Genomic DNA, 72,089 nt, shown 5'->3' with positions numbered 1-72,089 from the left:
AAAGAAAGAGTGATAACTTTCATTAATAAAAATAATGAGTTGGATTCCTAGAACTCTAACATATAAAGATACTCACATACCGTACAAAGGTAAACCACATCTAAGGAACTGAGAAGTACCCTCAATCTGCATATCAGGAAAAATAGTTAGGAATGCTTCTATATCTTTCAACCTTCTCAGTTGCAGATAACAGAATCTTCTCTAGCTCGTTTAAGTAAAATAGGATTTTATAGGATGATAGATATCTTACAGAATTTCTGAGAAGCTAAAGATCAAGTTCCTATGTTATACTGTCAGGAACAAACGCAGCCAGGAGACATGCTGAACTGCACACAGTAACTGCTAAAGATGCCACCTGCTAGAGACCAGACATCTGGGTTCTGACACAGGTGCCCCAGAATAATAAAAATTCTCTCCCACAAGATCTGTTTTCTTTGGGAACAGATGCCTCTTCACATTTCTTTGCTTTATTGAAATTAGGTAACAGATCTGCATGTTAACTACAAGAAAATTTGGAAAATTCAGTTTGTAGCTTTCCAACATCTATGGTACAAGCAGACATGCTAGAATGGGCTAAGAGCCAAACTGTTGTGTTTTCTATAACTAGGCGTTGTTTGGTTCTGTTCACTAGAATCCCAATATTGTAGGAAAGGAATCTAGTGGGAAATGTATTATGAGGAACATTCCAAAAAATCTCTAGGTTAGGGTTCTAAGAGAAGTGATACAAATTAGAGGTTGCCCAAGCAGTATTATGATAGATAAACCTTTCTTTGTTTCTCTGGGTGGCTGTAGAAAGCAGAGGTTAGGAGTGGGACAGAGTGGGGTGGGGCAGAGTAGAACGTAATAATGGTATATTCTAACAATGGATGACTTTAGCAAATTCAGAATACAAAAATGACAATATTTTTAAAGAAAAATATATTTAGTTCATGAACACAGGAGGTATAGGGTGGCTAAGGGTCCAAGATTTTCACTAAAGGGCAATATGCAGATAGATGGGCCTCAAGGAAATGATGAAGGCAAAGCTCACCTGTCTTTATTAAACCATCAGAGTCTTTAATCAGCAAATGCTCATGTCTTCATGAAGACACCATGGACACAGTTTGTAAATCTAGTTTGTATATACCAATTTAAATTAAAGGTGAGAGAAGCAAATACTGATTGTTTTCAGAAGGACAATCCCCTGAACAGGTGCTGGAGATCAATGGAGGTAATGCTTGACACAGATTTGACTAGTGTATTAATTATGTATCAGTAAATAATAAGCTAATAATTTTAACTTCATTTACAAATTTACCTCTTGGGAAGCCAGGAATAACATCAAGAGAATATAGAGAGTTGACTATTTAACACTCAATAAAATAGGCGGCAGGTCAGTTCCAGAAGAATTTGAAGGCTTTTTTTTTTTTTAAATGAAAAGTGTACTCTTTCATCTCCATCCCCTGACCCACCTCCCCTCTGGTAAACATTAGTTTGTCCTCTATAGTTAAGAGTTTGTTTCATGGTATGTGTCTCTCTCTCTTATTTTCTCTCTTTTTTTCCTTTGCTCATTGTTTGGTTTCTTAAATTACAGATATATATGAGATCATATGGTATTTGTCTTTCTCTGTCTTATTTCACTTGGCATTATATTCTTTGGCATGTTTCAAATGGAAGGATTCCATTCTTTTTTATGGCTAATATTTCATTACACACACATATATATGTAATATATATGTATACCATACACACACACACACACACACACACCACATTTTATTTATCTATTCATTAATCTATGGATACTTGGACTGCTTCCATATCTTGGCTATTGTAAATAATGCTGCTAAACGCATAGGGGTGCATGTAAACCCTTTGAATTAGTGTTTTTGTATTATTTTAGGCAAATACCTAATAGTGAGATTCCTGGATCATAGGGTAGTTTAATTTTTAATATTTTTAGGAATCTCCATACTGCTTTCCATACTGGCTGTCTCAATTTGCATTCTTACCAACAGTGCAAGAGAGTTCCTATTTCTCCACATCCTTGCCAACACTTGTTTCTTGTGCTGTTGATTTTAGCCATTCTGACAGGTGTGAGGTGAAATTTCATAGTAGTTTTGATTTGCATTTTCCTGATAATGAGTGATGCTGAGCATCTTTTCATTTATTTGCCATCTGTTTGTCTTTGGAGTAATGTTCATGTCTTCTCATTTCTTAATTGGATTGCTTTTTGGGTGATGAGTCGTATCCATTCTTTACTAACCCTTTATCAGACATCATTTGCAAATACCTTCTCTCATTTGATAGGCTGCCTTTTAGTTAATGGTTTCCGTTGCTGTGTAGAAGCTTTTTATTTTGATATAGTCCCAATAGTTTATGTATGGTGTAAGAAAGTGGTCCAGCCTAATTTTTTGTTGTTGTTGTTGCATGTGGGTGTCCAGTTTTCCCATTGCCATTTGTTACAGAGATGATCTTTTTCTCATTGTATATTCCTGTCAAAGATTAACTTACCATATAAATATGCAATTATTTCTTGGTTTTCTATTTTATCCCATTGAACTATGAGTCTATTTTTATTCCAGTACCATACAGTTTTAACTATTACCACTGCATTATATAACTTGAAATCTGGAATTATGTACTTCCAGTTTTGGTTTACAAGATTGCTTTAGCTATTTAAGGTCTTTTGTGGTTCCAAATAAATTTTAGGATTGTCTCTTCTAGTTCTGTGAAAAATGCTGCTGGTATTTTGATAGGGATTGTATTAAATGTGTAGATTGCTTTTAGTAGTATAGACATTTTAACCATATTTTTTCTTCTAACCCATAAACATGGAATATCTTTCCATTTCACTGCATTGTCCTGAATTTCTTTCACCATTATTTTATGGTTTTCAGAGTACAGGTCTATTGCCTCTTTGGTTAAGTTTATTCCTAGATATTGTTTTGGTGAAACTATAAATGGTATTATTTTTTTAATTTTAATTTCTGCTGCTTCTTTATTAGTGTATAGGAGTGCAACAGATCTTTTTTTTTTTTTGGTATCCTGTGAATTTGCTGAATTCATTTATCAGTTCTAATAGTTTTTTGGTGTTTTTCAGATTTTATATATATTATATATTATATATATAATGTATATAATTTTTACATATACATAATATATATAAAATATAAATATATTACCATGTCTTCTGAAAATAGTGAAAGTTTTACTTCTTCCTTACCAATTTGGATGCCTTTTATTCATTTTGTCCCCCTGATTGCTGTCGGTAGGATTTCTAGTACTACGTTGAATAAAGCTGGTGCGAATGGACATCCTTGTTGTGTTCTTGGCCTTAATGGAAAAGCTCTCAGTTTTTTACCATTGTTGGCTATGGGATTTTCATGTAAGGCCTTTATGATGTTAAGGTATGTTCCTTTTATATCTACTTTGCAGAGGGTTTTTATCAGGAAAGGGTGTCTTACTCTGTTGAATGCTTTTTCCACATCTATTGAAATTATCGTATAGTTTTTATCCTTTCTCTTCTTGATGCGATGCATCACATTGATTTTTTTGCAAACATTAAACCTTGCTTGCATCCTGGGAATAATCTCACTTGACTGTGATGTACGATTATTTTAATGTATTGTTGGATTTGATTTGCTAATATTTTGTTGAGGATTTTTGCAACTATATTCATGAGAGAGATTGGCATGAATTGTATGTTGTATTTATTTTGTGGTGTTTTTATCTGGTTTTGGTATCAAGTTGTTACTGATCTCACAGAATGAATTTAGAAGTTTTCCTTCATATTTTTTAGGATAGTTTTAGAAGAATGGGCATTAACTTTTATTTAAGTATTTGGTAGAATTTGCCTGTGAATCTGTCTCATCCTGAAATTTTCTTTTTTGGGAGGTTTTTTGTTTGTTTTTCTTGTTGCTTTTGTTTTTATCTTATTTTATTTAAATTCAATTAGCAGATAGTGTATCATTTGTAGAGTTCAGTCATTCATCAATAGCATACAATATCCAATGCTCATTACATCATGTGCCCTCCTTAATGCCCAACACCCAGTTACCCCATCCCCTCACCCTCCCCTCCAGCAACCCTGTTTCTTTCTATAGTTAAGTCTTTCATGCTTTGTCTCCCTCTCTGATTTCATCTTATCTTTCCCTCCCATCTCCTATGATCATGTTTTCTTAAATTCTATATATGTGTGAAACCATATGATAATTGTCTTTCTCTGACTGACTTATTTCACTTAGCATAATACCCTCCAGTTCCATCCATATCATTGCAAATGGTAAGATTTCCTCCTTTTGATGGCAGAGTAATATTTCAGTGTGTATATATACCACATCATCTTTATCTGTTCATCTGTTGATGGACATCTGGGCTCTTTCTATAGTTTGGGTATTATGAACATTGCTACTATAAACATTGGGGTGCAGGTAGCCCCTTCTGATCCTCTGGGTAAATATCTAGTAGTGAAAGAGAGTGAGAAAGTGAGCATGAATGGGAGAAGTAGAGGAAGAAGGAGAGAGAAAATCTAAAGAAGACTCTGCACATAGCACAGAGCCTGTCATGGGGCTCAATCTCATGACCCCCAAATCATGACCTGAACTGAAACCAGGAGTCAGACACTTAATGGGTGCCTGGGAGGCCCAGTCAGTTTTTTTTTTTTTAAAGATGTTATCATTCATGAGAAATAGAGAGAGAGAGAGAGAGAGAGAGAGGGGCAGAGACACAGGTAGAGGGAGAAGCAGGCTCCATGCAGGGAGCCTGATGCAGGACTCGATCCCAGGACCCTGGGATCACATCCTGGGCTGAAGGTGGCGCTAAACCACTGAGCCATTCAGGCTGCCCCCAGTTTTTTAACTCAACTTCCTTGCTGATGATTGGTCTGTTCAAATTTTGTTTCTTCCTGCTTTAGTTTTGATAGGTTATGTTTTTAGGAATGTATCCATTTCTTCTAAGTTGTTAAATTTACTGACATAGATTTTTGTAACATTCTGTAACAATTATTTTTTTGCAGGGTTGATTGTTATTTTTCTTCTTTCATTAGTAGTTTTATTTGGGTCTCTTTTTTTTTTTTTTGATGAGTCTTCCTAGAGGCTTATTAATTTTTGTTGATCTTGCAAAGAACCAGGTCCTGGTTTCGTTAATATATTCTATTGTGTTGTTGTTGTTGTTGTTTATTTCTGTATCATTTATTTCTGCTCTAATTTTATTTCATTTCTTTTGCTGGGTTTGGGTTTTGTTTGTTCTTTTTTAGCTCCTGTAGGTATAAGGTTAAGTTGTCTATTTGAGACTTTTTTGTTGCTTCTTCAGGTAGGCCTGTGTTGCTATAAACTTTCCTCTTAGAACTTTTTCGCCTCAATTATTTTGGACCATTGTTTTCATTTTCTTTTATTTATATGTGAATTATTTCTTTGATTTCTTGTTTTACCAAATTCATTATCAAGGGAAGATAGAGATGTTACTATCTCACACTCAATAATATGTGCTGGGAGTTAGTCCCAGTAGGATTTGAACTTTTTTGAAGTTCTCTAATAAACTGCAGATAACACATTATAGTCCAAGAAGTAGTGTCATGTATTAACTTACTGAAGGATGATAAATTGTATTTTTGTAACTTTCAGATGTTTTAGAAAGGCTAGTTTGCAAACTTAATGTCCCTTATAGTCTTATCTATTATTTTTATTAAGTCTAGTGTAAGGTATAAATCCAAATTGTTCTTAGTCTTCTCAGTTTATACAGATATAATAGAGAACTTTGATAAACCTATAATTAACTATAGCAAATTTATTCATTCAAAAAATATTTAATGGCTGCCACATTCTAGGGACTGTGGCATAACAGCAAGAGAAACAATGTCTGCTATTCTAGTGCCTATTATCTATAACTGAAAGATGGACAATAAACAAACACATAAATATATAATATGTGATGTTAATAAAAATGAGACTGGGTATGGAGAATAGAGATTAGGGGAGGTGAAGGAGGACTGCTATAATGTACAGGGTTTTCAGGAAAAGCCTTGAAGCTAAAGGGACACTGGAATAAAGGCCTGAGAGATGTGATAGCATAAAATACATGGCTCTGATTCTTCTGCTGAACAGAATCTTCAGTAGATGGATCAAGGCAAAGGACCTGAGACAGAAGCATGCTTTGCATGGGCCAGTAAGCAAGGATCCTCCTGTGGCTAGAAAAGAATATAGAAGAGAAATAAATAGAGTGGAAAGTTAGCAGAACACCAAATCAAGGTCTCAAAGGCCATGGTAAAGAATAGCAGTAATCACAGTACTCATTTGTTTAAAACCATTTTTGAAATGAAAATACATAGCATTAATAGGGTACAAAAAATCAAGTGGCAGTAAAGTGTTCAAGGTTCTTGGAATTTCATAACAGTAGTGAAAATATTTTTAATAAAACTAATAATCAATGTTGAAAAATCTAAAAGAAAATTTATGAAAAGTGCAAAGTAAACCTTTCTGTTTTTCACACTATTACCTCAGTATTTCAATAACTTTCCTACTTTAGGAAAGTAACTGTGGGGCTCATTTCTTCCTCCATGCAGGAGATTTAGTAACTTTTCTAGAGAGATGTGGGAGCTTATCCTGCATTTAAATTGTGTTATTCTTGGGGTGAGGCTTTAAAAAGCAGCTTAACAGAGCATGTGTGCTTCATAGAGTATTAGATTGTGAAATCCCCAAAATAAAGATGTTTTGCCAGTAAGGAATAATCTAACTTATTTTCAGTGTAAAACAGGTGTCCATTGGAAACAGAAGGCTTAAGTATATGGTTTAAGGTTAAATATGAATAAACTTCTGCTTGTAGCCTCCAAAAGCACATAAGTAGAAAACTGTATGGAGAAACTAAAACTGGTCAAATAATAAAATGTAAGCACAGTGAGTTTCACAGTTCTTTCTGAAAGAGAGACCTAGCAATGTCCTCCAAGATGCTGTCAGGGCTAAACAAACCATGCTCCACCTTCCTGTTTTTATGGTATCCCTGTCTCCTTGATATTCTCTATATCAGTTGTCCCAAAGACTCCTTCTATTCCTTTCTTTTTTCCCCTCAAGCTTTTTCTTGTTCCTATCTGAAAGTCCTGCTCCCTTGCCAAAAATGCATCCCGCCTTCAATTTCTTCAATGATTATTTCCTTCTCCCATTCTTAATGTTAAAGAAAGCTGCATTATACCTTTTTTTAACATTCTATGCATTCTACTGTCTAAAAGTGGGATTCTTACGCTCTTCTTACTGAGACCCATTGACAAGTCTCTGTTAATGTATAAACAGGAGAAAAATAAACAACAAATGTGCACATGCACACATGCCTCAAATTGCTTCACTGAGGTTTGCCTACCAGTTTTCTAATTTTGAGTGTGCTTTATAATTGTCCATATTTTGTCTCCTCATTTGCTGAGGGGAATCATGAGCCATGCAATTGTTTTGGCCCAATGTAATACTCTGATCTCAGTTCACTGACCTCATCCTCTCCAATGTCCCCTCTATTCCACTCTAGCAGCCATTTCCTATAGCATAAATTGACATTCACCTGAATCTGATCTGCTGTTTTCCCATGATTCAGAAATCCTAAAATATTCTGTATTATCTCCCATTTTGTCCAGCTTACTCATTAAAGACAGTAACTTGCAAACTTCATGGGCACCTTTAATATTTCTAAATTTTTATTTGCAGACTACCTCTAAAATTTAGATTTGATGGACTTTTTTAATATTCTCTTATTACTTTAACCCTCTTGATTCTTATTCTCTTTACTGTGTTTGTCTATGAAAAGTGTAACTAAAGATAAGTCAAGCTTCTTTTTCATTTTCTTCTACCTAGTGAAGATAATCATATAACTTGGGGTGATTTGGTTTTAGTATAAATTCATGGCTCCAAAACTCAAAATTTGTCTTAAAACTGACAAACACGTTTGTTCGGTTTATTTACCCACCACCTGAAATAACCATTTCAAACCTTCACCCCTATTAGATCTGATTTCTTCTCACTTCTCACTCCTGCTCCTCCACAAGTCACTCTGCATCTTAACGGAAGGAAAAAAAAAAAAAAAAGAAAGAAAGAAACCCCTCAGAGCATCTTCAATTTATAACTAAAAAATTTATAAATACCTGTTTCTAAAATCAGAGTTCATTCTCTCATCCTGATACAAAGTAGCTTTCTCCTCTAAAGCTGAGTATGTGTATAAATTATTAGATAAAGTTTTATCTACAAAATCATGTTAATCGTGATTGTAGGCAATTAAGAACATTCAAGTATAATTTTTATTTTTAACTATTCTTTCACATGAGAACCTAAGTAAGATGGAATTCTACAGCACTAGGGAAGGAAACAGATAAACTAATGGTTCAACTAATACATTTTTTAAAAGAGTTGCTCAGATGATAATGGCATATATGAAAGCCTAGAGGAAAGGTAGACCTTGACTGTTGAGAAATTTAGAAAAAAAAAATAAGTATGGGATTCAAAATGCAAATGTATGTGGAAGATAAGGGGAAAGGGATAGAAATGAGGCTAAAGACACATATGCAGATAAAGGGTTTATAATATACACTAAAAAGTTTGATAGGGATAGAAAATAATTGCAAAGTTTTAAACAAGAAAAGGCTTCTTCATGATTTGGGTATACATTGCTTTAGAAGACAGATACAGTCTTTGATCTAATAAAGGTTAATGGCCTAAGTGGGATTTAAATAAGATTATAGTTCCATTTCAAAAGGGTGATTTTGGGTGACTTACAAGGTATAGAAATATACAGTGGATTTTTCCAGAGGGTATATGACATGTGATATTGTAATAAGTTGAATATCAAAGTAGACATAATAATCCAGCTGATGCAATTAAGGAAGAAATTAAAGAGATCTACAAAAATAGAAAACACTGCTATTCTTCTCACTTTTTGTTTTATAAAATAGTTATTTCCTCATAAAATATAACTTGGGGTTCCTGGGTGGCTCAGTTGGTTAAGCATCCAACTCTTGAATTTTGGCTCAGGCCACGATCTCAGGATTGTGAGACAGAGTCCCACATTGGGGTCTGTCCTAAGCATAAAGCCTCATGATTCTCTCTTTCCCTCTCCTCCTGCCCCTCCCTATCCCTTGACTTGTGCATGCTATGTGCATGAGCACTCTCTAAAAATAATGGTAATCTGTTAACATGTAATTATATTTTAAGACTGAGAATTTTATAAACATTTACAACTCATACAGTAAATATAAATAGATATGATTCACATAAACAAAAGTATTTTGGTGTTCTACATAATTAAGAGTTGCAAGGGGTCTTTAAACCAAACCAAACTTTTGAGATTCCCTGTTCTATTGGACAGAGAATTTAAGTTTACATTCTTCTTCCTTCTTTCTTCTTTCTTCTTTCTTTCTTCTCCTTCTCCTTCTTCTTCTTCTCCTTTTCTTCTTCTCTTCTTCTTCTTCTCCTTCTTTCTTCTTCTTCTTCTTCTTCTTCTTCTTCTTCTTCTTCTTCTTCTTCTTCTTCTTCTTTTCTTCTTCTTCTTCTTCTTCTTCTTCTTCTTTTCTTCTTCTTCTTCTTCTTCTTCTTCTTCTTCCTTTCTTTCTTTTTTTCTTTCTTTTTCTTTCTTTCTTTCTTTCTTTCTTTCTTTCTTTCTTTCTTTCTTTCTTTCTTTCTTTCTTTTCTTTTCTTCTTCTTCTTCTTCTTTTCTTCTTCTCCTTCTTCTCCTTCTCTTCTCCTTCTTCTCCTTCTTCTCCTTCTTCTCCTTCTTCTTCTTCTTCTTTCTTCCATCATTATCCATACCCACTTTCTTTCTTTTTTTTTATGGTCTAGGTAGTAATTGATACTTATTTAGAGATAGGGGAAATATTTTTGTAAGAGCTTCACCAAAATACAGAAAACAAATTTTCTTTTCATTTTAGAGTCTATGCTATCTGCTCAATATACAGCATACAGTTTTCATTACCAAAAATAAAACTTTTTTGAATGTAAAAAAATGCTTAATGCATTGCTATCTTTATAGAGTATCTATTGTCTTACTGTTTTACACATTTTTTCCCCTATGGAAGAAATTGCATAGATATCTAGAAATCATATCTTCACGTGAGATTTCCTAATAGTTAATATTAGTGAAATAATAACCCTACCCAGTATAAAACATATATATAAATATATATATATATATATATATATATATATATATATATATCCAGGAAAATTCATATTGTAAGGGATGCTCAAGACAACTGAGATTTAAGAAAAAATCTAAAGAAAAAATGAAGAAACCGATTAATTACTATGAATATGTATCATTTACAGTGATTTATTAGACTGAATTACCTCTCTTATTCCTTTCCTTTACTTCCACCATTTCCTTACCCAGTGATTTATTCATAATTATGTTTTGGGAAAACTGGAACAGGATCTGTGAAAGTCTTACAGTTGAAGTTGCATGATCTCTTTCAACTTAGAGTTTGGAGAGACAACCATAAGTTTGCCTATGAAAAGGTCTGATTCCAGAGTAACTACCATCTGAAAAAGGGCATGTGTAGGATATACAGAGCTTTGGAAGCAGCCTGTTGAGAGACCAAAGGCAAATTATTATTTCCATCATCCACAGTCCAAGACCCATCACTTCAGTATTTTAGATCATAAAAAGAATTCCCTCCATATTAATATTTTTAATATTAGTTTGAGAGGCAGCAAAGTATAGTGGGAATAAAAATCCTGAATTTTTATTCAAACAGATTTGACAACTAAAATGTGAATGTAGGTAACTTATATTAGAGGGAGGTGAATGTAGGTAACTTATATACATATGTTAGTCCAATTTCTCATCATGAAAATGAGTACAATATTACCATTCAGAGAGTTGGTGAGTTTTAATGATAAACATGTATGAATATGCCAGGAAAATCAATAGCACATTAACTGTCCAATAAATAATTACTTTTTCTGATTTTACAATAAATCCATCTTATATTAAATTCCCATAAACATGGGGGTTCTCACACAATTTGGAAATACTTTTAAATTCAAATTAAAAGTTCATTATAGGAATTCCTGGGTGGCTCAGCAGTTGAGCATCTGCCTTTGGCTCAGGGCATGAACTCGTGGTCCCAGGATTGAGTCTCACATCGGGCTCCCTGCATGGAGCCTGCTTCTCCCTCTGCCTCTGCCTCTGTCTCTCTCTCTCCCAGTGTCTCCCATGAACAAATAAAATATTTTTTTTAAAGTTCATTATAAAAGTTTGGTGCTGGGATTATTAACAGCTTATTTTTAAAAAATCCATCACTCCTCTTCTTTGTCCAAAGTTCATACTATGATCTAACATTTTAAAGTTTTAATATCTGATGAGAATGTAAGATGTCTTAAAAATTATGGTTCCCTTTATGCATGAGAGACCTATTTCATGATGGAGTGTTGTTATAAATAAGATTTCTTTCATGAAAAATCCTACTTTAGGAGCAATGGTTACTTATATAAACTTCCTTTAAATGCCCCTTAATACATATTTTTACATATGTATGTATATATATATATATATGTGTGTGTGTGTGTATATACCTATAACTTTGACTAATTTGATTCACTATTTTTCTACTGCCTTGAAATCTTTAGATAATAAATGATGAGCTAATTTGATTTTCATGATTAAGTCCTATAAGTTCCTTTTCTGTTAATATATTTAGCCATGTTCAACTTGGGCTATTTCTTTATTCAAGCTTTGAATTTATAGCCAAACTTAGAAATTTGTTGGTTAAGCACATTTGCTAAAAATGTGGCCCTACATCAGTTTGTGTCTTGTATAATTTGCCATTGTGCTAATGCAAAGAAAAACTGGTTGTTTTAAAATTGTGGCTATTTAAACACCTAGCACATTCGTATAACACAACAAAGGGACCTAAAAGAAGATAATAAAGTATATAAAAGTGACTATGAGTTCTTTATTTTACATTTTTTGTTTCATTTTGTAATTAAACACTGGTATATACACAAATGTATATATGCTCATACATATATATATATACATACACATACACACAAAGACACAACCACATATAAAGACCTATAGATGCATACATACACAAGATTTAGACCTCTATTGCCTAAACAGACCTATCTCCAGAAGTTTGAGATGGGATATGAAGCACGTTTCTAGAGGTTCAAAGATTTGGAATATTTTATCTTTTTTTTTTTTTAAATTTGAATATACTATGGTACACAGTGGAAGGCCTCATGAATTTTTAAGCTAAATCCAAACATTAAAAACAAACAAAACGTCACTTTCAGAGGGCTCCTTTGGACTAAGGCTTAATATTCTTTGATGCTAGGAGCACATCAATACAAGTATGAAAAGCATCACCTTGAACTATCATTATGATTTTCTCATTATAAAAATTTTATTGGTTCTATTGACAGGGTGTGCTAATAAATAAATTTTGTCTCACTTAATATACAGGATTATACAGTCACTCAGGCTGGCATGCCCCTCCACAATATGGTTCTCAGTTTCCATGATGCCATTAAATCTATTCCATTCTTCAACTGAACTTAATCCTTCAATGTGCCTATATAATCATACATAATAAAAAACCCAAAATACAAAAAAAGGTCTTATGTCTTCTTTTTATTATTTTTAAAATGTCAAAATTGTTTAAGCCTTGAGAAATAAAGAAATATATAAAGCCTTGGTCTCAAAGACAAAAATCAAAATGATGCCTAAGTCAGATCTAGGAGGTCTTCAGTCATTGTTTCCTACTTTTATGCTATATCATCCCATTCTTTAAAAGCCCCTGCTCTCCTTAACCTGGGATGTCCTTTTCTCTTTCTGACTGTTATAATCTCACTCATTTCAAGATAATTATCCTGAAATCTTTTTTTAAAAAAATTCAAGTAGACTCTGATGAATATTGTATTGAATTTAATTGATTTTTTAATTATGCAAAGGAAGCAGCTACCTTAAACTTCAGCTTTTCAAAGTATTGCTCATTTGCAAAATGGTACACATTTACTTTTCTAATTTATTAATATTTTGATTAAAATCATCTAAATGTTCTCAACAGTATGAATGAATATGAGTTAGGCAAATTGATCATGTGGGGGAAAAATGCCTTTTCAATCACTGAGATTTTAGATGAATTCTATAAGCTTTTAAAAGCTGCAAAATGTTTGAAATATAGTGCAGCTTTTAGTTATTACATATAATCCCAATTATTTATCTTTCTACCCTTTCCCAAGAAAACAGAAGCCTTTTCAAATAAGAATGTAATGAAAATGAGACAAATCATACATTTAATAGGTATTTTTCACTTAGATTAGTCATAATCTCAAATTACTTCTAACAAGCTCTCCTGATAAAGATATACCCAATTGAGGTATAGAAAGTGGCATTAAAGGAAGCACAGAATGATTGAAATTGTTTTAGAGACTGCAAATCAAGTAGTTCTGCTTTCATTGTCAAGTACAGTTTCTTTAAGTCCAAGAAATTTCTGGGTTACTTTAATTGGTAGAATCCATTATTATCAAAAGCTTCTTTTCCAAGGGCATTCTATAATATGATTGAAAAATGACTAATAGGTAATGTGTGAATTTTTAATTAGGTGGTTCCTGCCATCCCTAAAACTCTACAAAAGAAAATTTAAGTAAAAGAATTTTAATGAAGAAAACAATGTTTTTCTTAGAGGCCCATGATTTATTCCTCCTCCACTATCTTTCTATGGCTCCTTTCACCCCTGCAGTTAATTAGAGGTACTTCAAACTTAATTGCCTTTTCAGAAATTGTGCAACTCATCACTCTGCAATATTTTGGTCCTGAACTTGAACTTTTCCATCCTTATTATCATTGATGACCTCTTTGACCATTCTGTATGGTTCTCTTTCCATGTGCTGGTTGGATGGCAGCATCATTTGACCTCTCCAGAGGCCTTTCACCCAGCTGAATAAAAATTTACAACTAGTTGAGGAGCCTCAATCTCTCAAGGCTAATTAGCTTTGCTCTGTGTCTGGGTTGGCATGCTTCGGCATGTCTACAGTCCTAATTATGAAAGGAAGGGATGGTATGTATAGATGGAGATTTTAAGATTTTAATTACTCTATGTTAGATATCCAAATAATTATTCCTGGGACAGAAGTCCTGTCCCATTGTCCTTTGTTATTAATTTTGTATACATGATTCAGATTTTTTTTATTTTTTTGATTCAGATTAATTTTGTACTTAATGGTATGTGGACTCAGAATATGATGTTTATAGATACTAAAAGTTGAAACTGTGAATTCTACTACTTGATAAATCTGACAAAGTAATGAATTAAGTTGCCTGCACTTTTTGGGAGGAATCACTGGAAAGAGATGGATTGATAGCATCAAGTTCCAAATCACATACCTCTCAATATCTATATGGTAGTGTCAGTGTGCAACCACTAGAGAGGAGAGAGAATTCTGACCTTGCCTCTTATGCTGAATATCTGAATCAAACATGGATATTGTTCATACATTACCATCTATACCATAATGAATGGATAATTCCAGCAATTGCTTTTTAGATTTTTAAATACTTCTCTCAGTGGGGCACCTGAGTGGCTCAGTTGGTTAAGCGTTTCCCTTTGGCTCAGGTCACGATCCCCAGGTCCTGGAATGGAGCCCTGTGTCTGGCTCCCCACTCAGCAGGGAAGAGAGTCTGCTTCTCATTCTGTCCCCCGCCCCCACTGGCTCATGCGTGTGTGCTCTCTTTCTCAAATGAAATCTTTAAAAAATACATCTCTCAGATGATTCATGAAAGGTTCTACTTGTAAGGAGGAAGCTTTTTTTTTTTTATTTGTTTTAACTTTTATGCTACACAAATGATGGAAAACATTAATACAAGGGAGAAAAGATTTTAATGTTGTGTAATTTTTTTTTTAAGATTTATTTATTTGAGAGAGTGACAGCATGAACCAGCAGAGGAAGAGGCAGATGGAGAGAGAGAATCCTCAGGAAGACTCCCTGGTGAGCACAGAGCCAGAGGAAGCAGGGCATTATCTCAGGACACTGAGGTCCATATCCTGCGCCAAAATCAAGTCAGCCACTTAACTGGCTGAGCCATCCAGGTGCCCCAGGTTGTGTAATATTTTTTAACTATGAATATACTAAATAAATAAAATAATAGGGCATTAAATTTGCAAAAGAATATTTAACACAATGTAAGCAGTATTTTAGGCCTTTAGAAGACTATTTTGAAGTGATTCTACAATCTTGTATGCTCTTCTGGTATCGAATGTTATTTCAAAATTATGTGCCTAAACTGTCTTTATTATTATCTAAAAAAAAGCTTATTCAAAAAGGTTGATATATAATTGTTAACACATAAGCTCACTTGGTTATATATTATACTACATAATTTTTCTCAGTATATAATTATTATATATATATGTATGTGCATTGACAACATACATGAATTTGAAATAACTACAACTAATAGATTTAGAGCTCTCATGGAAAAAAGGACAGATGGGTGATATAAGCAAAAAGATGGAAATTCTGAGAATCAATAGGGAATGCTAGAAATCAAAACACTATAACAGAAAAGAATGTCTTTGATGGATTCATCAGTAGACTGGACATTGCCAAGGAAAGAACCAGTGAGCCTAAAGATATACCAATAGAAACTGTAACAACTGACAAGCACACATTAGTTAACTTCTATCATACTATAATTTACATATTTTTTTTGAGCAGTAAAACTCGATTCATTTTACTGTGCTTAGAGAGCCATTATGCTTCTTCTTTGCTCAATTTGGGGAAATATATTTATTTGGAAAATATTTAAAAATCGTATTTTCCTGAAATATTTCAATATAAGCATGCAAACTCCCCTTTTTCTTAGAATTTTTTTCTAGGGTCCATCAGTTTATTAATTTAACTAGGTCACACTAATAAATGGCAGAGTTGTGATTAAAATGCAGGTCTCACTGACTTCATAGTTTCATGTGTCAATCATTGTAGCATGTAAAAATAATTCAATATTAACTATGTAATTTAAATAAAAGATAACATAAAAACTTAGGAAGTTACATTTTCTTTTTTTTTTTTAATTTTTATTTATTTATGATAGTCACAGAGAGAGAGAGAGAGGCAGAGACACAGGCAGAGGGAGAAGCAGGCTCCATGCACTGGGAGCCTGACGTGGGATTCGATCCCGGGTCTCCAGGATTGCGCCCTGGGCCAAAGGCAGGCGCCAAACCGCTGCGCCACCCAGGGATCCCCTTACATTTTCTATAATCTAGTATTCTTATGTCTTAAAATAAGATCATGGTACCTCTGTTCTCACAAAATTATCAGAATTAAAGGAGTTAATGTACAAAAAGCACTGAAATATCACTTAGCATGTAGTAAGCACTCAATACCTAGATATTAGTGCCAGAGAAAGATATCACCATTGTACACTGGGTGATTGAAATAGAATATTAATTTGGGTGTCTCTACAGAATTTTTAAATGGGGAAATTTTGTGTAAATTTAAGTAAATATAATGATAAACATCCAGATATTCTAGAGTATACTAGAGATATGGACCAATAACCTGACCTGAACCCATGCAAAACAGTGCTGTGTTTGGAGACACAGGATGCCTGGGTCCACCTTTCACTTTTTATGTGAGAGCCATACTATGCGTTCAAATCCTATTTCTTACTCTAGTTCTGAAACCATGTATAAGGTACTTAGTTTGTCTGTGACTCAGTTATCCTACTGTTAAGTAGAGGACAGTATTATATACCTCATGTTATATGATGTAAATAATTTCAAATATTTAAAGCTACAGAACTGGCTTCAGTTCCCATAGGTAAAGAAGTTAAAGTGGTCATTCCCATCCTTACGAGAACATCAATAAAACTGAACAAACTGAAAATCAATGACTTTTCTTGAACCCATCATAGAACTGAAGTTGCAGGAGAAACTGCCACCCAAACTCTTGAGAATCAAGTGAATACAAAGTCCTAGCTGAGTTCTCTCTACCTGGAGCAGAAGCCATGAGTACCACGAAATGGTGGAAACACATAAACAGTAATTTTGACAAAAAGTTGGAAGCTGAATGTGGACCAGCATGAGAAGCTCCTGGGCCAAAGACTTGGTTGGGGCCCCCCGTGTTCATGGATTTTTATTCTAGGTAAAAGGGAGTGCAAAACCATAAAAAGATAACCTCATGTTTCTGGCAGAGGAAGGGAAAAGTAACCAGTTGAAATATACCCAGTGTGTTATCCATATCAAAGGGAAAAAGACTTTACCATGAGCCTAACTCATTCTTGGCCCAGGATGTTTCCCCACCTCCAGCACCTTCTATCTTTCCTGTCTCTATGAAAATGGTAGGGGAAGTGTAAAAATATATGTCAAGGCCACAGTCTAAGGACACAGGCTCACTAAAAGATAGATTTAGTCAGAAGGTTATAGAAAAAAAAAAAAAAAGAAGGTTATAGAATGCTTCAGTTGGCCTGCACATGACCACCATGTCAGCAGGGCTCCACCATCCTAGCTGTGGACTATAGCTGAGAGAGTACAGGGCACTCTGAAGGAGTTTTTAGGGTAACCGAAGAGCACAGGAACAAGAAACTGAAACCTCTTGCAGCTACAACTGGAACAAGCATTAAACATGGTAGAAAGAGCCCAATTTACTTAAAACCTCACATTTAGGCCTTTTCCTCAGTCCCTATTATCTAGATATGTGACGTGGCTTTCAACTGAAATTTACAAGGCATGCCAAAAGGAAAGAAAAACACGTAATCTGAAGACATAATACAGAATTTGGAATTACCAGACAATTTAAAATATTTATGATTAATATGATAAGGGCTCCAAAGGAAAAAGTAGGCAACATAAGGGATGGGGGCGAGGAATTCGAAATACTCTGTGATAAGATGCCTGTACTACCATGAATCACTATTATGTCATTTAAAGGTGGACTTTGATTAGTTGTAAAAGTGTATTGAAACTTTGAGGCAAACATTAAAAGAATATTTACAGCCTTTAAAACAGTTTATGTTTAAAGAAAGTACTACATTTTGCCAATTTGCTATTAATTACACAATAGAGACAATAGTTAATATATTGAGTAGTTTCATAGATTAAGATTATATGTGTGTGTGTGCGTGTGTGCTTGTGTGTGTATGTGTGTACTATTGGTTCTGTTTTCTGAAGAACTCTAATATATTTTGTCTTGACAGGTAAAGTTTCATACCCACTTCTTTTTCCAACTCCTGGTGGTTTTCTTGGCCTGTGGAAGTTTTAAATCTTTGACCTTCCTCTCTTCCATTTACTACAGTAAAATTTTATCTTAATGAAACGAATACATATATAAATAGCAACATATAAATAATAAAATTATATATTTATGTGGAATTTAAGAAATTTACAATAATGTAGAATTTTTATACAGTAAAGATATTGATGCCCCAATGTTAATTTGTATATTTTACGGATATTAATTTGTGTATTTTAAGGAAATACCCATATATTTTTAAAAATATGGTCATGTTAGCTTTTTGTCTGTTTCCATTTCCTCCTGAATGACTGACCACCACTGCATGAGATAGAAATGAGGATACAGCCTATATTTTACATGCTCCATAATGCATGCAGCTTTACTTTGCTATCTGTAGGTGACATAACACAAAGAATATCCCAAACCTTGAAAAAAGTTGTGCCTGTCTTTTCGTTAAATGATAAGTGAAACCTCCAGGAAAGATAAATTAGTGCCCCTGTTGGTCTTTCATCTCCAGAGATCCTATGAGTACACAGGAGGTAGTGATAAGTGCAGCTCTCACTCCTCCAGCCCTCACATCAGAGTTGTACTATCAGCTGCAGGGCTGTGCTCACAAGGGATGTTAATCTTCTTTTGGGTCTTCATCAGTTTCTTCATTTTTATTTGCTCTTCTCCCTGCCCTGTACAACCTTCTTGATAGTGTCTGTTATTGCTACTATCTCCATGTGATTTGCTTGTTGTTCCATAGTGTTAACTCCCTGTGTATTCCAAATCATCCTATTTTTTTTTAATTTTAAATGAAAATCTAAATAGCTGTCTTTCAAATAGATACCTACTATGGCCCAAGATTTGTGCTTGGCTCTATGGAATATTTGAAAAATATATAGGTTCTCTTCCCACTATTGAATGCAAAAAGTAAGAGAAGAGCAAATCCTCTCTCCTCTCTAACTCTAGGGCAACTGCTTAGACTGGAGGAACTTAAATCCTCAAACTCCCTCTACTCTATTTCATAGAGATTATAAGGAATTTTTTGCAAGATTCTTATCATGCCTCCAGGTTAATTTAAAAATAAAGAAATAAGTTATAAAGATTCTCGTGAATCTTGGTTTAGATAAGGCTAATCATCCATGGATAGATGTCTCTTTCTTATGTAGTGGTTTTATGTCCTGCTTTATACGTACTGCTTACTCCTGAGGCACTATATGAAAGTGAGACAAGAGTCCAGGAACTATCTCCTTAACAGAAATATCAAGGGTTATCTCTCTTGTAGGTCCAGATAATTTATGCACATTGTGTCACAAACAGAAAATAATTTTTCGCCTTCATTAAGGCGTTGGACCGTGATGTTTCTGCAGGTTGATCTTGATTGTCTTTTCCTGTGTGGCTGTGTGTGTGGGTTTGCTCCAGCAGTCACCCTATGGATACTCACAGAAGCCACGCAAAGGAATTCTTTTATGAGACAACTAAAGATTTCATGTTCTCTTCCCTAGATTATAAGAAGATTTGTAAGAAGTAAGCTATTGTAAATGTTATTTTCAGTGCTCTAAGTTCCTCCTGTTAACCAGATGAGTGAGCAGAGAGCTTTGGGAGGGGATAGAAAGAGCTATAAAAAGGGTGTCCCGCCACACAGTCACTATTCCATGTATACTGGATGTTAAAGACATACTTGTTTTATTTCATATTCTCATGTGTAGCTATTGTTCTAAATTGTTCTAAATCCATGCCACAGAGTGGCTGATTCTCAAAGATAACTTTAATCCCAGGCCACAAATGATAGTCCATTCTCCCAGTTGAAGCTGGCACTTTATACTTTTTGCTCTTTAATCCCACATTATTTTCCCATATTGGAAACTATTACCCAAGAACCATCAGTCTTCTGTCTGAAGATTCCCTTTTATGGGGCCAAGCAAGCTTTTAAGATACTGAAAAGAAAAATTCTTATACTTCACCCAAAGAAACATATGTCTATTTTCACACATGGGTATAACCAAAAAGACTTTCCAACAGAGCTATTGGAGGACAAAGGGAATTCATTTTTTTTAATTAAAACAACAATAATGTTAATATTCTCTTATTTTTTCATACAATTAAGTAAAAATAAAATACAGGCAAAACTATTTTTACATGTGCTCTCTGAGTCACTTCTAGTAGCAATTAACGGTAAAAATGGAAGTAAACTTTTATAGAAGGAAAGGGAGATTATTTCTTATAAAGGAGTAAGCAATAAACCAGCTGAAGTCAACTAAAGAGATACCGTGGACTTCCACATCCAAATATCCTGTTCTCCATGAGACAATGTATGTATGTATGTGTGAGAAGTAATGTCTGAGAATCCAACATCAGAATGCTACCATATGACTTTTAATAGATGAAGTTTTAATTTTCAAAGGGTTGATGAAAAATACTTATTTACCAGTCTACATTTTCAATTCTCCTACATTAAGCTGAATACGTTAAAGAAAGTTTAAATGTATTTCTTCCACATCACGCATCAACATTGATCTTACTTTTTGGATATGATAGAAATAATAAAATAAAAATGTTTCAATACTTTGAATGATGAGCCCCATACTGTGGGGGAAAAAGTATCAAAATGTATAACTTCTGCAAAAACATCACAGTTAAAGGTGGAACAGATGTTGAGATTTTTTTTCAATAGAGTTAGAAAAGAAAAATTAACTAATGAGGACCTTTTGCTCTTAGTGTAAGTCTGTAAATACCATTTATACCGCTTTATATTCCTTAGATTTAGGGATGCATTTTTCATGTTTATGGAATATAAAACCCAACTTCAATACTGTGTGCCTATAACATGCTTTTCTTAATTTTATTAGCTGCATAAATTTTGGGGCAGGAGAGTTTTCTTTTAGAGTAATGATCTTTGTAATTTGGGATAGGGCTGAATTTAGGGGCTGTATTAAATCAAGTATGTTGGAATCTGCCCTAGACATTTTGTATTATTTAAAAATGGTTTATTAAAACCGTTTTCACGTGCATATGAAAACATTAAAAATAATTTTTAAAACTTATGGCTTTAACCTTTGAGGCTAATTCTTAATTGGTATGATTTTTAAATATTTACATATTTAGAAACTTCTGCTTTAGACATCAGTGGGCTTCCATGTTTTTGATCAACATTTCCGATGAGAACACCAGGAAAAGTTGGAAAAAAATATTTGCGTGTATGAAGTATTCAAAAAGATTCCAAAGTTAAATGTATGCGTTTCACCCTTAAAACACATTTCAGTTCAGCAGAGTGTCAAGTGCTCATTAGCCACATGGGAATGGTGGCTATTGTGTGAGTCAGAACATCAGCAAGGCATTGCCAATTCTAAAGTTTCTGTAGAAAAGTCTGAGATCCTGAGCAGAAGGAAGTGGACTATATGTACTCCAAAGAGCACTAATTAAAAGAAAACATCACTGGGTAATATAAGAGTAAAACATCTAAAAAGTGAAGATAAAGTAGAGAAAAAAAAATACTCTAAGGATCAACAGTAATAGAAATAATTAAAAAGGACTATCATAAATTAAAATACAGATCAACATAAAAGTGAAGGTAGAATGCAATACACAATAATATACTCTAACAAGTAAATATGTTAAGATATTTTTAATCTTAATATTAAGAAAAAAAGAGAATTCATCACAATGAAACCAGGATTAAGGGAGTTCAGGGCAAAACAAAATCATCCCCACAGCAGATAAGAAATAAGGAAGTAACAAAAAGTAAGAGCTGGGGTGAATATGTGGATAGAGCCAAACAAATCACAGTTATACAAAATCACAATAATAATGTGTCATGGAGTTTGAAATGTACACAGAGGATGAAAAGACAATATGGCAGTAGAGTAAAAGAAAAGATATATTTAATATCTGCTCTAAAAGAGAAGATATATTTAACAGACTAAAAGAAAAGGGAAAATATATTCAAAATGTTTTAAAATTCTAGCATATTCTGAAAGTGATTAAAAATCCTAATTTATATGGATTTTAATAAGTGGGGCAAATGTTTTAATCTTCAATATAATATTAAAAGAAGTTTAAGAAAATGTGTAACAAAGTAATGAAGATGAAAATGTAATAACAAAAATAATTCATCCAAAAGAAGACAAGAAATGACAGCTTAATATGAAATAGGCAAGGAAAACAGAAAACAGGAAAATAAGATATATTTTTAAATTATTCAATAGGAGTAAAACACTCCACAGCAGTACATCTTATCTGCTTGTCTGATCATTTTCAACAGTCACCTCTACTTTTGATGTAAATAAATCTACATAAAAATTAAAGTGTTTGCTAACTCCTTAAAAAAAAGAAAACAGTGTAATTATCATTATGGATCAGGACAGGAAATACATATATCCATTATCAATTCATAATGCAAAATTATAGTAAATAAGAAATAGAAGTTGTCTTAGGGCAGGTTCCCAAGAAGGGCCTAGAATCCCTGAGACAGAGACTCACGTGCATATGCTTTTTTTGGAAAATCTATTCTTCCAGAAAATACTGGAAAGGAGACAGAAACAAAGGCTAGGTAAAAGACTAGGCAAAAATGAGATATTTGGCCAAAGTTAACTTTACTGTTATTAACAGGTAGCTTTTGGAATATAAATAGCAAAACCAGTTTTTCTACCTTGAAACAAGATGGTTGACTTCAATCTTCATATTAGTCAGTCATCTATCACCAAAGGGAGTATAATATCTTACATTTCTCTAGGCCAGGCAGCTTCCTTTAGCCAAGGCAAATGCTCTGCCGGAGATCACAATACTTAGTCATTGGCTTCAGTATTCATAGGATCAAAAAGGATATTTTGGCAATCACTGTATATTCTAACAAAGGAACATCCTTGATGTAAAAAGTGTACCTTAAAAAAAGACCTTTAGTAAACAGCATAATTAATGAGTAAATATTATGTTTTCACTTTGAGATCAACAGTGCAACTTATCACCATATCTATTATACTGTACAAAAATTTTTTAATGGTTAAGGAAGGGCAAAAAGTAATTTCAATTTTTGTCATAGTCATCCAGGTGTATACAATTGGGTGTAACTTTGTTGCAGCTACCAATTCTAATATTCTTTTTCTACAGTATATATCAGAGAACTTCTAAAGTAACACACGAACAAAATTTATTGGAAAATCACTATAAAAATTCTTAATTTAAAATAAATAGATTTAATATGATTTTTCAAATTTATAATAAGAAAAGAAAAAGAATATATATACAAATATGCATTTCTCCAAAGATTTTAAATGCTAGTGAGAAAGGATATGAACAGAAGTCTCATTTCTTTAATAATTTTATTTTCAATGCAGTTTTATTACACTTTATAAACTACAGCAAAATTATTTTACTGTATTAAAAAATTCTTGAGACATTTTAGACTGAATCACTTGCCCATTCAAATCCATAGTGAAATACATCAACCTATTTTTACATTTTAGCTTTCTTGTTAAAACATGCTTTGCACATATAATACTAAAATGAACCACCAGATTGAAATGAATATTAGATTAAGCATAGATTTATATTCAAAATCTTTTACTAACTAAGCTGAAAGGAATTCTAAAAATACATAGAATTAAATTTCAAGTAATATCTGAGATTTCCCAGATCACTAAAAAATAATATACTGGAAAGCTGAATTACGGAATATATTTAAATAAGACAGAATAGTTGACTAAATGAAATTCCAGGTTTCTTTTTCTAATTATATGTATAGCTATACATATGTAGGTGTGCATATATATTTGTACACACACGTAACTGCACATCAAATCAGATATATGTATACACACATATACATACGCACATACAGAGTTGGTTGGATTTTGCTTCCAGTTATTTATCACAAAATTTCTTAACAACACATGATACAAATAATCCAGTGGGGACACTTTAAATAGAAGAAAACTGAAGAAGATAACAATGAACTACAACAGTAGTTTCCCATAGGCTGCTGTAACAAATTGCCACAAACTTAATGGTTTAAACACCCACATTTATTTCTCATTTCTGCAGATTGGAAGTCAGAAATCTGTTTTGGGATGCCTGGGTGGCTCAGCGGTTGGGTGCCTCCCTTCAGCCCAGGGTGTGATCCTGGGGTCCTGGGATCGTGTCCCATGTCTGGCTCACTGCATGAAGCCTGTGTCTCTGCCTCTTTCTCTCTGTATCTCTCATGAATAAATAAATAAAATCTTAAAAAAAAAAAAGAAAGAAATCTGTTTCAAATGGCTGAAATCAGGATGATGCAAGGCACTGTTTTAGGGTCTAAATTATTTCTTTGCCTTCTCTAGCTTCTAGAGGCTGCCTGCATTCTTCGGCTCATGTCCCCTTCCTCCATCTTCAAATCCAGCAGTGCAGCATCTTCTCTTCTCTCTGACCCTCTGTTTTCAGTCTTACATCTCCCTCTATCCCTTGGTTCTGTTTCCATTACCATGTCACCTTCAAAGTCTGTGATCATCCTGCCTTCCCTCTTATTAAGGATCCTTGAGATGATCTCACTTAGATAACATAGGATAATCCTATCTCAAAATTCTCTTTTTTTAAGATTTATTTATTTATTCCTGAGAGACACAGACTGAGAGAGAAAGAGAGGCAGAGACACAGGCAGAGGGAGAAGCAGGCTCCATGCAGGGAGCCCGACACGGGACTCGATCCCAGATCCCAGGATCATGACCCGAGCTGAAGGCAGGCGCCCAACAGCTGAGCCACCCAGGATTCCCTCAAAATTCTTAATCACATTTGCAAAGTCCTTTGGCAATATATGTAACCTATTCCCAGGTTTGAGGATTAGGACATAAATGTCGTTGAAAGACTATTATTTCATCTACCCCAGCCATATTATAAATATATCTAAAACATGTAAAATCTGAGAGATATACAATTAAGCTTCAGTCCTATGAGAAAAATTAACTTTCAAATATCGATGGAAGAAATGAATTCCCTCACAAATGATGTATTTTTTATGCAGACTCTAGTTAACTCATTTGCTTGAATGATGGAAAACTTCATAGTGTTTTTTCTGCACTCATGATAAGTAAATCCAACTAAATAAATCCCCAAAATCGATATGAATCAATCAAACTGGGTAGGGGAATTAAAAGTGTGTCACATCTGTAGATTCAGTATAAGTCCAATTATCCCAGCAGATAGTTTTGTGGATGTTAACAAACTGATGTAAAGTTTATATAGAAAGACAAAAGTTCCAGAATAGCAAATACAATACTGAGGTAGAATAAAGTCTAAGGACTGATACCGTCTGACTCTAGGACTTACTATAAAAGCAACAATAATCAAGACACTGTGGTACTGGCAAAAGAACAAAGAGATCAATGGATAAGACCCCAGAAACAGACTCATACAAATAATCCACTGATCTTTGGTAAAGGAGCAAAACCAACACAACGAAGAAAGGATATATTCTTGAATACATTCAAGTATATTCTTCAACAAATAATGCTGAACAACTGGCTATCCACATGCAAAAAAGCAAAAATAAATAAATAAATAAAGTCTCACAAAAATCTAAAATGAATCATAGTCATTAATGTCAAATGCGAAAGTATAAAATTCCTACCAGACAACACAGGAGAAAATCTAGAGCTTGGCAACAACTTTTTATATTGCAACCAGAAACATGACTCATAAAGAAACAACTGATACGCTGGACTTTATTAAAATTAAAAACTTCTGGGGGATCCCTGGGTGGCTCAGTGGTTTAGCACCTGCCTTGGGCCCAGGGCCTGATCCTGGAGTCCTGGGATCGAGTCCTGCATCCGGCTCCCTGCATGGAACCTGTGTCTGCCTCTCTCTCTCTCTGTGTCTCTCATAAATAAATAAATAAATAAATAAATAAATAAATAAATCAAACCTTTAAAAAAATAAACTTCTGCTCTCTGGGAAGACACCATTAAGAGAATGAAAGACAAACCACATCCTGGGAGAAAATATTTCAGCAAACGTATATGATAAAGGACTGTTATCCGAAATTACATAAAGAACACTTAAAACTCAGCAGAAATAAAACAAACAACTCTGTCAAAAAAATAATGGGCATAACCAGGACAGGCACCTCACCAGAAAAAAAAAAAAAAAAAAAAAAAGATCTACAGATGGCAAATAAGCAGATTTGGAAAGATTATCCACAGCATAAATCACCAGGGAAATGCATTTTAGGAAAAACCATGAGATTCCACTACTCGTAACCCGTGAGAAGGGCCAATAATCCAAAACGGTGAGGACACCAAATGCAGAGGAAGATATGCAGCAGCTGCAATTCACCTTTGGTGGGAACGTAGAGTGGTACAGACACTTTTGTAAGACAGTTTGGCGATTCCAGGCCAATCTAAACCTAGGAGTGGCGTCGCTTTTCCAGGGCTAAGTGCCAAGGTAGATGGTCGAGTCCTCCCTGCTTCCTTGGGGACAATTGGCTAATTGCTTTACCTTCTCTGTGAAACGTGCATTTTCTCTTCGACCACCGTTTCCTTCCCTAGTGTCCTTCCACGCTCGCAGAGGAGTGTCCCGGGCTTCTCGCTCACAGTCGACTCACTGGGTTCTTTCCCGCAAACGCCCACACGCCATTTCCGAAGCGGCCTGGCTCACGCGGGACAAACGCCGTCTCTCCAAAGGAACGGCTCCACCTCACTTCTCTATTTATGTCCCCTCATGTAACTTCAGGTTACACATTGCCACATAAAGATGGATTTTCCCTGGTCCTTTCTACAACCAGCCAATCAGAACGGCTGGTCTGCTGGTGTTTTGTTTTGTTGTTTTGTTTTTTCAGGATGTCTCTCCATCCATTTGCCCCAGTGCTCACTGTCACGGTCTTGCCTATCATCAACTCATGACTCGGCCTGGATTGCTGAAATGCTTCTCCCAATACCCTTCTGACTTTCCACCCTTCCAGGTCCAGTCCCTATGCCAGAGCCTCCAGGGCCGTCCTTAATAGCCGATTGGTGCGGGAGGCCGGGAGGAGCACCTGCCCCTGACCCAGGGCGTGACCCCGGGTCGCGGGATCGAGTCCCATGTCGGGCTCCCTGCGTGGGGCCTGCTTCTCCCTCTGCCTGTGCCTCTGCCTCTCTCTCTGTGTCTCTCATGAATAAATAAATAAAATCTTTAAAAAAAAAACTGATTCGTGTGACACGCTTCTTAAATTTTATCCACGTCGCATCCCTCAGACAGTCTTACAGATCAGCGGAACCCAATTTTTCCCCCCAACACACCAGGTATGTTCTTAAAGCTAATAGGCAATTTGTGCAATTTTATTAAATGCCCACCTTACGGTTTTCTCCTCTCACCTCGCGCTAAGGGGTCTGGAAGAAGTCCAAGGGCAGGAAGGAGGCGGTGGCTATGCAGGCCCCACCCAAGGGCGGGAAGGAGGGAGGAAGAGGGGTCCGCGCGGGCGGGAGGACCTGTGCGCATGCGCGGGAGTCGGCTGCCGCCGCCGACCCCGCCCCCACTGCTGACCCCGCCCCCGATGCCACAGACCCCGCCCCTGAAGCCACAGACCACTCCCCCGGAGCCACAGACCCCACCTCGACCCTGCCCCGCCGCCACCGTCGATCCCGGCCGCTGCTCCGCTGCCGACCCCGACCCCGCCCCCGCCAACCCCGCCCACAACGTCCTGTCCCCACCCCGCCGCCGACCCCCCCCTCCGTTGACCCTGCTGCCCCCCGCCGCTGACCCCGCCCTCTGCCAACCCCGCCCCTGCCGCCGACCCCGCCCCCTGCCGCCGACCCCTCCCTCCATTGACCCCGCCCCCCGCCGACGACCCCGCCGCCGACCCCGCCCTCCGTTGACCCCGCCCCGCTACCGCCGCCCCCGCCCCCGCCCCCGCCCCCAGCTCGTGCCTCGGGACCCTGTCCCCGCCGCCTGCGCACCTCGACTCATTGCCCAAATACCCTATTTTTTTTGAGGAATTCCAGGTATGAGGAAACTCTACAGCGTTGTGTGGTCAGACTTGAGCGTTAGGTCACCTCTTTGTATGGCTCACGTTTAAGTTTTCTTTTTCAGTCAGCAGGTGGGTCCCCCCGCCTCCAGGTTTCATTGTTCCTGTTACTCTCGGTTGCAAACGGATTCAGGGACGTTCTCACCCCGAGGGCAGGTTGACATAAGTTTAGGATGAATGTTTTCCGTCACTCGTATACTTACGTTCTAAGTTTGCGATTTCAGTTAATCTCGACTATACTGACAAGGCAGTTGATTTCGATTTTTTTTTTTTTTTTTATGTCAGACAAATGAAGGAAGGTTTCGGGGGAAATCAGTTAGTTAACAGGCTTTAAAGAATATAGCGATTTTACAAAGCAGGATCCCATAGTCAGGTGAAAATTGTGCAGCCAACCTACATGTTAGAAAAATAGAGAGATGGCTCACATTATAAAGAGCATTCTTCTCTGCAGACATACAAAAACTGCTGTGAACTGCTATGCATTATAGCAGTTCCTTTTGGTAGTGATGAGGAATTTCCCGTGGAAGTGGATCTTTAACTGATGACGCTTTCTGTTCCGAGAGTTCTTGATCAAGGCTAAGGGGGTATGTGTTGTAGCTTACAGCGAATGGTATTGCTCCCTAAGACAGCAGAGCTGTCTAGAAATGTCAATTCTGAAAAAAACAAGAGGACACTTTAGCTAATATCTAAGAACTAATGTCTTTCAATAATGAGGTTTCTTTAAGTCTCATGCTTTGTTGTAGCAAATAGGAGAAGGGCAAATACACTTACCTTAATAATACTTAAATGGGGAAGTATTCCATACTAATAATACTTAATAATACTAATATCAATACTAATACTACTTAAATGGGGAAGTATTCTATTCTAATAATACTTAAATGGGGAAAGATTCTATAAATCTTTACCTAAGCAACTTAGGGATCATTATTATTAAATACTATTTTACAAGGGATTAAAATCATCTAAATCAATATTACCCTTACACCTACTCACCTATATACTCATAAAAGCTGAATTTTCAGTGGGATGGCATAGTCTAGGGATGGCAAGGCTTGGGAGAGCTTATATTTAAGGGGTTAAAGCACAGGGATGTGTGAGGGTTGGAAGACAATGTTCCCTTCATGAAATCTGTCAGGAAGGCAAAGAGATGGAAGCATTAAGATTTCCTTTAAAAGTAGAAGCATGGGTGGCTCAGCGGTTGAGCACCAGCTTTTGGCACAGGGAGTGACCCTGGAGACCTGGGATCGAGTCCCACATCAGGCTCCCTGCATGGAGCCTGCTTCTCCCTCTGCCTGTGTCTCTGCCTATCTCTCTCTCTCTGTTTCTCATGAATAAATAAAATCTTTAAAAAAATAAATAAAACAAATAAATAAAAGTAGAAGCATGATTAAGCTCTGGGGAGAAAGGAAGAAGAAAGGAAGAAACTCAGTAGGAATAAAGGATTTGGAATGAACCATGAGGACTAACATTTATTTATTGTCTGCTGCATGCTAAATACTGAACTTTATGTTTTGCAAAAGTTATTTTAGTTTTTATCTATTTATTCATGTTCATATTTAAGTATTAAGTTCCCAGAGAAAAATGATAGATTATGGGTACTCAGTTTAGTACTGAGTATCAATGTCAAGTTAGTTTTTTTTTGTTGTTTGTTTTCTTTTGGTTTTTTTTTTTTTTTTTTTTTAACTATCTCTCTAATTTTGACAGGGTGCGAGATAGGGTTTTGTCATGGACATAGCTAAAGGCATGTGCGCGGTGAGTAGGTGTACTATCAGGCAGTAAGACTTTGGAAGAGAACAAGCAGTAAAGCAGATTCCCTGTGTGAGCCATTAAGTTTCTGTGCTAAAACTGTGCTCTCAGACTGAGTTTAAGATAAGAAGGGGGGGAGCCTGGGTGGCTCAGCGGTTTAGGGCCGCCTTCAGCCCAGGGCGTGATCCTGGAGACCTGGGATCTAGTCCCACATCGGGCTCCCTGCATGGAGCCTGCTTCTCCCTCTGCCTGTGTCTCTGCCTCTCTTTCTGTGTCTCTCATGAATAAATAAATAAAATCTTAAAAAAAAAGAAAAAAGATAAGAAGGGTCTTGGTTTGGGGAGTGGTTGATCATGTATGTGAAACTGATACCAACCCACGTGTGGCCAGCTCCTTCTTGGTAAATTGATGGTCTTTATATTTTTATTATCCAGTTTTCTGAGTCATTAAAAACAATAACTGGGATCCCTGGGTGGCGCAGCAGTTTGGCACCTGCCTTTGGCCCAGGGCGCGATCCTGGGGACCCGGGATCAAATCCCACATCGGGCTCCCGGTGCATGGAGCCTGCTTCTCCTTCTGCCTATGTCTCTGCCTCTCTCTCTCTGTGACTATCATAAATAAATAAATAAATGAATAAATGAATGAATAAATAAATAAATAAATAAATAAATAAATAAATAATTAAAAACAAAAAACAATAACCACGGTGACGCCTGGGTGGCTCAGTGGATGAACGTCTGCCTTCAGCTCAGGGCGTGATCCTAGGATCTGGGATGGAGTCCCACATTGGGCTCCCTGCGGGGAGCCTGCTTCTCCCTCTGCCTCTCTCTCTCTCTCTCTGTCTCTCATGATAAATAAATAAAATCTTTCAAACAACAACAAAAAACCCACAAAACAAAAACCGTATTTGAATGTAACACAAAAAGAATACACTTATCACGTAAGTAGATCTAATCTATATTAACCAATGTAAACTTACATCCTAACTGTGTCATCCGAGATAATAGCAATTTTGGGGTTTGTTTCTAATACTTTTTCTAGGTTGATTTTTTTTTCTAAGTTTACCACTAGTAACCTGAGAGTTAGAAGGTGGTAACCATTACATCCTCAATGGTGTTGAAAACTACCTAGTGATTCCCACACTGAGACATCAAAAAATTAATTCAGTTACATTTCTTCCTAACTCATGTGCTTTCTTTTTTTTTTTTTTTTCTCATGTGCTTTCTATCCAACTTAGGATCGTTTTGCTAGTAAGAATTGCAATTTTCCCCAATTAATTCTAGTAATCTTAACTCTTTTTATGTTTTTATTGTCTATGGATTTGTTTGCATCATTCTATAACTGTCATCCCCATTGTTATATCACATATGTTTTAAGTTTGAAATCCAGTATTTACTACCTGCTTATTTATGCTAAATGCTGTATTTCCCCCAATAACATGTCCTTATTTTGATTTGCCTTTTGGTTATTAGAATTTCTTTGTATGATCAGAATTCTCCAGGTCTTGGGGCACCTGGGTGGCTCAGCAATAGAGCCTCTGCCTTCAGCCCAGGGCGTGATCCTGGAGTACCAGAATCCAGTCCTATATCAGGCTCCCTGCAGGGAGCCTGCTTCTCCCTCTGCCTGTGTCTCTGCTTCTCTCTCTCTCTCTGTCTGTCATGAATAAATAAATAAAATCTTAAAATAATAATAATAGTTCTTCCGATCTTAAATCTTTGACCATGTCTTTCTGTTGTTTTCATACTCTGATGACTTATGTCATGCTTTATTTATTAAAAAAAAAAGAATTATTGATCTTGTTACATTAACTTCTGGGGAAAAATCTTTGTTGGGAGAAGTTTGAGGTCAGTTGTTTTTATAATGGGTGACTTTTTTTGTTTGTTTTTAAAATATATCTTAAGAATTTTTGAATTTTCCACATTATGTCTAGTATTATTAGGAATTAGAGTTTTTAATTGAAAATAGCATCCTTATTCTATTTACAAATGCATTTTTTTCATTCCATTTCTGGGATTTGTGATTTTATTTTTATATATTTGATTTTTTAAAAAATCTGTGTGTTCAATTTTTACTTTTAGTCTTCTATGTTGATGAGGTTTTCTCTTAACTATTTCATGTTTTCTTCCCTATGTACTCTCTGCAATATTCTTACATTTCATTTTTGCCTTTTCTTTGTTTCTCAGTTGTAGTTTTGTGTGTTTATGTATGTGCTGTTTGTTTCTAATTTAGATAACACTTTTGTGACGACATTGCATTTGTGCTTTTGTTCTCTGTTATTTTTTTCTTTGAGTCTCCTTTTCATTTCCTTCTGTTGGTTTTTGGTATCATGTTGATTGTCCTCATAGAGAAGATGTTATTTTCATTTTCAACATTGGCACAAAATATTTATTGCAGAATATATCTCTTATGGTGGGATATTGACTTGCAAAATAATTTTTCTAAAATTTTTCTTTGTTCTACATGTTTGTTTCTTTTCATTCTTTTCTTTTGTCTGTAGCAGTTTTTTTCCCCTTTTCTTTTCCTTCCCCGCCCTTTTTTTAACAGTGTCCTACCCATGATTGTTAGACATGGGTAGCTCTTTGTCATTTATTCATCCATATGTAATAAGGGTGAATTCTCCTGGACTACCTCTTGGCTTCATTTATGCCCTGAGTGACTTTCTTCTAACGTGTAATTTAAGAGGTGGGTAATTGTAGCCAATGTTCTTCTCCATAAGTAAGTGGAAGCAAAGCAATGGCTCAGCCTCAGTACAGTTTACTTTATGTTAATTTTTTATTTAATTTTACTAACATTTCCAAACAACTCCACACATTGCATCTGTATCTCATTACATGGCAGCTGTCTTTAAGCTTCAAGCTTTCATTTTGAGAAAGGTTTGTCAGCATTTGTGGATATTTATTCCCAGGTTATTACTGCTACATAGCTGTCTCAGTTGTTCTCCAGGCCTACAAAAAAAAAAAAAAAAAGAGTAAAACAAAAGAACATACAACGTATGAGTTTCAGATATGTCACTCTTAATGTTTGGTGGTGTATGACACTTTCCAAACATCTTTTCCTGGGGCCCACTCTCCTTCAGTGACTCCTCCCATATTTCACATTTCTCTTGTCTTCACTAACTTCCTATTTGTTGTTGTAGAAAATTAGCTCTGCACTATGATTCCAGGTTTATTGTCTCATTTCAGGGCTTTTTCAGGAAACCAAAGGGGGAAAAAATAAAAGGTTGGATATTGGAAGTTGTTGGTCAGTGATTGTTATTGCATCTGTTCAATAGGAAGAGACTTTTCTCCTTTTAGATATTATGCTTTCTGTTTTGATTCACTAATGTTACCCACCAGGTTGCTTATCTGCCTCTGTTATATCTCTTTTCTTCCAATTGGAGAATATATATTTAATGTATATTTTAAAGAATTTTACCTATTCAATTTTTCTCTTACTACAAAAACTTTTCATTTCATTTGTAAAGGTTGTTATGGTTTAGATAAAAATTTGTAGCATTTTCTATTACGTGTCAGGAATAACATTGTTTGCATCTATTAAAATGATGGATTTTTGATTAAACCATTTCCCTCACAACCTTTCGTCTTTTTTTTTTTAAAGATTTTATTTATTGAGAGAGAGAGCATGAGCAATAGAGGGGAGGAGCAGAGGGAGAAACAGACTCCCCACTGAACAGAGAGCCCAATGCCTGACTCAATCCCAGAGCCCTAGGATCATGACCTGAGCTGAAGGCAGACACTTAATTGACTGAGCCATCCAGGTACCCAAACTTTCACCTCTTAAACCAAGCTGCTGCTTCTTCTTTTTTAAATATTTATTTATTTATTTATTTATTTATTTATTTATTTATTTGAGACACAAAGAGAAAGAAAGAGACAGAGACATAGGCAGAGAGAGAAGCAGGCTCTCTTCATGGAACTTAAGGTGAGACTCTATCCCAGACCCGAGAATCACACCCTTAGCCATGGGCAGATGCTCAACGGCTCATCCACCAAGGTGTCCCTTAAACTAAGCTTCTCAAACTGAAAGATTTATTGCCAGAGGCACTGCAGGGTCTCTTTACCAAGACAATATCTACTGTATGGTAGAGAGTTCTATTGAATTTTGTCTATAGCAGTACTATACAGTAGAACTTTTGACATTGATAGAAATATTCTATATTAGCACCATCCAATATGTTAGTCACATGTTGCTACTGAGCACTTAAAATATGACTAGTACAACTGAAGAACTAACTTTGTTTTTCATTATTTGAATAGTCAGAATGGTTAGTGATCATTAAACTATTTTGAAGAAGACAAAATTATATACAGAAGGTTTTGCTGTCCATTGTTAAGGCTTTGACCTAAACTGTTGTCATATAAAAGGTTTATACAACATTAAGAAACAAATGAAAGGCTTATTCATTCTGAAACCAAGGACATTTTGAAGGAAGGAGAAAATATAGAGAAAAGCCACCTCAATGTTTCATAAATTTCCCTCTCTAGATTTGGTCTAGAGAGAGATGTACATTATTACCTAAGTATGGGAAACATTGGGTAGAAAGATTTTCTCTGTTGCATCTAGTAAGTATAATCCTTTGATCTCATCATCTGCAGATCATCCAGTGATAAAATAATAACAAAATAATCTTGTTAGTAATATTCAGCCTGGAATTATCTAAAATCTCTTAAGGGCTTTTTGAAAGCAGGTGACTTGAAAGTCCTAGACATAACCAGTGCTCAAAGTAAAAGGTGATGTGAACTCTGAGTTGAGACTGGAGGTGATCCACCTAGTGAAGGTTTCTGGTTAGGAAACTGATAGCACTTCTGCTTAGGAAACCAGGTTTCTGGTTAGGAAACTGATGCTTGCTTTCTTTCTTTCTTTCTTTCTTTCTTTCTTTCTTTCTTTCTTTCTTTCTTCTTTCTTTATTATTTTATTTTTTTCAGTATGGTAAGTGTATTCTGTAATCTCTATCTCCAGTTTCACCCACCCTCCCATCCACCTGTCTTGGTAACTATAAGCTTATTCTCTACAGTTAGGAATCTGTTTCTTGGTTCTCTCTCCCTCTTTCTCTCTCTTTTTCCTTTCCTTTTTTGTTTTATTTCTTAAACTCCACATAAGAGTGAGATTATATGGTATTCTTATCTAACTGACTTATTTGACTTAGAATTATACTCTCTAGCTCCATTCATTTTTTTGAGATTTTATTTATTTATTAATGAGAGGCATAGAGAGAGAGGTAGAGACATAGGCAGAGGGAAAAGCAGGTTCCCTGTGGGGAGTCCAGTGTGGGACTCAATCCTGGAACTCTGGGATTACACCCTGGGCCAAAAGCAGATGCTTAACCACTGAGCCACCCAGGCATCCAAGCTCCATTAATGTTATTGCATATGGAAAAATTTTATTCTTCTTTATGGCTGCATAATATTTCATTGTATATTTAGACAACATCTTATATATCCATTCATCTATCAATGAACTACTTCCATAGAACATTTTAAATTTTGAACCATATAGAACCAAACCTTACATTTCTGCTATCCAGCAATTTAGATTTTATGATTAAGGTAATGTTACCTTTTTACTTATATAGTCTAGATCAGATGTCAGCAAACTATATCCTGGGCTGTAACTGTTCCACTGCTTGTTTATGTAGATAAGTTTTACTGAAAATCAACTCCAGGGGCACCTGAGTGGTTGGTTCAATGTCTGATCTTAAGGCCCTGGCATTGAGTCCCTTGTTGGACTCCCTGCTCAGTGGAAAGTCTGCTTCTCCCTCTCCCTCTGCCCCTGCTCATGCTCTCTCTCTCTCTCTCTCTCACTTTCTCTAAAAATAAAAATGTTAAATTAAAAAAAATATTAAAAAAAGAAAAAATTAGCTCCACTTATTTGTTTATGTATTGTATATAACTACTTTTGTTCTACAAAGGGTTGAGTAGTGGAGAAAACAACTAAATAGCTCACAAAGAGTGATATATTTATCATTGCCTTTTTCAGAAAAAACTAAATTTTACTGTATAACAACCCACAAAAATCAATGGCTTAATACGCTGACTATTACATCTTGCTAATGCTTTGTCTATCACAGATTAATGGGAACTATGCCCCACAAGTTGATCAAGAACCCAAATTGATAGAAGCTCAAGCTTCACTGTATGTGATCCTTGATGACCTTGAATTACACATCAGAGAAAGAGCTAAAGGGAAGGGGTGTTGCATAATGAGTTTTACATGCTTCTGCTTAGAAATGATATATATATTCTTTCATTCACAACCCATTTCCCAGAACTAGACCCAGGGATTGCCTACCAATGAAGAGAATGGGAAATGCTGGAAAGCTAATGGATATGCAGTGAGTACTAAGTGATTCTGTAAAAATTAAATAAATGACAAAGCTATATTTTTCTTCTCCTCTAGTTGATATGTGAATGAGTTTCAACTCATGGGAATATCATATTTTCTCTGACAGAGATGTTGCAAGTTTATCATATTAGTTTCTTCTCAATTTTAGAGTTGCTTGTATGTTTCAGGTGTATTACATATGTGCATATATATGTATGCCTATATATATATATATATAAATATATATATATATACACAAACCTATACCATATATATGTCTATATAAATACATACATACACACTATATGCATTTTATTAAATTTTGGATGAGGATATGTTTTGCTCTAATTTTTAATTTGTCATCTTTACCTGAAAATTCAATTTCTTACATATTAAGGATACATTTTATTATCACTTTGAGATACATTATTGTTACCTCGGTTTGTACTTTCTGTTTTTTTATGCTTTGTTTTTTTTCATCTACCTGCTATTTACTTATAGACACCACTATTTACTTTAGCTTTACTTTCTGACGGGCATAGATGGAATTTTTTAACATATTTGTTTAATAGGATGTTTAGTGTTAAGTTTAAAAATATACATTTAATATAATTTTTCAAATTCCTCAAATTATCAGTGAAGTCATATTATTTCAGGTTTCCCATGTTTCTCAAGGGTAGGGGGATTCTTGCTTAACTCACTTATTAGGATGCTTGTGAAAACAGTATTTTACAAAAAAGTGTACAGATGGGCCTAGGAGAAGGTTCAGGAGCCTGACTAAAATTTGATCAAGCAAAGAATATTTGTCAGTGCCTACTCATCACACAAGACAGATCTTGGGTAACATTTCTTCATTGAAATTTTCCATGTCCATTCTCCCATAAAAGCTGGTGCATGTTTCTGTTAAAGCATGTATAATGCTACATCACAAAATAGTTTTTTGTAAACATTTCTGTAATCTTTTCCCAGTTCTTTAGGGCATTAATTTTGCTGAGTTCTCAATGCTAGGCATGCCACCTCATATGTCATAGATGCTCCATACTCTTTTTTTATTATAAAAGAAATGAATATTTACATTCATATGAATGATATCATATGCTTTTCACTAAGTAATTTTTGATAGAAGTGTGATGAAGGTAAGAATTAAAGAAAAATCAGAAAGGGAAAATAGTATTTACTGAAAGCAAATCTCTTTTAAATTACAATTTTGTGAACAGCTCTGCTGCCTGAATAACTAAATTCTATGAGCAATGATTTGTCTTGTATTCATAAATATTTTTGCGAATTTGTATATTATCATGACACAGGTCATATTAAAGTATTTTATAATACAAATCTAATATTTAGTAGCCACAATGGCAATGAGACATATTAATATCGGATATTTAAAATTGGTGGTTAAATATTTACTATTTAGAAGCATTTCTTACCTGCTTATTACAAATATGCTGGTGATTTGCAATGATAGGAAAGATGTCGACATATCTTTACACAGGGAGCCAGATGGCCTTCAACCATGACCTTTGCCCCATGCTATTAGCATCCAAGGGTGCTGAGAAGCTCTGGCTCATTATCCACAACCAGATGTTTTCTACTTCTCTATCACTATTGCTAAGTGGCGGTTAATGTCTAGCACAATGAGTATTTGCTTGAACCTATGATCCATGAAATGCTGTCTCTTAAAATACAAATACCACCCACTAGCAGAGACTTCTCCCATGCATTTGTAATTCAATCATTCCTCTTCATTAGAAATCCTGCTATAATCTTAGAGAAATTTTATTTAATATTTTTCCAACTTTCCCAGTTGGCAGCAAGTAAGGATATTCTAGCCAAAGAAAGAATAATGTTAAAAATTTGAATAATCCAGGAATTACTTCTGAGTATTTATTATTTCAGATTAATTATCACAGAATGTTAACTCTATAAACACCACATAAACTTCTAATTACCCCATCACCTCCAGAAAGCCTATTACTAAGAGAGGGAGTAGAAACTGTTTTAGTAGCTGTATGCCCTGACAGGTTCAATAGTCAGTTTTCTCTAAATCTGGCTGATCAAAGTCAGTCTTTCAGAATCTAAACTATTCTGGATGAATTGATATAACTGAAATTATAGATAGCCTTAAATTTGGAAGAACAAAGTATGCCGATCAAATCAGGACCGGGGGTGTAGCATATATTTATTTTACTTTGTGCCAAGCTAGGCAATATATGAAATATTGTGTCTGATGTGATTTTTCCAGATCTGTCTTTTAATTGCCTTTCATAGTCTACTGGTCTATTATGCTAGAAACAGTAGAAAGAAGGCTGAGTTACTCTGTTACTCTGGATGAAGTGAATTCATATATCAAGATCCACAGAATGGAGGCCACCCATGTAGCCTGGCCCATATCACACATCTAAACCTAAGTTAACCAACACTTCCTGGAAACACCTGTCAAGGAAACCTAACATACACCAATCAGAATTCTCCAACTCTAGTTTGTCTAGCTTACCCTAAATAGAAGGACCTGCTCACATTATAAGGAAATTCCTGACCTAGCCAATCATTCCATTTCTACATTGTTTCTTCTCACATTCCATAAAACACCCTCTTGCCCAAAATCGTTTGGGAAGAGTGCTTCATGGATTTGAGGCACTCTACTTTCCCAAATCAAGGATTAGTTTTCTTTTCAAAGACATCAAATTTGTTATTAAATTATTTTAGTTTTTTTCACTTGACATGATTATAAGCTTTCAAAGATTGTTGCAATTTTTGAAATTGGTAAGATGTGCCACAAAACTAGTTCTTCTTTGTAATAATACTGCATTTATTGGTCTGTAAGCTGTTGATCTGTCAAAATTTGTTTATTCATCCAATTAAGTATTTGTTATATGTCAGACATTCTGTGATAAACTGTTTATGTTTTGGTAAGCATTGAAAGTAGATGTCTTTCTATGGAGAATTGAGACACCATGTTTTGATGAAAGGTTCTCTCTTGCTTTCATTCTTCTTCTTACTAAAGTATGGGGCTATAGTCTTCAGTAACCAAATTTTGATTTTGACTATCTTGACTATTTTGATTTGACTATCTTATAAATATATTAAATCACATTTTAATGACATGACAAGATGTCCAAAGAAGACTTTTCTTCTTTGGAATTATTTGTCATAATTATTTGTCATTTAATTTTTCACATAACAATATAGGTTAATAAAAGGAAAGCCTGTAGATAAGGCTGTCCATATCCCATATCAAGTAAATTTAATATAATGTATCAGAGAAGATGTAGCTCCAAATCAGGGCTAATGGCTTATTGAGCAAATATGATTGAAGCTAGATTTTATACTGTACTTAAGCATAAACTTGGAGACTGTGAAATACAACCTTATAACTATATGCAGAGATACTGCCCTCAATGTGCTTTGTTCCATAATTGAGCCTTACTAGATACACTATTTGACTATGGCTCACTTTGACTTTATAAGAATACAGTTCTTCTTTGGACTAAAAAATGATGCCAATATTGTAACACTTTTTTTTTTTTTAAATCTGACTTGTAGGCAAAATACAGTTTGCTTCTTGTATCATAAAACCATGATCATCCTTAAGCAAAGTGAACCATGTGTATTGTCTCAGATATTCTAGAAACAAAGCTAGAGGCAAAGTTTAAAGTGTTAATAGTTTGGGAAGTACAATGCTAGGATGGTGAAGATGAGAAAAATGAGAAAAAAAGGTAAGGAAATGCAGCAGTATGGTGCTATAACCTTACTTACTGTCTGTGCTTAGATATGAACTGTAGAAAGGCACAGAAAGCTGGTCCTCAGTAGCTCAGCGTGTTCACTCAGCATGTGAATTTATCTGGCAAGGTTGTTAGTCAAAGTAGGATATAGGAAGCTAACACTCCGGATTGCATCATCTTGCCTCTCAGAGGTTGGATGAAAAGCCAAACTGCATACTCTACAGTAGGACATTTCATCTGAATCTAGAGGGGAATGGGTGATTTGTTTCATGTAGGCAAGAAACAGGAAGAGGTAGTTGATAGAAGGAATCTGAGAATGTGCATAGTGTATTTACCCAATAGCCATTCTTCCTGTTTGTTTCCATAGTACTTAATCCTAATGACTGAAGGCTACAATCCATGGGTTTTAGCCCTTTAGGGTCCTTGAAAAGCTATATTGTTCCTCATCCATGTTTAGCATATTGCCTATAACATAATAGATACAAAGTAAATAATTGTTGAATTAATGGTGGATTATATGAGATAAAAAGCAAAGAGAGATAGTAATTCTCAAGGAGTAAACAGGTATAGATCTAGCTATTGTGTTTAAGAACAGAAAAGAAGATGATATCAATCCTTTATACCTTAGGCAGACCTTTGGTGCAGTTTGTCTCCATTGTTAGGGATTTTTACTCTTCAGAATATTTTCCCTCTTCTATTTTATTCAGAATAGACACCAAGTAGATTATAGGGAATAAAATTTTCGAAAGCCTATTTACCACCACTTGTGGAATTTGGATAGGGTTCTGGAGTGCCCTTGAAAACAGGAAAATGATTCAAACTCTTCAGGATCTCAGTGAGCTAAGCTAATATCAGTGTACTCTAATTAGAATTGTGTAAATCATCTATTTCTGCAAAGTCTGCCAACCAACAAACATGAAATCATACATTCTCATGAACCTAAAAAAATAGCATATAAGTTTCCTGTATTCCTGAATAATTTTTCCTTCTATTTGTGAGTTCTCATGTAAACCAAAGAAAATTAATTATAATTCAGGTAAACTATGGATCAGTACATACTTTCTTGTTAGTGGTTTTTTTTTTTTTTAAGATTTTATTTATTTATTCATGAGAGACACACAGAGAGAGGCAGAGATGCAGGTAGAGGGAGAAGCAGGCTTCAGGCAGGGAGCCCGATGCAGGACTAGATCCTGAAACTCTAGGATCACACCCTGGCCGAAGGCAGAAGCTCAACCGCTGAGCCACCCAGGGATCCCCAGTTGTGTTGTTGCTATTGTGTTTATTATAAATATGCTCTATATCCTTTATATTATAAATATTACATATATAATTATATTATATATGATATAAAATATATTATATATGATTATATATAATATGTTATAAATATTATATTATATATAATATATTATAAATATTATTATATAATATATTATATATATGTTCCTTTTCTTCTCTTTCCTGTAACTCATCTCTATTTTTTTCCTTGAACTCTCTTGCAACAGAGACCTTTAGGCTCTAAGCTGATAACAATCATTCTTTGAGGTAAGAGAAATCATATTTGAATAGTTTAATATACACCATCAGTGTCAGTAAGCACAATACAAACTCTATTTGTATACTGAAGTAAATTCTGAGAAAATACTGATAGGAATGAGTCAAAATGATGAAACTCTTCCTTGCAAACCATGTGCAAAGTCTGTTACAATCAATTCCACAGCAGACTAAACTTTAGTACATGCATCTAAGATCCATCATTTTAATATTTCTCCATGGCTATGAAATTTTAGGAGTTGGAAAGACTCTTCAGATACCTGAGATTGAAAAGAGTGTCCAGTAGCTTACCTTATTGCTTACTTTGTATTTAGCAGAAAAGGAAATTGCTATTAATAGACATCAATAGACTGACAATGGTTGGTTGTATTTCCCTGTGAAAGACATTCTGTGTTGGAAAAATAAATAGTTTCCAATGGAGATATGGGTGTGATGTAAACGGAAGAGATTCCTTTTCCTTCCTACCCTTTGGATCTCAGAACTAGTTCTCAAACATATATTTATCTTTTTTTTTATCTACTTTGGTCACAATTGTTTTTTTCTTCATGGTTGTTACATGAGGCAGAACTATTATGAACTATCTCTCCCTACATTGCATTTATCTGTTTTGTATGACTATAGGCTATTAGAGTTCTATTCTATTTATTCAACTATTTTTATTTTATTTTTAACTTTCAGGGAATCAATAAAGGAAACTCAGGGGATCTAAAAGCTGCTGTAACATACTATGTCCCTTTGTCTGCATATTTGTCTGTATCAGTCTAATAAACTCTGCCATAAGCATTCATATTTTGTTTCCCATCCTTGCTTTTGTACAGGAATTTCATATATAAGATGATCCTTTAAATGCATTTAAAGAAATAAGGATTTTATATATGCAGACACTGTTCTGATCCATTTAGAATGGTCACAAAATATGTTAAAATATTTTTTAAAGATAAAATCATGGCTTGCATACAGTATAATAATGAACTCACGTGATCTAGTTTTTTTACTCATATACTATGAGGGAATAAGCATGTGTTATAACTAACTTAAAAAGTGAAAACAGCACAAATTTATATGAAGTAAAAAAGAACGTTAAGGTAAATTGCAAATGGGGACAAAATTTGTTTTTACATCAGGGAGAGCAATTCAATTAAAATCACTACCCAAAGAACAGGATGCACTTTATGTAACTATCAGAAAGAAATTGATTTAAGTGGCTACAATAGAGATTAAAAGTTTTGCTCAAAAAAAAAAAAAAAAAAGGTTTGCTCAGCTGATGTGCATCTGAGAATACTTGAAGACCCAGAGACACCCCATTGAAGCATCAGGGTTTTCATAGCATAGGAAAAGTTAAGTACCTGGCTTTATGATTATAGTTTAAGTACCGGTTTTCAGCTAGTGAAAACTTACATTTGGAAATTGGTCCTATTTTCATGTCTTTTGCTTAAGATCTCTGGTACATTGCTGAAAACCATTAAATCTGTATTCTTTGGAAAATATTTGTGTCAGTCTGAGAGGATTATCAGCTAGTAAAAGTTTACAAGGTAGGAGAGATAAATTGCAAAAAAACCAAACAAACAAACAAACAAAAAACAAATTAAAAATAGCAGTAGTGGCAGTCAGGGGAAACTGGGAATCCTCTAGCATTCTATTTCCATCCTTCCTCAAATCCTGTATTTACCTGAATAGGTTGAAATTGTTAATCTCTTTTATGCAAGAAAGTAAAAGAAATAGACTATTAATGATTTTAATACAGTGTGCCTTCAGAGCTTAACGTAATGCAATACTGCCCCTAAAGAAGAATGCTTAGAAATAAAAGACAACTGTGTGAAAATCTGCCTACCATCATAGCCACCCCCAATAAGGACCATTATAACTATAGCACTTTGACCACACACACAGAAAGCACCCCAGTGACCTCCACTGTTCCAGAAAATAGCTGGATACAGAAAACCCTCCACCCTAAACACTAAATAATTATTCTCTTGCGGGGTACCCAGACTGCTCACTTGACCCCTTGTGGCAACCTAGGATTCCCAAATGTAACTAAAAAAATTTCACTTCTCAAACTCCCACCAAAATAGGATACTTGCCAAACTGAAACGGTCTGTGTTTCATCTTTTAACTTTATAAAACATAACTCTCCTTTCCCTGATGAAACTTAAGTGGTGGCAGAGAAGTTCCTTTGTCTCAATTTAATGAGTAAACAACCTTTTAAGATTTTGTTTCACACTCAATTTTATTCTTACAGAACAAAAAGTGATCTTTTGTTGCCTAGCTGATATGGGAATGTTTTATGAAGTGGACTGGCTTTCCCTCCCTCCCTCCCTCCCTCCCTCCCTCCCTTCCTTCCTTCCTTCCTTCCTTCCTTCCTTCCTTCCTTCCTTCCTTCCTTCCTTTCTTTCTCTCTCTTTCTTTTCTTTCTTTTCTTTTTTCTTTTCTTTTCTTTTCTTTTCTTTTCTTTTCTTTTCTTTTCTTTTCTTTTTTCTTTTCTTTTTTTCTTTTTTTTCTTTCTTTTCTTTTTTCTTTCTATTTTAGGAGGCAGAGCAGGGAGAGTCTTTATGGAATGGCCATTTTCTACCTGATTCATTATAAAAAGCAAATAGAAAGGTATTTTGTGGAGTGCTTGCTAAAAATTTTTTCTCCTTGATCTTCTACTGTGAACTAGTAGCTTCATAAGGAGGCCTAATGCTCAGTGAGTGGGTAAGGCACAGATATTGAAAATATGATTAGATCAGCATCTAGTCAAGGACTGATGCGTCCAGTATGTTACATGGATATATTGTTTTGCCAAGGAGAGGAAATTTCTTGGGTTAACCTATAACCTAAACTAGATATGTCAAGATCTATTATTGGAAATTGGAAATGCTCTTATGGACTTCAATGAGAAAAAATTCTGATCTCTTTAGTATCCTTTAATGGAAAGAAACACATACACACACACACACACACACACACACAAACACTACACACACATTACTTAAAAAAAGTAAAAACTCTAGAAAATAAAGCTTTTTAGGAGTCAGAAGGGTGAACAATTTTTTTAGATAAAAACAAGTTTAAAATTAGGATTAAATGGCTTGATTGAATAATTCACATTTCATAAATCATGTTCAATCAATTCAAGACATATTTTCCTTTAAATTTCTTCACATTTTCCCTAATTTTAAATATTAAACAATAGCTTCAGTTTTAAAATAAATATCCTATTATTTTTTTTAAAGAGTTCATTTATTTATTCATGAGAGACACAGAGAGAGAGAGAGACACAGGCAAAGGGAGAAGCAGGCTTCCTGCAAGAAATCTGTTGTGGGACTTGATCCTGGATTGGATTCTGGGATCACACCCCGAGCCAAAGGCAGACACTCAACCGCTGAGCACCCAGGTGTCCCAAACATCCTATTATTTTTTATTTTATAGGATTTTCTATGTTAACTATCCTTTTGGCTATTTCATACCTTCATAATTTCTCTAATACAAAAGAGCTCCTGATCATTTCTATTCCCGTAATGCATCGGTTGTAGAAAAGTTTGTGGTAACTGAAATTGCATGATTTTTTTTTTTTGTTATTCATTAGTTTATGGACAGTTTAACTTAATCCTTTAAAGAGAATTGTGAATGTATTATTGGCTTACATTTGTATGCTAATAACAGCAAGCTATGAATTCAGAATTAGCATAAAATGCTTAATTACAAATAAATATGACAGTAATGTGATAACGAAGAAGTTAAATTCTGATGATTTCTAATAGATAAAATAGGAACTAATTATCTGCTTTCTACTTAACAATTCTTAAATAATGGTGTTAGCAATAGCAGAAGTCACAGGGTGTAGGGTAAGACTGTCTACTGAATTTTGCAGAATAAATTACTAATTACTCTTTATAAAACACTCTTTGGGGATTTTTGCTTTTATACGTATCTTAAAGAAATCAGGTGAAAAGATTCCTTTCAGGTGACTAGATCTGAACTTGACAAATAATTAAATTAAATGTACATTTCAATTGATTTTAAAGTTCAAGATTATAGCACAAAAACAATCTTTTTCATTTAATTTAGGTTTCTGCCCCCAAAATGCTCAAAAAGTAAGAAAAATGTAAAATATACTTATTCTGGAACCAGACTAGAGGATATAGGTGATAGATTGTTGTCAGAAAAATTTGAAATTACACTTCTCTACAATAATCATAAAAGTATAAACAAGATAACTAAATTATCTTACTATGATTTAGGAAAATTAAAGTAATTGCATATTCACACACGTGCTATAACTGTTATTTGACCTATTTACAAAAGAGAAAATTGCATGCAAATTTCTATTAGAATAAAATGCATTGGGATCCCTGGGTGGCGCAGCGGTTTGGCGCCTGCCTTTGGTCCAGGGCGCAATCCTGGAGACCCAGGATCGAATTCCACATCGGGCTCCCGGTGCATGGATCCTGCTTCTCCCTCTGCCTGTGTCTCTGCCTCTCACTCTCTCTCTGTGTGACTATCATAAATTAAAAAAATAATAATAAAATAAAAAAAAAAGAATAAAATGCATCCAATTTCAGTAATTCAATAGTTCAGCTGATTCAACCAAGTTTTGACTGAAATTTATATTTTCAGATTGTTGACACGGATATTTACCCTAAAATAGTGAATTTTGTTTAAGTATTGTAGTTTTGCAAAAACCCATGAAAACCTATTTTATGTATATAAACAATTCTTATTAAATTATTAAAGCAAATCCAACAACTTTCATTATTTTTTTCTAGTTATAATGTGTCTATAATCATAAAAATAAATCACATTGAAGCATTTAATATTGCATATCCACAGTACAGCATTCATGCTTTTTGCTAGAGCATTCCTCATGAGCAGTAGTGATCATTACGTGCTAAATTTCTATTAAAATTTAAAAAGTAAAACAAACAAACAAACAAAAAAATCAGGACACCTAGATGGCTTAGTTGGTTAAGTATCTGCCTTCAGATCAGGTCATGATTCCATGGTCTTAGAAAAGAGCTCTACTTGGGAAGAAACACTTTATGAAGAAAAATATAAATACTAAGTAATTATGTGTTTATAGAAATAATGTGAACAATCAGTAAAGAGGGTATTTGATGCTATTTTTATTTCTAACTTTCACTTATCATATTTTATTGGTTTAGTGTGCAAATTACTGTTTAAATAGTTATCTGATGATACCCTGATTCTTGGCTGTTTCCCAGAAGAAGACATAAATCATAATGTTGATATTAAAAAACAAGTTATCACTATTATGATTTATTTTTAAAATATATTTCTGATTATTGGTATTCCTCAGCAAGCTATCCATTTCTTATACACGCTGGACCTCTATAATTCACATATATCTTTTAAATCAATATTTAGGGATCCCTGGGTAGCTCAGCAGTTTAGCACCTGTCTTCGGCCCAGGCCGTGATCCTGGAGTTCCGGGAACGATTCCCAAGTCGAGCTCCCTGCATGGAGCCTGCTTCTCCCTCTGTCTGTGTCTCTACCTCTCTCTCTGTGTCTCTCATGAATAAATAAATAAAATCTTTAAAAAAAATAAATCAACATTTAAATGAAAATTCCATGATGAATATCAGGTCATCCACCAAAATTATTATCCATGTTTAAGGCCACTGTCAGGAATGGTAAATGTGAAGATCATTTTTTGAAAAAGACAAAGGATATTGTGGGGAGGTAAAATTTACCTCTTCCCTTTAAATGTTCTTCTGGCAAGATTTAAATTAACATAGATTAACAGGAAAAGTTCTAATATAATGTTGTTTGCATAGGAACTCCACATACATGACAGATGAAGCACAGGAAGGTAAAATGAGATATAGATTCCATCTTATGCTAAGGAATGGGATAGGAACTCTCAAAGGGAAGGAGGGCAATTCATAGAGCAATAGGAAGAAGAGCAGATGTTTGGTAATTAAGTGTTTGCTCTGCCATACAGATGGGTCACTCAGATAATATTTATCTCTGGTAATAACATTATTATAGAAAAGATCATAATTTAAATTCTTCTACATAGTTAAGGGAGAAGCAGAATTTCTCTAGAGGCTGCAGAAATCTTGATTACCTTCAGCTCAAAATAGTCTCCATGCCAAAGTGACACATTTGGGGGAGACATGTTCTGAATTCCTTCATTGTGCTAATTATACTAAGGATGGTAGGCTTGTAAATATGAATTACTGTCTTAAGTTTTTATTTTGCTGCACTGAAATTTACTGTTTTTCACTGGAAAAAACTTTTGTATATATATTAAAGAGTTTTATCTCTAGAGGTATTTGTTTAGCAAATGTACTACTTGCAAAAAGGCTTATAAAAAAGTAAGTTCAACTGATCCCTTTTTCCTTCATATTTTATACATTTTAACAAGTATATTTTTATCAATAAACATTTAGCAGGACATGATTCTAGGATTTGAATTGATAAAATATATATTTTAAAAAAATCAACACCATTTATGCATAAATTTCTTCATCAGACTTTTCTTGTCTTAAGTAAATTTTTTTAATACTGTACTCAGATGTATAATTAATTTTTTCACCAAAAACTGCCTTTTCAGATAGGGGGAGGATCAGTTTTGACTTAGCTATGCATATCATAAATTTCATAGAATTTGTCTCAATTAATTAAATTCATAATTATAGCTTATTGAGAAATTACCTACTTATATTTTTTCACTATAACCCATGTTAGTCACCTTAACCTAAGAACATACTGACAAGGATTATTGCACCTTACTAAATATGTCATTGGCAATGAAAATATCCAATTATTTGTTCATTGTCATTCAATGATTTTTTCACTTAACTAGTTTTTTTCATTTAAAGCATGTTTTGAAATTTAGTTTGTACCAGGAGCTTTGCTCTGGAGGACAAAGAAATGGAACAAGCGTGACTAATTTCATGAAGTGATTTTTTTAAAGATTTTTAATTAATTAATTAATCAATTTATTTATTTATATATTTATTTTTTAAAAGATTTACTTATTCATTCATGATAGACATAGAGAGAGAGAGAGAGAGACAGAGACACAGGCAGAGGGAGAAGCAGGCTCCATGCTGGGACCCTGACACGGGACTCCAGGATCATGCCCTGGCCAAAGGCAGGCGCTAAACTGCTGAGCCACCCAGGGATCCCCCCCATGAAGTGATTTATAATCTAACAGCAAGTTAGGGAGGTGAAAAAAAGTTTTTCAGTGTTAACAAAATTTAGAGAAGAATGGGAACATAAAAAGACAACCAATTCAGAAAGAAAGGGCCATAGACATTATTTCTTAAATAAGAAAATACGTGTTAAGTAATTAAGAAATCAACGTTGTGGGGAGATATTTATATTGACAATAAAGGAAGGAGCACAAGAGAAAGCCTGAAGTAGGCTAGGACGTTCACATTACAAGTATATTGTTATTATGAACATAGAGTATTATGTGTGCAAAGGACAACAACAACAAAAATATTAGGTTGGAGAAACATGGAGTTGCCAGATAATGGTGCCAGAAATAGTCAGTACCAGCTAGAAAATCGACAGTGTATTTGGAATAGTGGGCTTTGAGGAACTTGAAATAATAGAATAGATATTAAATAATAAATATTATGACTTTGATTGCTCCTTTTAGTTGATAGTAGGATCTAGTTAAAAAGTCAAGATATGAAGAAGGCATAAACAGAGATTCCTGTTTCCAGCTTAATGGAGTAAAGTGACTAGATTCACTCTTCTGCTTCAAACAAATAAATACTAGATAAAAAAATAAGGCAGTTTTCTTTTCATATATTCAATAACAGCCAAGAAAACAATGATAATGATAGCATATAAGCCAAATGAAGCGATTCCTGGAGTTGGCTTAGGATTCGGCCTATGGAATTTCCAGGTGATAGCACCTGGAGGGGGAACACAGGTAAAGCCCAGAAGCTCACTTGCTTTGAAATTATAAAGTTGAAATTTCAGGAAAGACAAGAATGCTAATCTAGCATTAGATCTGTGCTAATAAAGAGTAACTGATATCTATAGCAGCTGGAAAAGTTAAGAATTATAAGTAGGATTATAAATGTAGGATTATAAGCCCCCAACCTCCAGAAAGGAATGCAGCTCTACTGATGCTTTGATTTTTGGTCAGTGATACTTACTTCAGACTTCTGTCCTCTATAACTTTAAGATAATAAGTTTGCATTTTAAGAGAATGTATTTGTGATAATGTATTACAGCAGTGATAGGAAATGAATACAAGAGGCTAACATCTGATTTCAGGACACCTGATAAATCAATATAGAGTAGAATTGGCATTAAAACAAAAACAAATTGATTAATGAAACAGAAGAGATTTATGAAATAGACCATAAGTAACTGACTTTTAACAAAAGTTCTAAGAAAATTCATTGATGGACAAATAGCATTTTCAGCACATTGTGCTGAAGCATTTGGATATCCAGATGGAAAGGAAGTGAAATACAAATGTCAAAACTTATCCAATTGTATACTTTAAATATATGCAATTCATTGTATGAGAGTTATATCTCAATGAAATTAAAAAATTTAATTTAAAAATTTTGAAACAATGTTGTCCTCAGTAATGGTCTAACTTACCATAACCTGCTGTGTTTGTGAGTTAGTGGCATTAACTCAGGCTTATATAATTCCTCTTTCCTCTGCCTGGAATGTTTTTCCTCTAAGATAGTGGCATGTCTTGCTCTGTCACTTTATGCAGGTCTTCTAGTCAAAGGCATCTACAAAAAGGGTCTGTCCCTGCCCAATAGGCCACTGTGTCTGGAGCAGAATGCCAAAAGTGGAACAAGATAAAATATGTTAGAGAAATAGCAGGTACTAGATTTTGCAGGTTCTTGTTATCACTTCATTGACTTTTGTTTTTCCTTGTAGTGAAATGAGCCTTTGGACGCTTTAACTAGTGGCTTCTTATCTCACTCTAAGGGAAAACAAAATAAAACAAAACACATTACTGACATCAATTTTTGTAGGATCATTCTAGCTGCCATATTTTGTAGGGTTATAAGTGGGACAGAATGGAAACAGGAGACCAGATAGAGATGATGGTGATTAGATCAAGCTGTTAGCTTTATCTCTATTAATTTCCTAGTGGTATGAATAATTCACCACCAGAAATATTAACTACTTAATAAATAATGTACAGAAATGCTAATTGGTGCTGACTAAACCTTAGAGAATGCTTTCTTCAACACAATATATTCTAGACTATTATTTGTCAAGAATTTCTACCAAAGTCTTTTATTTGAAGTAGCTTAAATAAAAGTAAAATCAACTTAATTTAAAGAATTGCAGAATTATGCATTTTTAAAATTTTATTTATTTACTTGAGAGAGAGATAAAGAGTGCACACAGGGAGGAGGGGCAGAAGGAGAGACTCTCAAGCAGACTCCCTGCTGAATGCAGAGCCCGATGCAGGGGTACATCTCACAATCCTGAGTCATGACTGAGCCAAAATCATGAGTCAGATGCTTAACTGACTGACCCATTCAGTCACCCCAAGGATTATACATTTTTTAGTTATAAGCATGTGTTGGTTTTGTTTCCATTGTTTTTAGACTATAATGCATTTTGCCTATGTTACTTTGTCTAATAACAGTGATGTCTAATATATAAACAGATATGAGTAGATGCATATATTAATTTGATGCATGTGCTTGACATTGAGTTGTGGATGATGCCAATGTTTATTCATGATATTTCTGTCACTGATTTTTATTACATAGAGATTGAACTAGCTGGACACGTGGTGTCCTCTAAACTCTAGGGACCACATAACCAGAATTCAAGGCAATTGTGTATATTATAGCACAATACGGCATTGCTCCAGTGATTGTCTAAACATTTCTTTCTTAAATTATCATTTAAAAAAACTTAGGTCCTTTGATTACTCTCTAGTTTCACCTAAGCATAAAAAGTTAAATGAACATGGATCTAAAATTCTCCTGAATGTTATTGATTACTGTAGTGCCAGTTTTAGGCAGGTCAGTGTGGTTAAAATAAATAAATACATCACCAGAGAGCATAGTAACATGTAGGGGTCATGGGGGTCATAGGTATGATTATTTTATTAGAGTATGGTGGGCAGGAGATTATTTTTGTAATTATACCATTAACTGGATGCTGATATCTTGTCCACTTTGTCCAAATGCTTCTTTATCTATCTAAGTATAATTGTTAATTTAAAATCACACTGATTTCCATACCAAAAGCTCTATTTCAAAGATGTTCTCCTCTCTATTTGTATGCTTTAATCTGCCAAACACTCTCCTAAACTTGTGCCCCATGGGACATTAAAACTCCTTCTTAGCTGCCTGGTTGTGCAGTACCAGCATCTCTGAATTTGGTATTTGGCTAATAGCTCTATTACCTTTCATGCTGAGTCCAAAGCTTTACCTCCCTCAATCTTTACTTCTGCCAACTGGAAAATTTTCCATCATGTCAAGAAAACCTACTGTGCAGTGTGCTTAGGGAATGGTCCCTCTCTTGCTGACTGACAGCTATTCAATAGAGAAAAGAGCCGCAGAGAGATGCCGATACGTATTAAGCTTACTGAAGAGAATAAGCTTTGTATTTCAAAATGTCACTTTTCTTAGAGTTCAGTGGGAGTGAGTAGCTATAATAAGGTAATTTCTAGCGGGAACCATACTGTAGTTCATTGTATAAATAATTGATTTGATCAGCTGAAATTATTGTGCCTAGTCCTGAATGACCTTTCAGATGAATTGCTGGGTTTTCACTACAAAGGCAACCAGAGCTTATAGTACAATATCAAAAAAAAAAAAAAATCCATATACAGTAGTTTTCTATAAAAAGAAAGGGTATTTACATGGCATTATTTCCTTAGAATAGCTAAAATATGATCAGTTATTTCCCTGTGTACAAGTAGAGATGGCATATCTTGGGTTTTATTTTTATGTTCAAGGTCAAACACTACAGTGAATTATTTCAACCGTGTCTTATACATGAATGTTTTAAAGAATATGTTACAAAATCAAACAGAAACAAAAGCATAAATATGATTACACCACAGGGAGAGGTTTTTCTCTTTATAAGATGAGAACTTATCATTATAATATCTTAAGAGAATAGTTTCTTTTAGAAAATTAATAAACACACTTGAAATTCTACACAATGATAGAGTTTAATTAATCTCACCATGGCCTCATCTCTTACTTCTTTATGTCCCAATCCTTATTATAATGTTTCACTGATGTCTGTTTAAATAAACTATATATTCTCTTTCTAGTCAGCAATTTTGCATAATTAATCACATTATGCCTTTCCTTCAATGCTCATTTAACGCAATTGCTTATTTTACATTATAGAACATTACTGATCATTGTTAAATATTATCCAAATAATACTAATTTAAAGACTTAAAAAATATTCATTCTGAGTCCCCTTATTCCCTATTTCATACTTCCACTCCCCATGTGTAACCATGATCAAATTGATTGTCCATTTTCTTAAGCATAGATCTGTATCTTTTATCCATACATATATATATATTCAACTATATCTATGAAAACATTCAATTATATATACACAGAGCTACCTTTCTACATGTCTACACAGATATCAATTTTAACACAAAACAGGTCATTCTGTGTATACTTTTCAGAATTAGTATATATATTAATATATATCTCTTAAATACCTTTTTCTCTTTTCATAATATAGTTTTAATTATGGAAGTTATATATGTACAAAGTAAAAATTTTGACAGTATAGAGTGAAATTATAACTTGACTACCCATATACTTCTATGTCATATATCAGACATTCCTGTTTCAAAATTTTTAAATATATCTACCTACTTCTTGTTAGTAGTTGCCTGTTATTTCATTGGTGGTTATAGTGACTTTGGATATACTGTTTTTTTCTGTCATCTTATTTTTCCTATTTCCTACTTGTGAGTTTTTCAGTAATGTTTTTTAAAGATTTTATTTATTTATTCATGAGAGACACACAGAGAGAGGCAGAGACACAGGCAGAGGGAGAAGCAGGCTCCATGCAGGGAGTCCGATGTGGGACTCGAACCCGGGTCTCCAGGATCACGCCCTGGGCCAAAGGCAGGTGCTAAACTGCTGAGCCATCCAGGGATCCCCCAGTTTTTCAGTAATTTTTTTTAAGTATTCTACCCACATCCTGAATCACGACGTTCATAGTTAAAATCAGGCTGTAAAAAAGCACACTTCCACAATGGAAATGGCCTGATTAGTGGACAAAATGCCGATTTAGATGTTGAATTATCAGACCTTACCTCATGATTGTAGTTTCATATAAGCCTAATTTCCAGCATCCTGCCCATGTGAAAGTGTAAGTCTACTTTATTCAATAATGTAGTATTTGCTTACACTTTTGGGCTCCAGGACACCAAAGGTCGGCTATGATTGAGGGCACCAATATTTTGGTGAAATACGGGTAAAATCGATAATAGAATTATCCAGTATTGGAATTCTAGAAAGGTTCCATAGACATATATTTGGCATTATCAGTGGAAAAATATATGTTTTTTTTTTTATCAATTCTTACATTTCTGGTCCACATTTTTAATTTTATCTGAGAATAGCTCTGCCATTTGAATTTGAGAAAGGATATGTAACCTGCAGAATTTACCGTTACTTATTATTCCTCACAGCAGGGGGATGTCATTTAGCTAGGCAAAATCTGAATGCTAGCCCTTTTAAAAGATTTGCTTCTGTTTTAAATAGCTAGTTCTTTAAATTCTCCACAAATATGACCTGACCCTATTTAACTCAAATCCTCATTTTAAGCCACCATACTCTACCTACACTAGTGATCTAACATTGACTCCAGGGAACAAAATAGTTTTCAATTGCAGTCCTTCAAATAGGCTGCTCTTTGTTCAGAGGGCTGCCCATTGGGCCAATGCCTTTCACTTAGCTAAATGTGTTGGGTCTTTAGCCTCCAGTTATGAGGTCAAATCTGAGTCCAGACTGCTAACACTAATGTCCTCCCCACCCCATGTCTGGCTAGCTAAAAAAATTGCACACAATTCATGTGAATTATAAGCTCTGTGAAGTGAAAGCTGTCATTATATAGCCACTTCTTGACACAATGCTCTATAAATATTTGTTGGTTGAAAAAGAAGGGAATGAGCTTTTTCACAACGGGTTTGCCACCAGAACACAGGTGTTGTGAAAACCACCACTAAACCTAAACCAAAATGGGAAAGCAAAAGACTCACATCAACATTGTAGTCATTGGACATGTAGATTCGGGCAAGTCTACTACTACTGGCCATCTGATCTACAAATGTGGAGGGATCGACAAAAGAACTATTGAAAAATTTGAGAAGGAGGCTGCTGAGATGGGTAAAGGTTCCTTCAAGTATGCCTGGGTCTTGGATAAACTGAAAGCTGAACGTGAGCGTGGTATCACCATTGATATCTCCCTGTGAAAATTTGAGACCAGCAAGTATTATGTGACCATCATTGATGCCCCAGAACACAGAGACTTTATCAAAAACATAATTACGGGCACATCTCAGGCTGACTGTGCTGTCCTGATTGTGGCTGCTGGTGTTGATGAATTTGAAGCAGGTATCTCCAAGAATGGGCAGACCCGTGAGCATGCCCTTCTGGCTTACACACTGGGTGTAAAACAACTAATTGTTGGTGTTAACAAAATGGATTTCACTGAACCACCCTACAGCCAGAAGAGACACGAGGAAATCGTTAAGGAAGTCAGCACCTACATTAAGGAAATTTGCTACAACCCTGACATAGTAGCATTTGTGCCAATTTCTGGTTGGAATGGTGACAACATGCTGGAGCCAAGTGCTAACATGCCTTGGTTCAAGGGATGGAAAATCACCCATAAAGATGGGAAAGCTAGTGGAACCACACTGCTTGGATCTCTGGATTGCATCCTGCCACTAACTCGTCCAACTGATAAGCCCTTGCATCTGCCTCTCCAGGACGTCTACAAAATTGGTGATATTGGTACTGTCCCAGTGGGTCGAGTGGAGACTGGTGTTCTTAAGCCTGGTATGGGGGTCACCTTTGCTCCAGTCAGTGTTACAACTGAAGTAAAGTCTGTTGAAATGCACCATGAAGCTTTGAGTGAGGCTCTTCCTGGGGACAGTGTGGGCTTCAATGTCAAGAACGTATCTGTCAAAGATGGTTGTTGTGGCAACATGGCTGGTGACAGCAAAAATGACCCACCAATGGAAGCAGCTGGCTTCATGGCTCAGATGATTATCCTGAACCATCCAGGCCAAATCAGTGCTGGATATGCACCTGTGCTGGATTGTCACACAGCTCACATTGCTTACAAGTTTGCTGAACTGAAGGAGAAGATAGATCATCATTCTGGAAAAAAAGCTGGAAGATGGTCCCAAGTTCTTGGAATCTGGAGATGCTGCCATTGTTGATATGGTTCCTGGCAAACCTATGTGTGTTGAGAGCTTCTCTGGCTGTCCTCCTCTGGGCCGTTTTGCTGTTTGTGACATGAGACAGATGGTTGCTGTGGGTGTGTCATCAAAGCGGTGGACAAGAAGGCAACTGGAGCTGGCAAAGTCACCAAGTCTGCCCAGAAAGCTCAGAAGGCTAAATGAATATTATCTCCAATACCTGCCACCCCAGTCTTAATCAATGGTGGAAGAATGGTCTCACAACTGATTGTGTCAATTGGCCAGTTAAGTTTAATATAAAAGACTGGTTAATGATAACAGTGCAGCATAAATGCATCTGCATCCTTTCAGAAGGAAAGGAGATTTTGTGGACCATTTGGGTGTGTGTGTGTGTGTGTGTGTGTGTGTGTGTGTGGCAGTTTTAATTTATTAGTTTTTAAAATCAGTACTTTTAATAGAAACAATTGACCAAAAATCTGTCACAGAATTTTGAGACCCATTGAAACAAAAGTTTAATGAGAAAAAAAAAAAAAAGGAATGAATGTTGAAAGGAGAAGAAAGGAAGAAAGACAACCAGATATTAGAGCATGTAATTATGACAGCAAGAGACTGAATATACAAATAAACCATAGCCAGACAATCTATGACAATAGAATTCTGACCTAGAAGTCCAGGAGACCAAATCACAACCTTTGCCATGATGTACTTAGAGCAATCAAGACTTGGTGAACAACTGCCAAATTTCATATTTTTGCCCCCATTTTCAACTCAGAAAAAACAAACAAACAAACAAACAAACAAACAAAAAATAAATAAAACCACCAAAAAGTTAAGTGTGTGTTTTCTCCATTGTCAGCAACATCCAATCAGGACATACCCAGAGCTTTCCAGTTTTTTCACTATAAAGCTTTGCCACTCCATGCCTGCCAAACTTGGTGATGGTAGCAGACTCCCTTGCTATAGTAATCACTGAATCAATATCCTCTCTTTGTTCTCATGTGGTTGGCCTTTTAAAATTTCCACAACAGAATTTTGTATTCTGTAGAAATATAAAATATGGGAACATGACCTACTCTGATAACCACATAAAAGTCATATATATGTTGTGACCAAGATGATAAGTTAGCAGAGATTTGTTCTTAAATTCCATATTGAAGAATCTGTGACAGTTGGCTGGTAGTATGGAAATATTTGAGGACTATTATTTTTAATGTTTTAAAATATGTTTATTAAGCATTAAGTATTATTTCTTTCATTAATAGCTTTCTAGATTATTGGTTTAGCTGTGTGGTCATGGTCTAAATAATAAGTAACCCTTGCTTTATTTTTTAAATTTTTAAAAAAGATTTTATTTTATTTATTCATGAGAGACAGAGAGAGAGGCAAAGGGAAAAGCAGGCTCCATGCAGGGAGCCCCACGTGGGACTCGATCCCAGGTCTCTAGGATCACGCCCCGGGCTGAAGGTGGCACTAAACCGCGGAGCCACCGGGCTGCCCAAGTAGCTCTTGCTTTAACTGTTCAGTTCAAAGTATTTTGAATACTCAGAAATATTAAAGTATTGCTAGTATGTGTCATAAGCTGTTTAACTTTATAAATGTTGAACTTTTATAAATAAATGTGTTAATAAAGCAAATAAAGTTAATGCATCCTCAAAATAACCAGTTGCTAATAATTTTTATAAGTTCATTCAACAAACTTACATTCATCAGTGCTTTTTAAGAAATTTAGGTGCTTTTTAAGAGATTTGCTCTCTAAGAAGGAAGATAAAATCCACAAGAAATGCATATGTGATGAATTATATTAATTGAAGTATAAAAAATCTATACAACTTGAGGTAATATGATATTTTCTATTAGGATAATTAAATGAATCAGGAATGGTGTTTTAACCTGTTGTCTTAAAGGTAAGTTCTTTTTTTAAAGGAAGTATTTTTAAATTGGTTAGTAGAGTCTGAGTAGAAGGAAGTAACAGAAAAGCATAAAACCAAGAACAAAATCACAGATAGGAAATAGGTAGTCTGGATAACTCTGAGTGAATATTTGCAGAGTAGTTAAAAGGCAGTTTCAGTAGAATATAGGTCTCGTAAAGGCAATAGTGCAGTTAAAAGCTTGGAAACATAGGCTAGATTCAGATTGTAAAAGTAAGCACTTATTATAAATTATTATAATAGACTGAACAGGCTGATATTGTAGAGTGGGTTATTCATAACCATTCTACTTTTATTGTATCTTGTACTTCTTTGTGGTAGAGGTTATAAAGCTAAAGACTACATTTCCCAGACTCACTTCTAATTCAGTGCCAATGTTGACCTGGCCTCCTCTAAGCAGAAATAGCCATACGCATTTGGAGGGTTGTTGTTTTGCAATCTTAAGTACCTGGGGGAGAGAATTTGAAACTGGTCTCCATACTAAGAGGGCAGGAGAGAGCAAAGAAAGTCCCAGAACACTGCGCTTTGGTTGGTGGCAGTTCTAATAAACAAGGGAACTCAACATGAAATTTGTCATGGGCAGCCACAAGATAAGTAGATCCCCACACTGCCCACCTAAACTTTAGGAGTTTATATAGATGCCTTAACAGAGTTTAATGTTGTATACCATTCGGATGGTCTCAGTATCACATTACTGTCTCAAGGTTGTGTCTTTGAGATGGCAGCTAGTATGGGAATAGTATGTTGGTTATCATTCCAAGGTGAAGGGGGGCGGGGGGAGAAGGAGCCTCTGATTGCCTGTGTCCAGCTTTCAGGTTACCTGACAGTCAAATTATCTCCATGACCTCCTCCAAGTTTCATCTCTCGCATTGTTACACCCATCATGTTTGTTGTGTTACATAGTGTACTCTGAGTGGTCAGCAAGGGGTTCTGTTAGCATGGGGATGACTTGGTTGGTAGCTGTCTGGCCGCACTGGAGACAGATATCACAGCAACAATATAGGTGCATGCAAGAAAAAAAGTAGATTGATGTAATGATTCCCAAAATAAGTTACATTTTTTTCCCCATTAAAAGCCCCATGATTCAAATCACTGATTTATTAAGGCCCCTAGGCTATGGTTCAGATTACTCAAGGCATTCACTTATGTCCTTATGTTAATAAGGCTGATATATTAACAGACTCATCAGGGATTGACACAATACTCTGCTTCAATAGTAGCACAGGTGCCTTCTCGCAAGGCAGTGATAATGTCCAAAGAAGGCCACACTCTTCTGGAAGACAGCTTTTCTCAATTAGAGACATTTCAGTGTTCAGTAAAGACAGGCTTTGTCAGCTATCATTTAGTGCTTGCTGAGTGAATTTAGTAAAGGCTTCAATGTGTTCTGTAATATCCTGCAGGCCAATGGAGGGAACAAAGGAACACAAATTGCAATAGTGGAAAAGAGAACATGCCCATCCGGCCTTGAGGAAAAGGAGGCTGGCAATTTCTGTTACCATGGGGTGGATTCTCCCCTGTGCCTAGGGTGCAGTAGCCCAACCACCCAGGTTGAAGCCATGGCTAAAGCTTTGTGCCACACAAGCACTGGGTCCTGTTCAGGGATACTCAGTAAAAACCTGGGTGGCACAACCAGTCAGTGTCAAACCGATTGTTCTCCTTTATTGCAACAGAATGACTGAATTGTTCCAATGATATCCATCTGATTTCCCTGGTATAACTTGGTTGGTTGTGTTTCAAGTGGGTTTTTGTTTGTTTGTTTTTGTTTCTGTCTTTTTAGTTCTTGGTTCTTAGCATAGGGGTGTGTGAGTACTCAAATGTCCGTAACCTGAGGTAACCTAGATAAACCAATCCCAAATCTGAGGGTATTCATTCATGTCTCTGATGATGGCATTTTCAGGACCCAGTCAGTAGTTTGATAGGTTGTCTGTGTAGTTCGATTGACAGGAAAAGAATACCTATAAGCAGTACTTTTTTTTCGTATAAGCAGTATTATTGAGAGTATATACTATGGGCCAGATTTTTGGATCATATCAGTAGTATCAGATGAATTAAGAGTATTAGTTCTTGCTTGTTCTTCCTTAAGGTACTGCTTTGGTGTCTTCTAATACCTTTCCTGGAGTAGTGTTACCCACCATAACAATCCTGATAAACCAGAAAGGTGCAGTTGTCTAGATATACCCAATAGTTGGATCGATTCCCTTGTTGGACATATGAGTGGACCCACCACAGAAAGGCATTTCCATCAGATGTCCATCTTGTCCATCAGACACCACAACAGTAACAGAAGTCTAAGAGCAAAAAGAGAAGCATTTAGTAGGAAATTATATGAGGTCTTCCCCTTCTATAAGAATTATGCTTGTGGCCTGTTCCTGACATGTTAATGTGGCTGTAGCTTGACTTGGTTGTCTATACCATACATGTTGGCTGGAGGAGGCAGTGCTATTAGGTAGGAGAAGATAGACTGGGGACAAGACATGCCAGACCAGGACTCCTACCCTTTTCCCTCTTTCAATGATGTGTATTTCATTCCAGGTATAATGTGTTTCAACAAGTCAGGCTTATAGTAGGGCAATGGGATCCCAGTGGAGATCGAATAATTCTCCCTCACCCAGGGTTATGAGGTAACTCATCCATCAGTGGGATGTCTCACTGCAAATGCTACTACATAAAGCCTCTCCCAGGAGTGATGAGCCTTGGTATTCTCAGCAGCATAGAATATTGATCCACAGGAGAGTCAGGGCAATGGCAATCTCTCATGATTCCATACCTTTATGGTATTGGATATCTCAGCAGGTCTCCCCAGTGTGGCAAATGGGGCAACAGCCCCATGTTTAATCATTCAAATATATTCAATCCTGGGATAGTATTTTAACCCACCATTCCAAAGTGGTTGTACTTGTTGCTAATTTAATCTGCTCCATTAATATTTCATTCCTCCTTTCTGTTAAGACTGCTGCCTGTGAGTCATAGGGGAGATGGAGCCTCCATTCCATGGCATGTTTTTTTTTTTCTTTTTTTGCCTAGTCTTGCATATCATAACCAATAAAATGTGATCCCTCATCGCTGTCTATCCAACAAGGCTATCCATACATTATACTCAGTTTCTCTAATCCCCTAATGATGGCAGGCTGGTTTGCATAGGGACAGGGGAACGTTTATATTGGGCCAGATTCAGCATCCACCTAAAGTCTGGCATTTTCAGAAAACCTACTTGCAGGGAGGGGGCCAATATACTCAATTTGTGAATCCCTTACTAGTTGGGAACTTTGGTGGATGGCCCCAGGCTCCTTTGACAGTTGTCTTGGGCATTGTTTAAAATACATAGGACATACTGTTATTGCAGGAACCAAGTCACTGTCTTTCAAGGACAATCTGGCATCCTTGGCAATACATCATCCCACTTAGGCACTACAGTGACCTCTCTTCCCATGCACCAAATCTGCTGTCTCACTGAAGTTGCTAGGGCTTGTACCTGAGTTCAGGCATCAGCTTCCTCATTGCCAGAGGGTATCAGGACCTTATCAGCTGGGATGTGGAAAACAGTGAGGACTGTTGCAGGTGAACCCCAGTATCTTTTCACATTCCTGACCCCACAAGGGGCTTCTTCATAATAATCTATTGTCAAGCCATAGAGTCAATCCCTTTAGGACAACCCAGCTATCAGTGCAAAGGGTTAATGGCCAGGGCTCATGAGTGATCACCAGTCAAACAGCTCCGAGTTTAGCCCACTGGCAGCTGTGGTTTGTTTGTGTTTCCATCTAGATTGTATCAGTGCAGGGCTGAATAGCAACTGCAGTCCATATGGGTGGATTGCTCCAACTAGACACATCTGTATACCAGGCATCAGCAGGAATTTCCCCCATTCCCCTTCTACAGGCTGCAGGGACTACCAGAGGAATAGGGGCAGGGGCATTTGGAGAATCTACATGTTCTACTAAACCTAGTAATGCTTGCATTTCTAAAGACAGCGGGCTGGCAGACAGGATGCTGCTCCTATGTTGTAATGGCATGCTACTTAGTCAAAGTGGGAGTTTGAGCCATAGCAGAAGTGGTCATATTCTTCACCCACCCCCGAGAGGAAGGGAAGGTCTTAATATCATCTGTTGTTTCTTTGTGAGAGGTTCTTTCTCAAGGAACATGGTGTACATTGCTAGGAACCATTGCTCTATGTAGGTAAATGGGGTTTCTGCCTTCTTCTAAAGCTGGTCCAAAAAATCCTCGGGGTACTCTCTCCCTGTGTTGTCTCTGCCACAGTGCCTGACCTGTACCTTCTAGAGTCACAGGTATAATTAACTCAAATGGTAGCCCTGCTTGGGAGATGCCCAGAACTTTAATCTACTTCACTAGTATTTCTGCTTTTTCAAAGGCATTTTGCCACTCTGATCCCCAGTCCCATGCGTGCCCTTTCTTTACCAGGTGGTATAGGGGGATGGAGGCATTGTGCCTGGTGGGGAATAAAAGTCATCCCAAACCCATAATTTCTACAAAAGCTTGTACCATTGTCATGTCCTTAGTGATTAGATAGGTTTATTCCTTATTGACAACTTCTGGGTCTACATATATCTTATCTTATTATACAACTCATAGAAACTTTATGGTGATACAGGGCATTGAATTTTCATCCGGTTCACCAATCATCCTTTCCTTTGCAGATGTTTTAGTAAAGTCTTCAGAATGTTCCAAAGCAGAAGCAAGTCTACATATGTCAATGTTATATCATTAATGTAGTGGGCCCATTTTACTGATATGGGGAAAGAGAACAAGGACAGATTTTGGGCTACCATCCCGTGACATATTCTGGGGCTCTGTGTACCTTGCGGCAACACTTGAAAGATCCATTGTTGTCCCTCCCACATGAAAGGAAATTAATTTTATGACTTAGCAACCAGGGGTATTCTGAGAAAAACATGTGCTAAGTCCAGGATATCATGACACACTCCTAGGATCATGGTCAAGGTATCTAAGATGGTGGCAGTTTGTGACATAGACACATGGATGAGGAGAATGGCCTTGTTCAATTCTCAGTAGTCCATGGTCATCCATCATGAGCCATCTTGGTTTTGTACCAACTGTAACAGGCCATTGAAAGCACTATGAACAGGGACTACAGTACCTACTCAGTTCAGTTCTTGGGTAGTTTCTCCTATTTCTCTAGGACTCTCAGGTAATATATATCTGTTTGACAGTTACCACTCTTCCCAGGATGGTAGGCTTCCTGTTTCTTGGTTGGTATTTCCTCTCCACCCTGATTTGATGACTCTTACCTGGAGGCAGAACTCACTGATAGAGGTTTGCAAAGTTTGGCTTTGTAGGATGCCCAGTTTGTTTTCTGGTATTGGGGAAATAAAAACTTCCTCATATTCTCATGAGGGAGAATGCCCAAACTGCTACAACAAAGGGACCTCTCTGACCATAACCATTTGACTTCTATAGTCATAGATGGTGCTAAGAGGACAAGAAAACCCAAGAAATGCCAGGATTACCATGTATTAGAGTACATTTGGCTCCAATATCCATTACTTTGTGTCTATTTCTAGGAAACCAATGAATAGTGAGCTCAGTGTGGGGGCTTCTGGTCGCCCACAGTGGCCTGGAGGCAGTCTTGGCCTGCCTCCTATACCTGGACTTGGGAGGCACCCACCCAAAATAGAACTGGATCCCTGAGGCCTCTGTTGGAGCAGGTGGAGCACTAGACAGAGTAGGGACAGGCCTGAACTATTGTTCCATTTGGGGGCCTTTCCACAGACCAATCAACATAGCACTGAGCTGCTGGTCTAGCTTTCCAGGTGGAGTTCTGGCAGTTAAGAGGTCAAAAATATTTGCTTTCAGGCTACTTTTTCTGGACCCTTTATAGCCAATTACAATAGCCTTTTGGCTTCTCCAGTTTCCTGTCTGTCTAGAGTCTTCCCCACAGCCCATACCATTCCCAGGATTTTTTAGTTTTTCTCAGATTAGCAATGGACTGCCCAACATCATAAATGGTCTTAGTCCACAACTAGGATTAGCATGGATATCAGCATTCTCTAATGCATTCTGTACTAGAGTAACTTAGCTTTCATTCCTGCAGTGGATGTGGCTGGGTCAGGGCCTTCAAACACAGGGCATAGATGGCTTATCTCATTCCCAACTCTCTAAGAATTTATGGTATCTCCTCTGTTGATTTGTAGTGTCCCACACACCCAGGGAGATCCTCCTCATTGATCCAAGCCTCTGTGTAGGCTAGAATAATTACTATAAGGAAGTAGGAATAATTTTCTGAGTGCCATGCATGCAGGCATTGCCAGAGGGCAGGGCATGTTGTGATCTGGCTCACATTTTTTTTTTTTTCTTCTTGACTGGTGAGAGAAATGCCATCACCCCACACTAACTACGCCAAGATACTTTTCCTCCCCTTTTCCTGGAACTTGGCAGTTATGTCAGTATATTTTCTCATCATGAACATTTCCTGACCTAGGGGCTGACCTATTGGTTGAAGTTGTTGCTGGTTTTTTTTTTGTGTGTGTTTGTTTGTTTTGTTTTGTTTTGTTTTTTACATTCCTCTGTAGGGTTTGGATGGCACGCTAGGGGGTGGGCAGCTTGAGACACTTCATCTATTTTACTGTCAATCACTGCAGCAGCATCCTCTTTATTCTCATCACTTTCCCAGGCATTCCACCTCTTAGTGTACTAACCAGGCTTCGTCACAGGCGCTGGAACCTTATTCTACAGCAGCTTGTACCTTTCTAGCTTTGCAAACCCATGTGCTAAGATTGCAAATTTATTATCTTCTTCTCCCACCTTGTCTCAGCTTTCTTCTAATTTTTTTAACAGGAGTTTCAGTCTCTAGTTGGACATCAGTGGCTAGCGGAACTGCCCACAGCTCAGTGTGGTAACCATTTGTTTTCTTTTGCCATAGTGCAAAAATGCAGTTCTTCAAACAATACATGTCTAATGAGACCAACTGGTATTTTTGGGGTGTCACTGTATTTACATAGATATGTAATGTCATGTTATCTACAAATAGTGAGTTTTACTTCTTCCTTACCAATTAGGATGCCTTTTAAAATTGTTTATGTTGTCTAATTGCTGTGGCTAGGACTTCCAGTACTATGTTGAATAAAGTGTTGAGAGTGGACATCCCTGTCATGTTCCTGACCTTAAAGGAAAAGCCGTAAAGTTTTTACCATTTGAGTATGATGTTGGCTGTGGGTTTTTCATATAAAGTCTTTATTAAACCCTCTAGACCTACTTTGTAGAGGTTTTTTTTTTTTTATCATGAATGGATGTTATACCTTATCAAATGCTTTTTCTGCAACTATTGAAATTATCATGTGATTTTTATTTGTTCTCGTATTGCTATGACATATCATGTTGATTGTTTTGCAAGTATCGAACCACCCTTATTTACATCCTGGGAATAAATCCCACTTGATTGTGATATATGATTTTTTTAAATATATTGTTGGATTTGTTTGCTAATATTTTGTTGAGGATTTTTGCATTTATATTCATGAGAGATATTGGCCTGTAGTTCATTGTTGTTGTTGCTGTTGTGTCTATCTGGTTTTGGTATCAGGGTGATACTGGCCTCATAGAACAAATTTAGTTTTCCTTCTTCTACTTTTTGGAAGTTTGAGAAAAATAGGTATTAACTCTTCTTTAAATGTTTGGTAGAATTTGCCATCTGTTCCTGTATTTTGTTTTTGGGAGTTGATTGATTACTGATTCAATTTCATTGCTGGTAATTGAACTGGTCAAATTTTCTATTTCTTCCTGCTTTAGCTTTGGGAGTTTATATGTTTCTAGGAACTTATACATTTCTTCTACGTTGTCCAATTTGGGGGTACCTTTCTGGCTCACTAGGTAGTTTGAGCCCCACACTGGGCATAGACCCTACTTAAAAAAATAAAGAAATAAAAACAAATAAGTTGTCCAATTTTTTGGCATACAAATTTTCATAAAGTTCTGTTACAATTGTTTGTATTTCTGTGGTGTTGGTTGTCATTTCTTTTCTTTCATTAATGATTTTGTTTATTTGAGTCCTCTCTCTGTCTCTCTGTCTGTCTCTCTTTTATGAGTCTGACTAGAGGTTTATCAGTTTCACTGATCTTTTCAAAGAACCAGCTCCTGGTTTTATTGATCTGTTCTATTGTTTTTTAGTCTCTGTATCACTTATCTCTGCTCTAATCTTTATTATTTCCTGCCTTTTACTGTTTTTGGATTTTGCTTTTCTTCTTTCTAACTCCCATAGGAATACCGTTAGATTGTTTAGTTGAGATTTTTCTTGCTTCTTGAGGTAAGCCTGTATTGCCATAAACTTTTCTCTTAAAACCACTTTTGTTGCATCTCAAAGATTTTGGACCTTTGAGTTTTCATTTTTGTTTGTTTCCATGTATTTTTTTTATTTCCTCTTTGATTTCTTGATGAACCATCCATTGTTCAGTAGGATATTATTTAAGCTCCACATATTTGTGCTCTTTCCAGATTTTTTTCTTGTGATTGATTTTTTTTCAGCACTATGTTCAGAAAAGATGCGAAGTATGACTTCAGTTTTTTGGAATTTTTTTAAGATTTATTTTGTGGCCTAATATGCGATCTGTAATATGTAGGGATCATAATAATGTTATCTGTAATATGTAAGATATTTATATTGTTTACTATAATGTAAAACCATATGGGACTTTCACACTGAAAAGTACACTTTGAGGAAAAAATAAAGGAGACACAAGAAATGAAAGTTATGCTGTGTTCATACAGAAGATTCAAGTGTATTACTCCAATTTTGCCCAAATTAATTTATGTAATCAAATAATTTCTATAAAAATCTCTTCAGTATATTAAAAAGCTGATTCTAAAAATCATATGAAAATGCAAAAACTCATTAAAATAGTTAATTAGAAAAAAAACAAGTATGAAGATTTACAGTATCAGAGTTCAAGATTAAATCTTGAAGCTACCATAATTAGTGCAATGTAATATTGATGTAAAGATAGAAATAAATTTCATTGAAACAGAATAGATAGTCCACAAATAAATCCTCATATCTATGGTCCCTGAAAAATGTGTCAATTTAGTTCAATGGGGAAGTAAAGTTGTTTTTTTTTTTTTTAGATTTTGTTTATTTATTCATGAGAGACCCACAGAGAGAGGCAGAGACATAGACAGAAGGAGAAGCAGGCTCCTTGCAGGGAGCCCAATGAGGGACTCTATCCCAGGATCCTGGGATCACAACCTGAGCTGAAGGCAGATGTTCAACCATTGAGCTACCCAGGTGCCCCAGAAAGTAAAGATTTTTAAACTCAGAATTCCCAGTCTTTAATTCTAAGAAATCATATCTAGAAAACAATCCCTGGCTATATTTTTATTGAATTACTGCTTTCCTCTTGTTACTTAATAATGAAGCTTTCTGGTCTTCACTCTCACCTTCACATGTCAAATTACAGATACAAATAGAAAGTGATATAATCTAAATTTAACTCCTTAACTCTTCATTTAATTATTTGAATTTTCTCAAATATCTTTGAAGTGTCTTTAAAGAGAACTCCAAAAATGTCTTCTCATCTTTGTCTAGCTATGTATAATTTACCAGACAAGCGACATCTAGTAAATGATGCAAATATTGTATCAAATGAAATTTTTTTAAGAGACAAATTTATTCTCCATAGGTTTCTACTGATTACTTAGTCTAGATAGGTTATATAAAATTTTGAAACTCTTCTTATCTTGTTTTTTTTAAAGATTTATTTATTTATTCATGAGAGACGCAGAGAGAGAGAGAGGCAGAGACACACGCAGAGGGAGAAGCAGGAACCCCGCAGGGAACCTAATGCGGGACTCAATCCTGGACCACCCCCCACCCCCCATCATGCCCTGAGCTGAAGGTAGATGCTCAACCCCTGAGCCACCCAGGCATCCTAAAACTCTCCTTATCTTTGAAATATTATTTTTCCTTATTTTTGATCCACTGATATATTGCTATCTTAAGTGTACTTGGTCCACCTATTTCATAATTTAACTTTATTAAATCTAAAAGCAAACTAAACTCAATGGTAATGCCAATTCTATGAAGCAAGTCCCCTAAAAAATACCATTAACATTTTGATATATTAACTTAGGAATGGATTCTACTCAGAACAAAAATGATAGAATTATAATCATTTGTTTGGGGATAAATAGGGTAATTTTTCAGTGATGAAACGTTAGAAAACTGTGTTTTTGAGAGATAGATATACTGTGTAATTTTAGAAATAATAAGACTAGTGAGCCTTCTGATTGGCCAAGATCATTGTTTTGTTATATAATTAAGACATTGCTAACGTAATTGAACATTCTCAAAAAAACAATAGTCTCTGCTTGCAAGATCACTGCCAACGTGATACAAAAGCACTTTTTGAAAATAAGTGTCATGCTAAAACCAAGATAATTTTCAAAACATGGGATAATGTTCCCAAAACATGGGATAAAATACAGACTTCATTTTTATAATAAAAGGATGTTATATCACAAAATAATATGATCCTGTGTGAAGCAGGTGGTTAAGAAGCAAATAAATTACTAGCAGATTTCTAATTATAATACACTTTTAGTCTTTCATGATAAACAACAGATGTGTGTTTACGAAAATACATTATAGTAGAATCAGGTCAATAGAGTCTAAATGAAAAAGGCTTAATTTATCTGTACTCCCATTTGAATTCAAGGGGATGGCCTATTTAAAAGAGCCACCATTTAATGTAACGTAAGTTCAAAAGAGGTTTATTTAAATGAGCCAGTGAATACCTTTTCTATTAATTGTCTAAGTAGAAAGGAAGATAATTTCATAGTACAAACAGACATGGGAGAAAATAACAAATCAAAACAAAACACATTTGAATAGATGCAAAAAGGAGAATATTAAAAAATAACGGAGAGTCAAATCAAATCATCCTGTTTCCCAAAGATTGGTGGTATATTGAAATCTTTCACTGTTTAACTTTCTTTCTAACATTTAGTGACTTTAAAATTTATTTTGTCATTAATTCTTTGAATTTCAATACTTTTGGTAAAGAATGAAAATAACCTTTATTTTTAAGTACAAATAAAATGACCAAAATAATTTAAGCATTGGATTATTTTCTATATATAAGTTGTCATTATTGAAAGGATGAATTTGGGGTTCAAAATTGGATTAAAGATCCATTTCTGCCATTTGTGAGCTATGAAACACAGTAATATTTTAAATAGCTGTGTTCTCAAAAGCTAAGTACATATAATTTCAAACCCTATAATGTGCTTTAAAAAAGAAGCAATGATGAAAATCATCTCAGGTTTTAATTCATACTTCTCTATTATTTACATGTTATTAATATGTATTTTAAAGATTTGCATTGATGTTATCAAATACATAAGATTATTTAATGCATTGAATCATTCAGTAACTAAAGGTTAACTTAGGTCATATTTTTATATACACTTTTAATTTTTCTATCTCTGTTTTTCCACGTAGTATTTTATATGCATTATCTAGTCTTTTCTTGTTATTTGAATTAGCCTATAGTACTGTTACAATTTAGTATTGGTACAGTTCAGTGTAACTATTTGATATAGTCTTGCCTTTGAAAATGTATAATATAAATAGAGATATTTGGCATTTGCGCATGTAAAACAGCTTCTATAATAAGTGGAGAATGGTTTTTGAAACCACACTTAGGTGCTTTAGAAGTTTAAAAACCATTAAAAACATATTTGAAGGGAATTCTTATGCATAGTTTCATGAAAGAGATTGAATTTAATCTGCACCTTTTTTTTCTAGTTATCTATTGCTATATAACATGCTACTTCAAGGTTGGTGGATCAAAAACAACCATTTTATGATATGCACAGATTCTGTGAAGCAAGTGTCCTGACAGGCACTATGGAGATGCCTTGTCTGCCCTTCGTGATATGATTTATGAGGCCACATCTTGGAACACTCAAATAGCCAAAGGGAAGATCATCTGGGGGCTTCTTCATTCCTGATTTGGCTGCATTGCCTGATATGCCTCAAAATCAGGATTCAGTTGAAACTGTCATCCGGAGTACCTGCATAAGGCTTGTCCATTTGACTTCAGCTTCTTACACTGTAGTGACTGGCTCTGAGAAGGAGATCCTGAGTGGGGATGTCAATAGAGCAAGCTTCCCAAGAGACCAAGGGAGAAGGCACATGGTTTTTAGAACCTGGTAGCTGAAGCCCCATAGCATCCCCTTTGCTGTTTACTGTTGGTCAAAGCAGACCCACGTTTAAGTTAAGGGTATCTTAAGTCAGAAACTGTAGGGGGTCTGAGACATTACCTACCTGTTACATAAATGAGTCAAAGATGATCCCTGTGTATTGGCCTTTATCTACTACACAGAAGGCTGGGATCCATTAGTTCAAAGGCTGCTAATGCCAAACTCAAAATTTTATACACCTAGTTGTTTTAAATATAACTCAAGTTAGCAGATATTTTAGCCATGTTGAAACCACCATGAGTACTGCATATCCCATGGAACTGTGCCCAAGATCTGCTAGCCTTAGAAATGACAAACTCTGGGGCTATGATGACCTCAAGCTGCTGTTGCCTTTGAATTCTCTGACCTAGAGACTCCCTATCATTGTGTTAAGAGATAACCATGTAGACAGGTGAGTCCCTTCTCTGATTTTCTTTGCTCCTGGGAGTTCTTGGTCTTCTTCCTTTTCTGGATAGTGGCCCCCATACTATTGCCTCTGGAGGCCTGACGCTGATAGCACCCCCCACCCCATGCAAACTCATCAAAACACAATTTAAACAAAGCTTGTTGTGTGCTACTGCCACCTCGTGGTCATATATTTCTCATCACTCAGCTTCCACATCCCTCAAAATCAGTTTATTCAAAGACAAGTCTGCCATAGTGTGTGTGTGTGTGTGTGTGTGTGTGTGTGTGTGTGTGTTGACAATAGACCCAAGGCTTTCTGGATCAAAGATAGACTCATAGCAAAATGCAGCAGCCATCAGCCCAATCCTCACAAAGTAATGTGATGAGAGCCAAACATTATTTGCATATGACATAGATTTGTGTTAAAAGGGAGAAACTCATGGGGATCCCTGGGTGGCGCAGCGGTTTAGTGCCTGCCTTTGGCCCAGGGTGCGATCCTGGAGACCCGGGATCGAATCCCACGTCGGGCTCCCGGTGCATGGAACCTGCTTCTCCCTCTGCCTGTGTCTCTGCCTCTCTCTCTCTCTCTCTCTGTGACTATCATAAATAAGTAAAAAAAAAAATAATAAAAAAAGGGAGAAACTCTAAAATTTTGCTTCAGTAACTATATAGGAGCTGCACCTACCCATCTGCCCTCCAGAAAGAGAGAAATTACTTATTGAGCAAATCTCTTTGCGAGGAGGATGGGAAGGGGAGTTCCCTGGAATATAATCAAATGTCTCTAGAGAGGAAAAAGAAAGGGCATATGCCTCCAAATCTCTCATAAAATTTTATATTTAGACTGTCTATAGTATCTAAGGCTTTTATGCAAACATCTTTGCAGTGCCCTTTGCTCACAAGGCCTCACCATGCAAAAACATTAAAATATTTAGGGGGAATTGTCTTCCAAGGTAGTAGAGATCAACTTCTTAAGAAGGAGACACAGACAGACGGGTGCCTGGGTGGCTCAGCAGTTGATCTGCCTTCATCTTAGGGTGTGATCTCTGATCCCAGGTCTGGGGACTGAGCCCCACATCAGGCTCCCTGCAAAGAGTCTGCTTCTCCCTCTGCCTGTATCTCTGCCTCTCTCAATGTGTGTCTCATGAATAAATAAATAAAATATTAAGAAAAGAAGACATAGCAGAAGGATAGCTGTCTAAGGTCTTGGCTAGGAAGATAGAGCTTGAGATGAGTCCTTTGTCTTGGACTCAAATCACTTGAAGACTTCATTCATATGAGTGGTGCATGGAATGTTATGGTTTGAAAGTTCTTCTCTCCTTGAACTGTTGACCAGAGTTCCTACACATGACTTCTCCATCTGTATTGACCATATAGGCTCATGAGTCTAAGAGGGAGCATCTCAATAGAGAGTTTGCTATAAGCAAAAGTTTCAAGAGAACCAGATGGAAGCTGCAATACTTTTTATGACCAACCTTGGAAATAATCTAGAATCACCTTTAAACTTAATTGATTGAACCAGTCGCAAGAATGACTAATATGCTACGGAAAGAAACAGGCATGAACCTCACTTACCAATGGGAGGAGTGCCAAAGTACTAGGCTCATATTTTAAAACTACCATAGTCTTGTGTTGGACGATGTTGGAAGCCTATCTCAAGTGGAATGTGTGAACAAGGTCCAAAGATATATG

At 35.8% G+C, this 72,089-nt stretch overlaps 1 long non-coding RNA gene and 1 pseudogene across 1 annotated transcript; both read left to right on the top strand.

Annotated features, from left to right (window-relative positions):
* Window positions 1-28,010: 28,010 nt before the first annotated feature.
* Window positions 28,011-42,273, top strand: LOC144291492 (uncharacterized). The gene is made up of 4 exons (XR_013358776.1): window positions 28,011-28,114; window positions 36,152-36,217; window positions 41,438-41,477; window positions 42,165-42,273. It is a non-coding gene; the product is annotated as an uncharacterized LOC144291492 (long non-coding RNA).
* Window positions 42,274-53,609: 11,336 nt separating this feature from the next.
* Window positions 53,610-57,236, top strand: LOC144291902 (elongation factor 1-alpha 1 pseudogene; annotated as a pseudogene).
* The last annotated feature ends 14,853 nt before the right edge of the window (window positions 57,237-72,089 follow it).

Source organism: Canis aureus, chromosome 20 (genome assembly GCF_053574225.1).
Source record: "Canis aureus isolate CA01 chromosome 20, VMU_Caureus_v.1.0, whole genome shotgun sequence".
In the NCBI taxonomy this organism is placed as follows: Eukaryota; Metazoa; Chordata; class Mammalia; order Carnivora; family Canidae; genus Canis; species Canis aureus.
Note: the sequence above shows the minus strand (reverse complement) of the source record. Positions and strands in the feature narration are given on the sequence as shown.